General features: G+C 34.7%; 1 protein-coding gene and 1 pseudogene across 1 annotated transcript; one reads left to right on the top strand and one right to left on the bottom strand.

The window, feature by feature from the left end:
- Positions 1 to 33,130: 33,130 nt before the first annotated feature.
- Positions 33,131 to 35,373, top strand: LOC133292248 (MDIS1-interacting receptor like kinase 2-like; annotated as a pseudogene).
- A 9,646-nt stretch (positions 35,374 to 45,019) lies between these two features.
- LOC133292230 (OVARIAN TUMOR DOMAIN-containing deubiquitinating enzyme 12-like) lies at positions 45,020 to 51,851 on the bottom strand. The gene is made up of 10 exons (XM_061490624.1): positions 51,721 to 51,851; positions 50,876 to 51,118; positions 50,334 to 50,407; positions 49,184 to 49,238; positions 49,021 to 49,095; positions 48,449 to 48,522; positions 48,273 to 48,321; positions 46,448 to 46,532; positions 45,802 to 45,858; positions 45,020 to 45,711 (listed from the first exon to the last, which is right to left on the bottom strand). The coding sequence occupies exons 2-10, from the start codon at positions 51,044 to 51,046 to the stop codon at positions 45,665 to 45,667; spliced, it is 687 nt and encodes a 228-aa protein (XP_061346608.1). The 5' UTR covers positions 51,047 to 51,118; positions 51,721 to 51,851; the 3' UTR covers positions 45,020 to 45,664.
- Between the last annotated feature and the right edge of the window lie 20,238 nt (positions 51,852 to 72,089).

The raw sequence follows: 72,089 nt of genomic DNA, 5'->3' as shown, positions 1-72,089 counted from the left end.
AAGCCACTTGGGAGCGTGAAGATGACATCCGGAATCGATACCCAGAACTCTTTAATTAGTAAATAAGTCTAATTTTGCGGACAAAATTCCATTTTGGTGGGGAGAGTGTAACATCCCACATAATTAGGAAAATATATAAATTTCTATAATGAATATGGAAGCATGTGTTGAATTCGAATTATATGTTGATGCTCGTCTTGTCATCGAATTATGTAACTAAATTCCCTAGAGTGAGCTAATTTAATTTAGGGGATTATTTGAATTACAACTATGGTGAGCATTTATTTTAGGCATGTGAAACTTTAGTTAAAAGGTATATGAATAATTTAATTGTGACATATAAAAAAGTATAATGCTACTTAGGCTATATGGGAATTAATAATTTAGTGGGTTAGTACCTAAGAAAGGAGGGCCATTGGACTTATAATTTTGAACCCCATTGCATGTGATGGCTAAGGACCTTAGGGCCTTAAGGAGTAATTAAGGTTCAGCCCAATCTTTTACCTATCCTTATCTTATCTTAAGGGTCTTACAAGGCAGTCCACCATGGGCTAAGGACCAAACACATGGCAACTTATATCCAATCTATTCAGCCCTTACATGTGCGCATAGGGTAAGGAAAATTCTGATTGAGTTCCTTCAAATTATAACAAGTCAGCCTCACTCACCACTCCCCTCCTCTCATGCGCATAGGTTTGTAAAAAGCCAGCTGCTTGCTTGCTGAACCATCTAAACTAATACAGCTTTATTACATGCAGCCACTAAGTGTGTTGTAGTCAGTTTGCATTTGATGGTATTGGGCAGAAATCCTATCCTTCTTTTACTTCTTTTGGTGCGCAAGAATGGGAAGGAGGGCATTTCCATGGACTTCGTTGTGGGTTTGCCGAAGACTCAGGTTGGTTGTGACTCGATATGGGTCATTGTGGACAGACTGACGAAGTCTGCCCATTTTCTTCCAGTGAAGGTGAGCTTCACTATTGAGCAGTTGGCCAAACTATATGTTCGCGAGATCGTGAGGCTTCACGGGGTGCCCAAGAGTATCATCAGTGATAGGGACCCGAAGTTCACATCTCGATTCTGGGAGGCGCTGCAGGGAGCTTTTGGGACTCAGTTGAGACTGAGTACAACCTATCACCCTCAGACTGATGGACAGACTGAGCGGACTATCCAGACCTTGGAGGACATGTTGCGGGCTTGCACGTTGGAGCAGGGCTCGGCATGGGATAGGTACCTTCCATTGGTGGAGTTTTCGCATAACAACAGTTTCCATGCTAGCCAGGGCATGGCACCCTACGAGGCGCTCTACGGTAGGAGGTGACGTACACCTACCTGCTGGTCTGAGGTTGGGGATCGTGAGTTGTTTGGCTTGGACTTTGTCTAAGATACCACCCTGCAGATCCAGATGATCAGGGAAAAGCTGAAGCAGGCGCAGAATCGCCAGAAGATTTACTATGATGTCAAGCATCGTCCACTGGAGTTCAGTGAGGGTAAGCACGCGTTTGTGAGACTTTCACCTGTCACAGGTGTTGGACGGGCACTCGGAGTGAGGAAGCTGAGCCCGCGGTTTATTGGGCCATACCAGATTCTTGGTAGAGTATGACCTGTTGCCTATCGGCTTGCCTTGCCTCCGAACTTGGCCAACATCCACGACATGTTTCACGTGTCTCAGCTACGGAAGTATGTACCAGATCCTTCGCACGTGGTGCAACCGGATGATGTGGAGGTTCGGGAGAACTTGAAAAATCCCATCAGACCACTCAAGATTCTCGATCGTGGCGAGAAGCAGCTGAGGAGCAAGATCATTCCGATGGTCAAGGAGCAATGGTCAGGAAGGACTCCTGAGGAGTGTACCTGGGAGCAAGAGGACGAGCTTCTCCGGCAGTATCTCGATTTCCGAGACAGATATATTCTGATTTTGAGGACAAAATCTTAAAAAGGTGGGGTGAATGTAAGAACACGCACCGTTAATTAAGGAAATTAATCAGTTAATTATGAGTTTAATGAGATAATTCCATAATTGACCCTAATAATTATTATGAGGCTCTAATAATTATAGTAAGTGAGTAATAATGCTGAAAGTCGCTTTTCTGACGAAAAATGCAGATATCGGTTCTGCTAGTCGGTATAAATACGTACCGAAAAAGTATCCTAAAAAATTATAATAAGTGCATGATAATTACTAGAATAACATGTAGGACTTGTAAAACGAGTTTCAAGTTAAAATAATGAGAACTGGTGCCAGAAACTGGTACTGGCTATGAAAAGCGCATACCGGAAAGGTGCTTCGAAAAATATAAGAAAAATATGATAATACTTGTAAAATTGAGTAGGTTAAGAATCCTGAGTTTGGATTAAAATGCTAAGCGTAGCAATTAATGTTATATCTGTGTGTTTAATGTTTAAGTGGGCCTATATAAGCTTTTGGCACAAAGCCCTAGGTCAGAATTACATTTGTGCTACGTGATTTTTCTGGTTCCTTTCAGCTGCCACCTTCTCTTCTCCACTCCATAGCTTATCCTTCACTTATTTCACCAAAGTGATCACCTTTGGTCATGGTTCCTTCACCAAAATCGTTGAGTATTGTGAGGACAAGCCTTGTGTGAGTTAAAGATCCTAATTTGCTGAGTTTAACTTCTGGTTTTTGGGTGTTAGTGGGCTGAGTTGGTGAGTGTTCTTTGGGAAAGCCATGGTTATGGCATTTGGTGCTTAAAAGAGCCACCTTTGAAGAGAAAGGTCCAACCTTGTGTTGTATTTTCGTGCTCTTGCAAAGTCAGAATCTTTGAGCCTTGTTGGAGAGCTCCAAGAGCCTTCTTTTTGCTGAGTTTGAACCTCCATTGGTATACCTTGAACTTTTCTTTGAATTTCCTTGTTAATGGCTTGTTTTTGGTTATGAAATGAGTTAACTTTAATCATTCAAGCTTAAGGTTGTTAATCTAAGTCTAAAATATGGTATTGAACTTCTGTTTTGGGTCAAAACTGGACCTTGGGTCATGGGGTGAAAACTTGGCTTCGGATTATGCAGAAAAAATCTGCATAATGCTGTTCTGCCCGCGTGGTAATCGATTACTTTTGATTGGTAATCAGTTACCATGTGTGGTAATCGATTACCTTGCTGGTGGTAATCGATTACCATGTGCAGTAATCGATTACCAGCCCTTGGTAATCAATTACCACCTGTGAAAGTGACCAGAAATCAGTTTGTTGTGCGTGGGACAGTTCCCATGTGGGCTTGATGGCCTAGGAAGTTGGTGTTACTGTTGGAAAACAGTGATACCTATAATTAAGGGACTTAGTGCTTGATAATTATGATCTAGAAAAGACATAATCGAATAAGGAAATGTTGTCATAACGAAACGAACCTTTAAAGTATGGTTATTAATGATATTTCTCATATAAACAGATTGTGATTGTGCTGTTTGTGAGTCCTGAGCTTGTACGGACTCTTGGCTTGGATAGTTAGCTTGCAAGGTAAGCTTTCGTGTCCTCGGTTTAGCCGTGTTGTGGTTCCACCATGTCCCATGGGGGTATGGTTATATGCATGTTGTGTTACATGCTTTGAATATTTGAAATGCTGTTGAGCTTTATGTGTAATGGCTTTTAATATGCATGTGTTGTTCTATCTTGGCGGTAAGCCTGAGTACGTGGCGTCATACAAGACGATGATCCGGGGTGGATGCAAGTGGCATCTTGCACTATGTGTGGGTATTAGACGTATATAAATCCTGCATTTCTCTAGCCAGTAGAATAGAATTGACATACATGACATGATTATCTGCTGCATTGCACTATTTTAGAACTGATGATGATAAACTACTTTTGAACTTATATTGCACATGTAAGTGAGCTTGGGGTGGAAGATCCTTGAGGACCCCTTGCTTTACTGAGATTTCTTGTTTAGAGATCTCACCCCACGTTTGGGGAATGCTTATTTCATGTTCAGGTAGTATGCGGACTGATGTCTCTGGTGGCAGGAGGCCAAAGCTTAGTTGATGTTTTGTGTTGTTCATATTATGCTGGCATGACTGGATTGGATGCTGTTTATGTTTTCCGCCCTTATCTTTATGTTGCTGTTGAGTTGAGACTTATGTTGGGCTTTGTTGCCTTATTTGAGGTGAGCATGGGAGTTGTCCATGCCACCATGTTGTTAGTACTTTTGACTTGATTTGTATAAACTGCTAGTTGGTTCGGTCTACGTGTTGTAGCTCCGTGACTAGAGACATACTTATGTTATTTTATTTAATGAGGTATTTCAGGTAGCTGTTTTATTGCAATTGCATACAGGCAATGTTTTATTAATTGATTAATAAGCAAGTTGGTAATGATAATGACTTCATAATTGAAAAGAAAAAGATATTCTGCATTTTTAATTAAGCGCAGCTTAATACGATAGTATGATAACATTACCGAATATATACGGGGTGTTACACCTGGTCCTTTGAATCTTTTTAAATCAGCCATCTAAATCCCATTCTTTCACCTCTCAAGCGCTGTATGTGTAGAACAAAAGGCTGAAGAATTATTTTGTTAAAACAGAACCAAGATTAGCCACATAATCTCCCCCTCCTTATTCCAAAAAAAAAAAACCGTGAGCTAAGTAGAGTGTGAACACCCAGAAAAAAAAATTCATATCATTCCTTCCTTTCTTGCGACAAACTGTGGAGCCTTAGAGAACAATTGTCACTTAAGCATTCATCCCATTTTCTCCCTGTTCAGCCGAAGCTCTTCATATAAGGAGGTATAGTAAATGTTCCTCTTTTAGTCGTCTCCTACCACGTTTGGTTGATGGAGATGTCCTTTTGCATGTAGGTTCCAACTCAAGCTAATTCTACATCTCCTCTTGTGCGCACAGCCACTGTTAGGAGGGCTGGACTTGCTGTTTCGTGGAGCATAGGAAGTTGGGGTGTTTCTCCTTGTCTCTTTCGTGGTGCTAGGTGTGCATGCAAGAGGTAAATCGAAATTTAGAACCCTCTCTTCCTCTCCTTTGTTCGGTTTGCAAAGCATGTTTAGGGAGCAAGTTTCTCTAATTTCCATATCTTTGTTTCTTCCCTATTGAGCCTCTTGGACCCTAGATTGAAACATAAAAATGAATTGGAATGATAAACTTGGAAATGGCCTTCTATTAAATTGTGGGACTGATTTGGTTGGACCTTTGTGTATCTCAAGCTTTACATGAATTAAAATGAAAAGACAACATGCTTTAGGCTGCTTGTAGCGCACCATAGGTAGATTGGTTGAGAATGGGAATAAAAATCCTTAATGCTTTTTCTTGATGAAAATCGATTCTGTTTTGGTTGGAACTTTGGGATTTGTTTCGCTGTTAAACGTTGGTAACATTATTGTAAAGTCAGAATTCTGTTAAGGAAGAAAGCATGGTGAAACTGCATGGATATGCATGTGGGAACCTTGGGAAATTCTAGTTGTTAACCGTTGATGAAATACTTTATGGGCAGAAAAATAATTGGCACTAGAAGTAAGATAACTCGACTAAGACACAAGGACTAGAAGACTAGAAATTATTTGTGACGTATAGGAGTAATTGTATGAAATTCTGACTTGGTACAATGGTATATTAGGTGCGCTATACCCTTAAGGCTGTGGACTATTTCGCTGCTGTTTGGTAATTTATTTGTGGCACGCGAGGTAAGTGTTAGGTGGCATTACCTTTTGTGACTACTAGCTAGCTATGGGATTGTGAATTGTTGCTCTCATGACCTTGAATTCGCTCACTGTTTTATGTTCGTTGTATTCTGCCCTTGGACATAATATGTTGGACATTCTGTTTTTGAAAATAATTGTTATTCAGCATCTTGATATTTGAAATCCGTGGGATATATGCTATCTTGATTATTATCTAGCCATGCATACACATATCATAATTTTAGCTGTTTGTTTTGTGCGGACCATATCATAGCTTACATGCATAAATTTTATGCTGAATTCTGAAAATAATTATGAAAAGTAAGCATACGTTTGAGCACGCATCATATAGGCATCCCTTCGGTACCAGGGTATGGGACACTTGGCTTCAGTCCGCATAGGTCGCAGTTGGAATCCTCTTGAGGAGCCACTATGGAATCTCCAATGTGCTTGTTAGTACGTGCACTATAATGCTATGAACGTACACTTTTGGCATTATATACGCACTCTTTGGCGTTATATACACACTATGGATTCCTCGAAAAGTTAAGGATTCGTAATCCTTTTTGAAAATTCAAAATCGAAGATTATTATTAGTATTTGTCAGATTAAATTGATGATGCGACTGTTTTGTAATTATGTATCTAGTTAATATTGTTGCATTACTGGTTTGGCTATCACACTACTGAAATTTTTCTCACCTCTCTTGGGGCTCAATTTTTATAAAATTGCAGGAGGACGAAAAAGCATATGATAACGTTATTATTTTGGATATTTGTTGTTGATTGCTGCTGTTTGGAATTCCTGATGTTGTCTGGTTTATTTGTTGGAAGCTAGCTGACTTTGTTATATTGATGTAATATTTTGGGGAACATGGACTACTGTTGGAACATGCTTTAATCTGCTGTTTTAAGGTTTTATGGTCTGTTTGAATTTTGGAAGATTCTGATTACGTTTTCCGAAAAACAATTTCTTAACGTTTTAAATGCTGTTTTCAAAACTGTTCTGCGAGCACTTTGCGAGTTATGTTTCGTGGGGCTACAGACCTCTGAATCGCTTATAATTTATATGTACGCGAAGCCCCACGTGTCTAGTTTTAAATTATATGAAATTTACCATGGAATTCTGAAAACTAGATTTTATACGATTTTTACAAGGCAGCAAGGTCTGTCAGGAAAATTAATGTTTCAGCAAGTAATGTAATTTTTGTCTAAATGTCACACGGATTATTTTTAGACCAGATTTGAATACGAAAAATTTTAGGAGGCTTAAAACCAAATTTTCAGAATTTACTCGTTAGCATTTCGACTCTAATCCGATTAGCAGACAACTCCCTTGGATGCATACAGGGGAGGGTGTCACAGTTTGGGACCCTAATGTTATAAATATTACTCTTCAAGTGAAAAATGATCAATTTATTCACTGCTTGGTTGTCCTTCCTGATAAAAGACTTTTTTCTGGACAACTATATATGCCAGCCATCATGAGGACAAGCGTAGACTTCTCTAGGAGGATCTTCTTCATATTGGCAGAACCTTGAATGATCCCTGGTTGATATCTGGTGATTTTAATGACATTGTGTCTGCTTTTGAGAAACATGGTGGTGGCCCTGTTGACTCTAACCATTGCAAACTTTTTGCTAATGGTCTTAGCTCTTGTGGGGTCATGGACCTTGGTGGTGGTGGGCCTAGATTCACTTGGAAAGGGCCAAAGTTCCTCCATTTAGACCGTGTCTACAAAAGACTTGACAAAGCAATAGCCAATGAGTTATGGAGAGCTAATTTTGAGGATGTTGAGATTGTTACCCTCCCTAGATTATTCTCTGATCATTCCCCAATTTTAGTTAAATTTGATAAAGATAATTTTGTTTGGAGGGAGCGTCCTTTCAAATTCTTGGCTACTTGGAAATCTAACCCAAGGTTCTTCTCTTTCCTTAATTTCAATTGGAATCAATCCTCTCTTGTTGCTAATAGCCTGAACTCTCTTACTCCTCTTCTTAAATTATGGAATAAGGATGTCTTTGGGTTTACTCAACATAAAAAAAATAGAATCATTGCTCGGCATGAGGGTGTGCAACACAGTATATGTAATAATGGTGGTTGGCATCTTGAACAACTTGAAGTGAATCTTAACAGAGAGCTAGAGAAGATTTTGGACCAAGAAGAACAGATTTGGCATCAAAAATCTAGAGGAGATTGGATTAGAGATGGGGATCGTAATAACCGTTTTTATCATACCAGACTCTCATTGGTAGGAACAAGAACAAAATTGTGAAACTCCAAAATGAATCTGGCCACTGGATTAATGATGAAGATGAGCTTATTTCTTTAGCTTGTGGTTATTTTCAAAATATTTTCAAAGAGGACAGCAAGGATAAAACCTGGTTCCAGACCCCAAACCAATTGGCCTTCTCTTCCTGAAGAACACATTGCTCTCCTGAATTTGTATATTTTTGAAGAAGATGTTAAAAATGTCTTTTTTCATATGGCTAGCCTTAAAGCCCCAGGTCCAGATGGCTATCCTGCTATTTTCTATCATCGCAATTGGGATCTCCTAAAGAATCAGGTGTACAATAGTATGATATTTTACCTAAATCATCCTGATCGTATTAGAGATATCAACCATACTCTAATTGCACTTATTCCCAAGATTGATAGACCGCAACTAATGAAGCACTTTAGGTCTATTGCTCTGTGCAATACTTTGTACAAGGGTTTAAGCAAAATTCTGGCTAACAAGATCAAACCCCTTCTCAGTGGTCTTATATCCCCTAACCAGGTTAGTTTTGTTCCCAAGATACACATTCAAGACAATATCATTATTGCTCAAGAGCTTGTCCACTCTATGCATAAGATGAAGGGAAAAAAAGTTTTTTCTCAATCAAAATTGATCTTGAAAAAGCTTATGATAAGCTCAAATGGGACTTTATCAAAATGGTCCTGATTGATGTTGGCCTCCCAGGTAACTTGGTGGAGGCTATCATGGGATGTATCACCAGCCCTTATTTGGAGGTTCTTTGGAATGGGGCTAGAACTCCAGGTTTTTCTTCTCAAAGAGACATCAGACAAGGTGATCCTATCTCTCCGTATATTTTTGTTTTATGTATAGAAAAACTCTCCCATTTAATAATGGATGAAGTAGAAAAGAAGAATTGGCACCCGATCAAGGCTGGTAGGACAGGTCCTCTTATCTCTCACCTTATGTTTGCTGATGATGTCTTACTTTTTGCTGAAACTTCTTTGAATCAGATGAGTTTAATCCTGCATTGTCTAGACAAGTTCTCAAGTTTGTCTGGCCAATGTGTGAGTATAGAGAAATCTTGCATCTATTTTTCTAAAAATGTTCCTATAAATATTGTAGAGGAAATTACTACTGTTAGTGGCTTTAAGAAAATTAACAACCTCGGCAGATATTTAGGCTCTTTGATGAGACATGGCAGAATTCGAAAGGATCATTTTGCTGATGTGATCAATAGAGTTCAGAATAGGATCCATGGGTGGAAATCTAAATGCCTCTCTCTTGCGGGAAGAATTACTCTAGCAAAGAGTGTTATTTCAGCTATTCCTAGCTTCCATATGCAGAATAATATGATTCCTACGCATGTTTGTCTGGAGATTGAAAAGTTATAGCGTAATTTCATTTGGGGTGACACTGATCAAAAGCGTAAAGCCCACTATGTGTCTTGGGAAAATTTATGTCTGCCTAAACAATGTGGAGGTTTTGATTTTCTTAATTTGAAAAGTCAGAATAAAGCCTTTATGCAAAAGATAGCTTGGCAATTCATCAATAACCAAGATAGTCTTTGGGCTGAAGTGTTGTATGGAAAATATGGAAGGAAATGTGACCTGTGTCGTGAAATGATAGCTAGAAATAGTGACTTAGTGTTCTGGAAAAATCTTTGCTCTGCCTGGGGTAAGATGTCTCAGTACCTAGAGTGGGACTTTGGAAATGGTATGAGAACTTTTTTCTGGACTGATATTTGGGGTGGACTGCAGAAGAGTCTTTTTGATCTTGCGATTTTCAAACCACTTGAATCTGATTTATATTTAAAGGGTGGTGATATGTTTGACCAGTCAACTGGTGAATGGAAATGGCCTTACCTTTTTCCTTTCCTTGACCAGTTGACTCTTCAAAAATTGGGAAATATGAACCCCCCCAGTTTCTGGTGAGAGTGCTGATGTTTTGAGATGGAGAAATTTCAGCCCAAGTAAATCGATTGTTAGAAATGCATATTGTAACATCATGAATTTTAATGACAGGGGTGATAATCTTTGGTCTTCAATTTGGAAATGGAAGGGTCCTTTTAGAGTTGCGGTTTTTATGTGGCTTGCTTGTCTTAATAAGCATCCAGTGAGAGATAGGACCTACCATTGGAATGGAGGCCCCCAATTCTGTTCTTTGTGTTCTAGAAAGGCTGAAATAATAATTCACATTCTTCGGGACTGCAAGTATGCTAAAAACATTTGGCTCAATTGGTTTTCTGGGAACACTCCTCCAAATTTTTTCTCCCTAGATGGTGATGCTTGGTTCAGGTACTATATTCTTAATTCTTTTTCTTTGAGATTTTGGACAGTTTGGAAAGAAGTTTTCTTCTTAACTTGCTAGTTCCTTTGGCAATGGAGAAACTCTGCCACTCATGATGAAGAATTTATTGAGCCTCTAGATCCCCTTCAGCGAATTATTTCTTACCTTTCTGATATGAAAAATTCTAGCATCAGTACTCTGCTACCTTCCAGGAATATAGATACTGATTTCAGCATTTCTTGTCATCATACTTCTCCTCAAAGCAAATTCTATTTGTTTGTTGACGGAGCTACTTGTGTGGTAAATAAAAGGAGTGCTTGTGGTGGTTTCATTTGTGACTTCAAAGGTGATTGGATCTGTGGTTTTGCTTTTAATATTGGTTTGTGCTCTATTTTGGAAGTTGAAATTTAGGGATGTCTGCAAGGCCTCATTCTTGCAGGGAATTATAACTGCTCATATTTACTTCTCAACAGCGATTCTAGAGAAGCTCTTTATTGCTTATTTGGAGATATAAATACCTATGGTTTTTCATTCTTGTCTAAGCGTGTTAAGCTGGCTAGACAAGCTTAATACTGCTTTTGTCCCTAGGGAGGTTAATAGTTGTGCTGACTCGCTGGCTAAATTTGGTCTGTCAATGAATGTCCAGCATTTGAAGTATTTTCATTTTTCGCCTGATGTAATGCTTCCTTCGTGGAAGGCTTTTAGCTCTAGACTTTTGTTGGAGCATGTTTCTTTAAACATGTAACTTTTGTCTGTGTAGTTTTGGTTTTTTTGGGCTTTTTGCCCTCCCTCTAATACCAAAAAAATAAATAAAAATAAACCTCTTTTTTTCTTCTTCGTATTTTCTTTTTCTTCTCCCTTTCATCGCCTTCGTTTTCTGTTTCTCATCCTGACCACCTTCCACTTCAGGCTCAACTATTGCTTCCTCCGCAGCAGAAACAAATGTAGCAACAAACCCATCAGTCACAACTACCCCATGATCACCAGCAACAGTCGGAGAGCGAGGACTATAGGAGTGTCGGTCCATCTTGTTGATTTCCAATTTTGCAGCTCTTATGCCTTCCTGCCTTTTCCTCAAACAATTTTCAGCCTACGTATGTTGTTCTTCGCCTCTTGCTATCTATTGTGGACTTTCCTTTTTTGTTTTTTTTCTCTTCTCTTCTGTTAAGATATTATGTCTCTTGATGTAGTCCTGTTCACATGGGTTTTTCTAATGCTTGGTGATCTGAGTTTATGAATGATTTCCATGATTTTGGGTATGCGATTGTAATTACTAGCTAACTTTTTCATAACCGGGGAGGGGGAATCTAGTTTGGCGCTATATAGAACAATAAGTGGGGAACAGTGACCATTTTGCCACTGTTCATCATAAAATTTACCAGAATGCCACGCGCACAGTAAAAATTCCCAAACTGCCACGCAGGCTAATTCGCTACACAGTGTAGCGAAATACGTGGTCAAAAGGTCAACCTGGTCAGTCCCTTTTGGACACGTGTCAGCCTTGGATTCCATATATCGTATAGGAAGGCATGGAAGGCAGAGCAAAAGGCTATTGTGAAAGTATTTGGTGACTGGGACGAGTCGTATGCGTTCTTACCTAGGTGGCTGGATTACATGTTGCGTTTTTCTCCCGGATCCGCATATAAGCTGGATTTGCATGACAATTTCATTGATGGTTGCCTAGACCAAGCTCACAAGGTTTTCAGAAGGGTGTTTTGGACATTTAAACAGTGTTGTGAAGCATTCAATTATTGCAAGCCATCAACATCAACATCAGGAACTGAATCAGCACCATCAACATCCCCTGAGCATCAGTACCATCAACATCAAGAATTGCATCAGCACCGGGAACAGGTACGTCCTGCGCATGGCCAGGATAATCGCCATCAGTCGCCTCCCGCATAGCCTCAACCAAATCCTGAGCAGAAAAATCCCCGAAAGGCTGTGAATATGGTGACTGCAAGAAACTCGTCGAGTACGCAGTGGGAGTGGCAATCACCGGGTCAGCATCATCTGGCTGAGCATGTGCAACTGATGGATCCTGTGGATCAGCAGTTGGCCTGTAGTACTCTGTGAATAAGTTTAAGCCCTGCGTGGGCTATGAACTGCTACCGCCTGCATACATGGGAAACGGCTGAGATGGAAACCCATACTGACCCATAGGTGGTGCAGTCTGCCAGGGTGGATACTGTGCTGGATGAACCCCAGGCTGTGCACCGAAAAACTGCGGGGGCCACCAATACTGCTGAGAAGGACCTGCTGGAAAACCAGGGGAATAATACATCCCGGCGGGACAGGGGGGTATGGGAGGGACTACAACAGGCGTATCAGCAACAGGAGGTGTGGAATGGTGAAGCGGCAAACCCTCGATACGCGAACGTCGAGTACGACGCTGGACAGGCGGAGGGTCCTGCGTATTACGTACCACCGGTGGGGCTGCAGGCTCGCCAGGATCTGTCAATCTGGTCATATCATCACACGCGGCAACTACCTTGAGTGACTCGTGATAAATCTGATCCATAAAGAACGATACTCGACCCTTTGGCGAAGCCATATGGACCACCGTCTCTGCGCGATCAGCCTGTAGTACATACATGAATTAACTTGTTAGTGATTGTGAAACAAGATTATAAAACCACAGCAGTCAATAGTATTACAACATACCACGTGCGTCGCAATCGCAGCCTTGCGGGTCATCCATTGACGGGTCACTCTATGAAACCACCCCATATACTCACTGTTAACAGATAGGTGGCCCTAATCATTATGCGCAAGAGGCAAAAGTTCCTGTAGTGCCAGAGAATCCCTATCCTCCCACTGAGCGATAAAGAATCCATGTCTCTCCCTTCAATCTACGTCTGTCTTACCAGTAATGCTAATCGTCAACAGGTCAAGACAACTTATCGGAGCATGTGGAACAGGCTGCTGAAATCCAAACTGCCGTAGAACTCGATCGGGCTGCTGATAGACAATGACCTGGTAACAAAGAAGTGGACAGACAGAGATCCATCTGCGGGCGGTGTAAGAAGGTGGAGGATTACCTTCGAAACCCAGGTACGGTCTCCAGCAAAACTCACGTCTGCGCATAACGTCCAGACGATGCCGGTACCTGCGAATGTGTGTGCACACAGTCTGCCGCACATCATAACTGTTAAACCTGCAACAAATAGTCCACATGTATTACCATACAATAACCGCAAAAATATTAACAGCCTGCAATTTGAATAATTTACATAAACAACAGTGCAATTACCTGAGTCCATAAGCAGCTTGTACATCAGTGACTTCGGGTACTCCAAGAGAGATAGGCGGGAATCTGGTCCACGCCCATAATTGCAATAAGAGTGCACAACCACCCATTTCAGAACGTCTCCTGTCAGTCACTTTGCACAATTTCTTATATAAGACGGCGAGAATTGCAGAGCCCCAACTATAGGTTCCACACTGCTGGAAATTATCCAAATATGTTAAATATCTCGCAGGAACGAAGCTGGAAGCAGTGTCCACAAACAGTGTCCCCCCGAGTATGCGCAAAATTAGTGCGCGAGTATATCTCATACGGTCAACCTCAGTGTTTGCGTGGCCTGCATAATCCCGAAACTTCTGCCGTAGGAAGTGGAGACCCAACAAACCTCCAGACAAATCCCTACCAGACAGTGGATTTACGCCTAAGTAGTCATTGACCAACTGCGTAAATGGATGTCGTCCGTGGCGCCCGGACACAACCTCACCATCAGTGGGAAATCCTAGTAGATGATGCACATCCTCCATGGTAATGGTGACCTCGCCCATCCTCATATGAAATGTCTGTGTCTCTGGGCGCCATCGCTCGACAAGCGCAGACACAAGCACATGGTCTATCTGAAATCATAAAAAATATGTGGTCAATCAGCAATAAATATATTATTATCACAATGCCATATTCCAAAGTCAGGATATAGTGATACAATAAAAAATTACTAAACTCATGGTTGCGCAGGCGCGCAATATGGTAGAAGCCAGCCTGCCTCAGCCATGGGCTCAATCTCTTCAGGAATGGCACGGTGATCATGTGTCGCAGCATGTCGCACATTAATCACACGATCCGGGACATTCGGATCCTCACAGGTGTTCCACACATGTGTGGATATATGTTTCTCCTGTAAAGTTGGGAGAGTCTTGTCTGAAGGCCCAGGGTCAATCACGCTGCGTGGAGACCCAGGACGAGGTGCCTCATCATGCTCCATATCTAAATAAATTAATACAAAACAATTAAATTAATATTCATCAACAAAGAATTCATAAATATTTAGCTAAATAAATTAAATTAATAAAAGCACAATTCAATAGGTTTTTCTCCATTTAAGTTTCTGCTTTAACTAAATTAAAAATTATTGCTAACCTATCGTGTCTAAGATCAACAGTAACTAACAATGAAATAAGTATTAAAGCATAAATAATAAATTAAATTAATTAAACCTACGATTTTATGCGTTAATAGATTCACATAATTTCCAACCTAAGGTTTCAAAATTTTAAGAATTAAACAGTATTTCTAAATTATTAACGTTTATAAATTAATTAAAAAATTTAATTATGTAGACCTAACCATTCATTTATGCGTAAAATAAATTAACACATTTATTAACCTAATGGCTCAAATACCAACATTAAATAATATTAACACATTTTACTAGCCTAAGGTTTTAAAACCCTAAACCCTAAATCTAAATTTATAAATTATTAACGTTTATATATTAATTAAAAATTTAATTATGTAGACCTAATCATTCATTCATGCGTAAAATAAATTCACATTTATTAACCTAACATTTCAAATACCAACATTAAATAATATTCACAAAATATTACAGCATAAATAAAGAATTATTTATATTAGCCTAAGCATTATAGCGTGGAATTAATTAACACATTTTACTAGCCTAAGGTATCAAAAACCAAAATTAAATAACATTACACATGTATTAAAGCTTAAATAATAAATTAAATAAATTATACCTAATCATTTATGCATGATTTAAAATTATCATATTTACTAGCCTAAGGTTGGAAATATCAACATTAAATAATATACCACATTCACTAACCTAAAGTTTCAAGTATCAACACTAAATACTATAACATATTTACTAACCTAAAGTTTCAAGCCTAAACACTAAATAATATAACATATTTACTAATCTATTGTTTCAAGTATAAATATAAGATAATATAACACATTTATAAAAACATAATTAATGAAACAAACATATTATAAAAGTAATAAAAAAAATACTAACCTTGTAGAGAGAGAAAGCATTTAGAGAGAGAGGGAGTGAGGGAGAGGATGAGAGGAAATGGTGGGGGAGGGGTGGGGACCGTGGGGTATATATAGGAAAAAATTTGCACATAATTCGCTACCCAGGGTAGCGAATTTGTGCCAAGCTGCCACGTGTCTGACATGCGCAGTGCAGCAGGTGACCGTTGCCACGTATTTCGCTACACAGTGTAGCGAAATATGGGTGGCTTGACACGTGTCCAAAAGGTGACTGACCAGGCTGACCTTTTGACCACGTATTTCGTTACACTGTGTAGCGAAATACGTGGACCAGTGGGGAGGTGACACATCAGCAGGCCTAATTCGCTACACTGTGTAGCGAATTAGCCTGCGTGGCAGTTTGAGAATTTTTACTGTGCGCGTGGCATTCTGGTAAATTTTATGATGAACAGTGGCAAAATGATCACTGTTCCCGGTAAGTGGTCACATTGGATTTTCCTGCAAAGCATATTCTATTGATTTATCTTTCATTTTAAAATATCATGCTGAGTATCAAAAGAAAATTTACATATATATGAGGAAATATTAAAAATAACCGATATTATGCTCTCAAGTCAAGTAAGGTACCTGTAGGGGTGTCACTGGAATTTGGTAATCTATCAATTCAAGATAGCCTTTGCAATTAGATTAGCATTTTTTTTGAACAATAACATTAACCTCATTGTGATTGCTCATGTCTATAATGGTTGCATCATTCTTTGGCATATACATTGAATTCTGGTGGCTATTCAAATTCTTTGTATAGAATTCGCAGGTCTTTGCTAACATTTTATGCAATAGACATCTATTAATTAACATTTTCTGGTTAATCGCTCTCACTCTCATTTTGTAACTACTTATTTAAACTTTATTTGTCAAAAAGTAAAGTTATTGCAGTTGTGTCACAAAGCTAAAAGGGATAAGAAAATAGTGAATGAACTTGATATTTTGGGTTTTGGAACAATGTAGACACTATTTGGGCTATGATTTTAAAAAATAAGTTGAAGCTTAATGACATACTAGTCATTTATTTTTATTTTTTATTTGGATGGAGGATTGGATTAAGAAATATTTTGATTACTCATACTGGAACTTGCTACTATTCTTGCTGTTTTGTTAAATGGCCTTGTATTTGTGCACCTTGAAGGTATCACCTGTGACAACTAGGGAGAGAGAGCTGCATTTTCAGGTGATTCAACTCCAATGGGAGCCTTATACACGAAATTTGTTGAGTTTTATTATTGTTTATTTAGAATATGAGCCTTTACTACTTTCATGTGTGGCATAATGAACTTAAGGCAATTTGTTGAGGCTTTATCTTTATTGCAACAAATTATAGTGTCAATAGTTTGTCTTTGTTATATACAGTGTTTGAATCTACAAAACCTTCAGATAGTTCTTTGTGACAATAGCCTACCTTGTTAGAAATCAAAATTTAACTTTGCAACTTTATCTTTCATTCCACCGTCAAACTAGAAAGTATGTGGAAGATAATAGATTCAACTATAAACTTTCCACCGCCATACTACTTCTTGAAGTTTCAAGTGGTATAACAACGGAGGAATCTTCAAGACTTACCAGAATAAACTATTAGTTGTAGTTTTAATATCAAATTTTTTTTTTGTTGGCAAAGAAAGTCGGCTATCCATAGTATAAATTGGGAGCTTGTGCCGTGTCTAAACAATAATATACCAAGTGTTTTTGATAGCTAAAAGAGTTGAAGAAAAAGTGCAGAAGCACTGTTGAAGAAAATTAGAGAGAAAGTGCAGTAGCACTTAGAAAGAAAGAGAGTGATTGTGAGATTAAAATAGTGTGTTGTTGTTATTTTTTGTTTAGCCAATTTTAATACAAAAGTTTTTTCATCTATTATTCTTCATTTCTCTCTAAATTTTCAACAAGTGGTATCAGAGTATACCATTAAATTTCCAATAATTGATATCAGAGGAATTTCCAATAATTGGTATCAGAGGAATTGAAATTCCAACATACCTCTGTCCTTGGTATTCTCTAAAAATATAACCTAATCTTCCCATCTCCTTGTTTGTGATGAATGAAACTGATTTTCAAGAAAAAACATGGTACTATAGTAACTACCATAATGTAATATGGACAACTAAGATACTCATAATTTTTGTCTCCTTGAGACTACTACCTTGTTTTTTAATCATTATTTCTTATTTTATTCCCATGGTTGATATAACAGCCCATTGTACACCGTAATTGTTAACATTAATTATGATATTAAGCGCAGTTACAATCACAGTAGTTCATTTATAAAAATGCGAGTAAACTTTTTCCGTTTATTACGCGAGCGTTTAAAATAATAAAAAGCGTAATAAATAAAAGTTACGACCGTAACTGTAAACTCTTTGCGGAATAATTATTTATACTACTTTTATAACTTATTTTACATCTCTCAAACCACTAAGGGGTTCCCACAAACCCACTTAGCCAAAATCTCACTTTTACATTTTCTACCTATCCGAACATGATCCAGTCTTTAATTTTCTGTGGACAAACCGCATATAACAAGTCTCCCATCTTTTAGTATGTTATTCTAGACTCGATTACCTTTCTAGGAAGCTATCACACGAGTCATAAAGTTCTCGTTTTCTCCGGATACGTCGCTTGAAGTTGGACAAACAAATCTGCCAGCCAACTCCAAAACAGCTCCAAACATCCTTCACTCAATCAATGATTCTGGAAACTGTACTCAATCAATTGCTCTCATATTTTTATAAAACAAACTAGACACCTCAAAATAAAATTTGATATATCATACACCTAATGTGACCAAGGAACGAAGCGGGAATAAATTTCTCAATTTCGGTCCAGAACAGCCCCATGTGTAGGGACCAACAGGGCAGGCTGTGTTCACAGCCTTCTCCAGGCCGACGCCCAACCCAGAATTTCTACAAATTTTGACATGAGATAGAGGACATCTCAGGCTTCAAAACGGCGTATGGAAAGTCCCTATCGGACCTCTGTGGAGGGAGATATGCTCTCCTAAAGTTCGCCTAAATTCTGCCAATTTCTAGAAAATTCGCCAGATTTTTCTTTGTTTTTCCAATAATCCCCAAGTTTGCACAAGTAATCTATGACCTCAAAATGTACTTAATAATCATTGGGTGGCACACACAAGGACCAACAATGCCTTGAGGCTCTTACAACCCATCACAGTTTATATTCAATTACTTAAATCATATCACATTGCTTACTTTGTTAATACTTAACACATTTCAATCATCAAGGTCCATTTGCATATTTTCTAAACATACACATAATCATAATCCTAAAATAGGTGTATTGTCTTTTCATCATATTACATGTTTCCATATTACATCAAGTATTCATGTACAAAGTACAACTTCCAAATGAAATATTACACTTTACAAACCATAATTTTTGAATACAACATAATGAATAAACCTCAAAATGACATATGTAACTAGACTTAGGCAAAAATGGCATGAACAAATATGACAATAACTCTCCTCCTAAATTCATATGCAATGTTCATGCCCTAAGTCTAGCCTAGGCCCAATGGCCAAGATGCAAGAACTCTTCTTGAAAAGCCACCAATTGATCACCACAAAAGCTTGCTAGGCGTCCAATGTGTGAAGGAGGAGGCTAGGTTAAGGTGTTTAGAAGAGTGAAATTTTTAGCTTAAAACTCCACAAAAGTGGCACATGAATTTGATGATATATGGCTAGGTTATTTTTCAAAACCTCTTAAGAAAAACCTAACAAAAGGATGACCAAAGGAGATGAGAGAACTATCAAAATTGGATCAGATTTTTCTCTAAAAATCTGACCATAAGTAGCGCACAATAGAGAGGAAAAATGGAGTTGTTGCAACATCAAATCTTGCCAACAACCTCCTATCATGTCCTCATGATATCAAGTCAATATCTTAATAAAAATCTGACTTAACAAACATCATATGACAAGCCATATGGTGCACCCAATTCAGCCCCAAAAATAGTCCAGATACGTTGTGTAGTTGCATTCAAATTTGAACCAACTAGCGCACTGATTCTCTCAACAAACCAAATCTGATTTGGAGCTTATTTGGTTGACAAGATGACACTCACAACAACCAAAGTGGCGCCCCAAATTCAGCCTTGGATGTGATCAAAGATCTCCTCTTGATACTAGGGATTTGTTCCAACAAGATCTTATCGTATCCTTTAGTTATGAAACAACTTTTCATAGCCAATTCAAATTCGAATTCAAACATTTAAATTCAAACGTTCAAACATTTAAATTCAAATTCAAAATTCAAATTCAAAATTCAAATTTCAAAATTCAAATTCAAAATTCAAATTTCAAAATTCAAATTCAAAATTCAAATTTCAAATTTCAAATTAAAAATTCAAAATTCAAAATTTAAATATTTGATAATTAATTCAAATTCAAAATTCAAAATTCAAATTTTCAAATTCAAAATTCAAATTTCAAATTTAAAATTCGAATTTCAAAATTCAAATTCAAAATTCAAATTTCAAAATTTAAAATTTAAATATTTGATAATTAATTTTACTAATTAAATTAATTAGTAATGTCTTAGACCATCCAAGCCCATTACATTATCCATGCGCCATTTTCCCTTTTAGGTGGGCTTCCAAACTTCTTTTTGGGCTAACAACCATTATTAGGCCCAATACATTTAATGCTATATCATCATGACAGTAAGGTGTTAGTGTATGACCTATTAGGCCCAACATAGCCACTGACATAAATGGGCTTGGGCCCAACAAGCCCACAACTCATCTAATGACAACACAGAGCACTAGCAATGCTTTGTTGCCCCAGAGCTAGTTAGGTTAATGACATAATCATCCTATTATACATATTTGGTTACCGTATGTATTTCCTTTCATCTCGGTTACCTTCTCATTAAACCTAGGGCAAGAAAACGTATCAACCCTTGCGGTTTAGGGTAAGCTTTATTCGAAATAGGGAATCTTCAATTTACTGACTCTAAAGGAAGATCATCTCATGATCTCTTTTACTATGCATAGATTCCTGAGTCCTGTAAATGTCATCCTGATTTCTCCGATTTATAGATAACCTAATCTCTTACAGAGATTTGACAAATTCCTTCAGCTTATCACCCTAGGCCTGTGCTCTTTCAGGACATTCCCAAAAGTATACCTATGAGTCTCCATGTTTCACGCAGACAAGGTATACAATCAAAACATGCTTTCTAGAACACAGTCTAGGTGACAACTTATGGTCTAAGGAAAGACATACCCAAATATTAAGAGACTGCTCTAATGATACTTTTGTAAGATTTCCTCATAGAGTCTCTTTGTGGGTCTGTTCAGTGCGAGCTATACCCTTATAGGTCCACCCACGACTTTAACTAAGACATCTCCATATCTGTAGCTCATGAGGTCTTTACCTTGCATCCAAATACAAGTAGATAAATCGTGCTAGTCTTACCCGAGATCACTTATCCCCATTCTCAGTGTCTCTAGACTAGGAACATAAAATTAGGAATAAACATCCAGTATCCTTGAATCCTCATGATCGTGATAACATCACAGATACTCAAGAGATACCTATTTTATTCCAAGGGGTTCATCCAGTTACTCATATAAAATATTAACTATAATATTGAGACAAAATATAAAACAGGATAAAGAGTGCTTTTTATTTATTTGCGACAATATAAAAGGTCCACATATGTCCTAATCTAATCAAAAGATTGTCTCTAGGACATCCATATACTAACAAGCTCCCACTTGGCCTAGAGCCAATCTGACCTAAGTCATATACCTAGAGCCTCATAATGACTATCATGTTTTCTCTGAGAAACAACCTTTGTCAGAGAATCGGCTAGGTTATTTTCTGTGGGAACATAATCCCTCTTTACATCTATCCTATCAATGATGACTCTAATCAGGTGATATTTGCGAAGCACGTGTTTAGATCTTTGATGAGACCTAGGTTTCTTTGACTGCGCAATGGCTCCAGTGTTGTCGCAAAACAACCGTATGGGCTCATCCACGCTTGGAACCACCCTTAGTTCAGATATGAACTTATTGATCCACACGACCTCCTTAGTCGCTTCTGAAGCATCTATGTATTCAGCTTCTGTCGTTGAATCTGCTGTTGTCTCCTGGTTGGAACTCTTCCAAGATACTGCCCCATCATTTAAGGTGAATACGAACCCTGATTGTGACTTGCAGTCATCTTTGTCACTTTGAAAGCTGGCATCAGTGAATCCTTTCACTGAAAGCTCATCATCCCCACCATAGACCAGAAATGCATCCTTACTTTTTCTCAAGTACTTAAGGATGGTTTTGACTGCTGTCCAGTGACCCTCTCCAGGGTCATACTGGTATCTGCTCGTAATGCTTAAAGCATATGAGACATTTGGTCTCGTACATATCATGGCATACATGATGGATCCAATAGTCGAAGCGTATGGTATTCCACTCATGCGATCCTTCTCAGGCTGTGACTTAGGACACATAGCCTTGGAAAGATGTACCCCATGACTGACAGGAAGAAAACCCCTTTTCAACCCTTCCATGCTAAACCTCTTTAGCATCTTGTCAACATACGTGGATTGAGATAAACCCAGCAGCCTCTTGGATCTATCATTATAGATCTTTATACCAAGTATAAACGCCGCTTCTCCCAAATCCTTCGTGGTGAAGCTTTTTGAAAGCCAGTCTTTCGTTGTTTGTAATGTAGGGATGTCATTTCCTATAAGTAATATGTCATATACATAAAGTACCAAGAAAACGACATTACTCCCACTAACCTTCTTGTAAACACAAGGTTCATCCTCGTTCTTGATGAGACCGTTACTCTTAACGACTTCATCAAAACGAATATTCCAACTCCTTGATGCTTGCAATAGCAGCATATCACGATCCTAATAGATTTAATTATGGCAACTGGTGAGAAAGTCTCATCATAGTCAACTCCTTGTCTTTGACGATATCCTTTCACAACCAACCTAGCTTTGTAGGTTTGAACGTTGCCATTTGCATCAGTCTTTTTTTTTAAGACCCATTTATTACCGATAGGAACTATTCCTTGCGGTTTAGGAATCAAGGTCCATACCTTGTTTTGATGCATCAAATCTATTTCAGATTTCATGGCTTCAAGCCATTTAGAGGAGTCAACATCCTTGACCGCCTCCTCATAGTTACTAGGTTCATCATCCTCGACGATTTGTTGATTCTCAATCACAAACTCATACCTCTCAGGTGGATGGATGGCCCTAGGAGACCTACAGAGTTGTGTATTTACTTCTCCATTGGAGAACATCGCCTGCGGAGCAGACTCGGGTTCCTCAATCTCTTCTTGTGGTCCTTGAACTTCTTCAAGATCAATCTTACTCTCACTGGCTCCTTGAGAGATCAAATCCTTCTCAAGGAACTCAGCATTCTTGGACACAAACACCTTGTGTTCATCCATGGAGTAAAAGTAGTATCCCTTAGTACCTTTGAGATACCCCACAAATAGACATTTAGTACTCTCAGCACTAACCTTGTCTGATGCCAACGCTTTGACATATACTGGCGATCCCCATACCCTGAGGTAACTCAGGTTGGGTCTCTTACCATTCCATATCTCATATGGTGTGGTCTGAACAGATTTAGACGGTACCCTTTTTAGAAGGTATGCTGTTGTGTCTAAGGCATATCCCCAAAACGATTTTGGAAGTTGAGTCTCACTCATCATAGACCTGACCATGTCTAACAAGGTTCTATTTCTCCTTTTGGAGACACCATTTTGGTGTGGTGTGTAAGGTGCAGTAAACTGCGAGAGAATTCCATTTTCTCTCAAATAATCCTGAAACTCATGGCTCAGATATTCACCACCATGATCTGATCGCAATGTCTTAATCATCTTGCCACGCTGTTTCTCTACTTCATTCCTAAACTCTTTGAATTTTTCAAAAGCTTCAGATTTATATCTCATTAGGTACACGTACCCAAATCTCGATTTATCATCAGTAAAGGTACTGAAATAAAAGTATCCTCCTCTAGCCTCTATAGACATTGGGCCACAAACATCAGAGTGAATGAGTTCTAATAACTCTCTAGCCCTATGACTCTTAAGCCCTATGACTCTTAAGCCTTTTGGGCTTGTGACGAGTCATTTTCCCAACTAGACAAGATTCACATTGTCCATAGGATTCCAAATCCTTGGGATCTAGGCATCCATCTCTATGCATCCTAGACAATCTTGTTTTGTTTATGTGCCCTAGTCTACAGTGCCAAAGATAAGATTGATTATCTATCTTAGGTCGTTTCACATCTACATTGAGCACTTCAGTTCCCATTTCCAAAACATATAAGTCATTTATTAAAGAAGCAGTACCAAAAACAATATCATTCAAAATGATAGAAAATGTACCATCCTTAATAACGAAAGAAAAACCATCTTGTTCTAAACAAGAAATAGAAATAATATTTCTAGAAATGCTGGGAACATAAAGACAATTATTCAAATGCAATAAGAGGCCTGCAGGCAAAATGAGGTCGGTATCTCCAACAGCATGAGCAGCAACTCTTGCTCCATCACCAACGCGGAGGTCCACCTCGTTCTTCTCCAATCTTCTAGGGCTCCTAAGCACCTGCAACACATTGCAAATTATGAGAACCACAACCGGTATCCAATACACATGAAGTCGGATTAGCACAAGAATAATTTATCTCAATCATGTAAATACCTGAGGTAGAAGCATCACCATTCTTCTTGTCCTTCACACTCTTCAGATAGTCTGGACAATTCCTCTTCCAATGGCCTTTCTTGCCACATTGAAAGCACTCAGCATCGCTTTTGTCCTTGGATGCATTCTTACCCTTCTTTTTGCCTTTCTTCTTCTTGGGTTTTCCTTTGGGCTTAAGGGAGTCGCCTTTCGCAGGCTCCTTGCCCTTACCCTTGGCCTTGCTAGGCCCACCAATCAGAAGATCTTGTGTCCTATCCTTTTTGATAGACACTTCAGCAGTTGTTAACATACTTAACAATTCAGGCAAGCTCACAAGCATCCCATGCATGTTGTAATTCATAATGAATTGACTAAAGGAAGGTGGAAGTGAGGTGAGGACTAAGTCATTACTTAGCTCGACATCCATGATGAAGCCTAAATTTCCTAGCTTTTCAATGAGTCCGATCATCTTAAGAACATGACTGCTCACAGACATGGTCTCAGACATCCTACAAGAGAACAATTCTCTAGAGGCCTCATACCTTTCATGCCTGCCTTTAATATCATACAACTCCTTGAGATGCATGATAATAAAGGGAGCATCCATATCCTCATGCTGCTTTTGCAGCTCAGGCGACATGGATGCCAACATAATGCAGACTGCCATCACATTGTCATCCATGTGCTGTTTGTGGGCCTCGAAATCAAATTTTGCGAACCCATAATCCCCTTCCCTAGGAGCCATAGGTAATGCAACATCTAGAACGTAAGCTATCTTTTCAGCCCTAAGAACAATTCTCAAGTTCCGATACCAGTCCATAAAGTTTGAACCGGTCAGTTTGTTCGTATCGAGTATTGAGCGCAGTGACAGTGGATTAGTCATACTAAAAACTGAAAAGATGTAAAGATAATTTAATTAATATGTAGACATTTAGTAAAAACAAATTATTAAAGACTTTAAATAATTTGTCCCTCCCACTATTTTATCTAAGTCAATGACCCTTACCATTTGACTTAGGGTTAATCTACTTTTAGATTTTACCTTAGTGAGATTAAGAGTGCGATTATATATTTTAACATCCGTCTGTGACCGCAAGATTAATTCAAATAATGGGTTGATCCTTATTAACAGTATCTCATACCCTCTCTTAACATTAGGTTGACAACTTCTTGTCACTTAGTGGTGAATCTCATGCAACCAACCTAGCACTATTACCCTAAGCACATAAGCCCGACTGAGCCTGCAACTTATGCCTCAGTCAAGCATTAACCAGCATCCTAAGTGTCTCACACTTCTAACACTACTCTTGCTCAAAGAAACAGTGGGTCCCAACTGAGTTGTGGAGCACCACTATTTAGAGGAGGTTTGAGTAATATTGGTGGTGGGAGGTAATCATGCGCTTAATAATTTATTTCTTTTAAGGGTTCCTTTTATTTAGGGTTTACTAAATCTCATCAAATGCATATGTATGTTATCATGCTAGTTGTAACGACCCGAAATTTAAGAAATTAAAACAATAGAGTCGCCACCAATTTTATTTAATACAGAAAAATTGGAAAAACCTTCTATTGCAAACTGGTCTTTGAATCAGGGTTCGGGAGTCTGATTATGCACAGGGAAGGGTGGAAACTTAATCCCACTGCACCCCTGACACATCCATTTCAAAAACGGTTACCTTAAAGCCGTGAAAATTTTTAATAATTTTAGAATATTTGTTTAACCCAAATAAAGCAAAGTGTTAAAATTATTTACAAGAAAAGAAAACAAAATTTGAAAAAAAGTTTTATTTTTAACTTGACGGAGAAATTCCGCTCCGACGTATCCTCTGCTGCAATGAGGAACTCAAAGTTACGTCGTTCTGTAAAATGTCTGTGTTTTAGTTAATTTTAAATCTTGGAAAAAACCATTTAATTTTATACATATATTTTAAAAGATCCATCATCGCGTAAAGCTTAAGATAGCATAACCATACGTAAGCTCTAACGAATTTTATAACACTTGAGGGCAGCGAGCCGCACAACAATGTCATATATCGCTGCTAGGATGTAAAACAAATTTATTGGATAAGATCGAATAATTTAATGTTTAAAATTTTGAAAAAAAATAATTTAATTTGAAAACGATCCCACATTTGCACAAGGTGTAAGATAGCATGGCTATAGATATACCCTTTTGATATTTACAATACTTGAGGAAGGACGACCATACATCAACATTGTACATCGCTGCTATGATATTGAATAAAACCAATTTATTAAATGAAAGAAATTAGAAAATTTAATTTGAAAATAAATCCATATTCGTGCAAGGTTTAAGATAGCATAGCTATACGAAAACCCATATGATAAGTATAACACTTGAGGATGGAATACCATACATCAACATTATACCTCGCTACTAGGATATTTTAGAAAATATTTATTAGCATGTATAGGCGAAATTAATTAATCTTTTTTGAATCTTAAGAGAGAATATTTTACTTAAAAAATAAATTCACATTTGCACCGGATATAAGTTAGCATAGCTATACGTGTACCCATATGATAAGTACAACGTTTGAGGATGGAAGACCATACATCAACGTTGTAAATCATTGCGTGGATTGAAACAAAGATATTATGAAGGTTTCTTTTTAAAAAATATGTTTTTGAAAATAATATCTCTCTTGTCCTTGTTATTATTATTTTTATTTATTATTTTTAAAGAAGAATAACTAACGTTAAACAATATGCACAAACATGACAGAATAAGAAAGATAAATGAGTATGAATACCAAAACTTGAATAAAAAAAAGCAACCTACTTTTCTTATTTTTGATTTTGATGAGATTTGAATAAACAAAGATGAAAATGACGTTGGAAGTAGAAAAGTACGGCCTTCTTAAAAATGCTACAATGGACCCAACATCTAAATTATCATAGGTTCAAATGGATGAAATAAAAAAAAAATTTCTTTTCTAAAGTGAAAGCACAGTGGCTTTATTTTATCATTTGCGCAAGTCCAATGGAAAGATAACATATACTGACTGTCTTTGTTTTATGCTTTCAGCCCATTTCCCACTAAATGCACATATTATGACTAATCAAGTAAACAATAAAAAAAAATGAATAAAGCGACATTGTGATAATAACGTAAGGGTGTGTTTGGTACAAGAGAAATTTTTTGGTGACCGGGAATCATGATTAATGGGAATTCAATAGAAATTGAGTTTACTTGGAATCTTACGAAATATGTGTTTGGTTCGCCAAAATATTACCGGAAATATTGGGTAAAAATTATTGATTCCATATTTGGTTTAGAACGAAATATGACTTGGAATATGAGGTTATTTTACAAAAATAACCCCAAACTATTTTTACTTTTGTAATTGATAGATTGGGTCTAGATTTTTATGTGTATTGGGGTATTTTTGTCTCAAAAATTATTGTTGTGTTTTTCCTTTACTTGGTATTCTGATTGGTATTCCGAATTACCATATTATTTTTGGTAATCTGAATAGTGACTTTTCTTTATAAATCAAATTACCGGTAATCCTTGGATATCCGGGAATCGTAATTTATTCCTTCTACCAAACGTGGTAATTACATTTACCAAAGAAGGATTACCGGTAATCCTCTCCAAAAACTTGAATCAAACACCCCCTAAAGGTAAAAGCACATGGAAGGAAAAAAAACAATATCATAATAATGAGGAAACAAAAACCAAGCAGATAAGTCTTTTCATGTTTAAAATAAAAAAGGAAAAAAAAGAAAGAAATCGAAATGGAAGGTGGCCCCCCTGTTACCGTTTGAAGAAGAACGGTAATGAAATCTGGTTCGTGTGGCTAACGGAGCAGAGCGGTGGAGAGCTGGAGACGCAACAGCGACGGCGAAGTCGGTGGCGTGAGGAAGCTGATGATGGTCGTCGTCTTGCACTACTGGTGAAATAAAATGACTCAGAGGATGGTGCTTTTGTGTCAAGAGCCAAACACAATTTTTGGAGACTTTGGTATTTCTCAAAGATTCTTGTGTATTTCTTTCTTCACTTTTTGTTTTGAAAATGGTTGAGGTGATCCGATGATGGAAGAATAGGAGGAGGGTGTTGGGTGTGTTAGGGTCAGAAATCTTCGGTCTCCCTTTTTCTTTGAGTGTATCTCTTTTAACCTTCTTCCCTAAAATTTTCTTTGTTTCTGTTTCAGGCTTACTGGACCCTTTTTTCCTTCCCTTTTTTTTTGAAAACTTTCCATCCTCCTTTCGCTGAAGCTCCCCTTCCTTTATATAGTCCCTCTCCAGCATGGTTTTTTTTGTTTGCCTAGCGTGATTTCTTGATCCCACTCTACTCCATCCCATTGGTGGTCAGGCATGCTGCTCTTCCTTTGCTCAGAGACAAACTGACCGATCCTCTTAGGTGTTTCTTGTTGAAGGTCCTTTATTTAGCTTTCAAATGTTGGCCTCTGTTTGGCATAATTTTTCTTTAAACACTTTTGTTTTGGTGTTGCAGCACCTGCATCCACCGGTGCAAGGCTTTGACAGTGGGGAGCAAAGGTCACTTTCAGCATGCCACAATCTTCCTTGATCGTCCTTTTTTTTTTCTCTACCCTTTGTCTACTTCCTTTGAATATTTCCCTCTGTCTACATGTCTACTCTGCATACGCTTTTTTTTTTTTCTCTTTTTTTTTCTGTGCAGAATTGGCGTTTTGTTACTTTTGTTTTCTTTTTTTAAAAATAGCAGCTAATTACAAATTATAAAAAGAAAATTTTTCTCTTTTAATTTTTCTCTTTTTTTTAACCTCTTTTTTTTTTAAGAAAATAAAAGTTTAAAGTTTAGCTTTTTTTTTGTCATTTTTTAAATATTTAGGACAAAATTGGGTGTTCACACTGGTCGTAACCTATGTCAAACATCTATCGATTTACACTAGTCGCAATTGGACGTGCATAATAAGGCATACAAACTCGATTTGTCCAATTCATGCATACTAGACATCTTAAGTCATAAAAGCATACATTTGCGATACACTATCTCATGCATACTAGTCGTACGAAGCATACAAGCATATAAAACACTTTTATTTGAGACAGTTATAGTGCTCGCGCATTCGTCCATCTTGCTTCTGAAGCCACGACTGCTTGTCGTCTAAACGCCACTAGCCTAATTGTCTAATTACAAATAATTAAAGAAACTCCAAAGCATCTTTGGAGGGACAAATGAAAAATTACAAATTTCAAAATTCAAATTACACCTCTAATTTAAATAGAGCAAAATTACACCTTTAATTTGAAAATTTGAAATTCAAATTTCGGGCACCATGACCATCCCCTTCCTTTTTGCACCTGAAAGGTTAGACAACTTTGCAAGCACAAGATATCAAATATCATAAAACATGTTCATTAACACGTCTTAACATTTTAACAATTAAAATATAATTACAAGAATCATGATTCAAATTTTCTTAATTTTCTCTTAATGGCCGAATTATATAACAACCTTTATAATTCAAATTTTGTTAACTCTTTCTTAAAGAACACAAAATTAAACCACGTATGCAGCCATAAACCCTTTAATGGCCGAATCATATATGCATGTATATGATAAATTTTGTCACAAAAATCCATGCTATGCTCATGAAACAATTCTGGAGAAAAAATAAGAAAACAATCAAGGTACTCTAAGTACCCTTCATGGTCGAATCATCCCTTTCAAAATGGTGTTTCCTTTTAAAACTTTCACAAAGAAAAAGAAACAAAACCATGACTACATATAGATATATGAACATAGCAATCACATTAACATGTTCATAAAAACAAAAACTTTAACAATTTAAAGCATTGTAATTCAAAATCCATATGCAAAAATTCAAGCTTTAACCCTTTAAAGATTTTTGACCGTGAAAGACAATTTTCACAAACAAGGTACCATCATCCGCCGATGGTAAAGCGACCGGGCTCTGATACCACTTGCAAAGAGCTGACCTTGATGGCTGTAGCATGTGAGAGGGAAAAACAAAATTTTTCTTATGCGGAATCACACATGCAATCAAGAATCATGCTTTAAGACAGCATGATGTTACCTTTGTTTGTGATTCAAACACCAAGGAGATCAGTGTAAGGTTTAAAGGGTTCAAACCCTCTAACGTTGATCCACACCACCAACGTCAAGATGCAAGAACTCTTATTGAAAAGCCACCAATTGATCACCACAAAAGCTTGTTAGGCGTCCAATGTGTGAAGGAGGAGGCTAGGTTAAGGTGTTTAGAAGAGTGAAATTTTCAACTTAAAACTCCACAAAAGTGGCGCATGGATTTGATGATATATGGCTAGGTTATTTTTCAAAACCTCTTCAGAAAAACCTAACAAAAGGATGACCAAAGGAGATGAGAGAACTATCAAAATTGGATTAGATTTTTCTCTAAAAATCTTACCATAAGTAGCGCACAATAGAGAGGAAAAATGGAGTTGTTGCAAAATCAAATCTTGCCAACAACCTCCTATCATGTCCTCATGATATCAAGTCAATATCTTAACAAAAATCTGACTTAACAAACATCATATGGCAAGCCATATGGTGCGCCCAATTCAGCCCCAAAAACAGTCCAGATACGTTGTGTAGTTGCATTCAAATTTGAACCAACTAGCTCACTGATTCTCTCAACAAACCAAATCTGATTTGGAGCTTATTTGGTTGACAAGATGACACTCACAACAACCAAACTGGCGCCCCAAATTCAGCCTTGGATGTGATCAAAGATCTCCTTTTGATCCTAGGGATTTGTTCTAACAAGATCTTATCTTATCCTTTTGTTATGAAACAACTTTTCATAGCCAATTCAAATTTGAATTCAAACATTTAAATTTAAACGTTCAAACATTTAAATTCAAAATTCAAATTTCAAAATTCAAATTCTCAATTCAAATTTCAAGATTCAAATTTAAAATTCAAATTTCAAATTTTCAAATTCAAAATTCAAATTTCAAATTTAAAATTCGAATTTCGAAATTCAAATTCAAATTTCAAATTTCAAAATTCAAAATTTAAATATTTGATAATTAATTTTACAAATTAAATTAATTAGTAATGTCTTAGACCATCCAAGCCCATTACATTATCCATGCGCCATTTTCCCTTTTAGGTGGGCTTCCAAACTTCTTTTTGGGCTAACAACCATTATTAGGCCCAATACATTTAATGCTATATCATCATGACAATAAAGTGTTAGTGTATGACCTATTAGGCCCAACATAGCCACTGACATAAATGGGCTTGGGCCCAACAAGCCCACAACTCATCTAATGACAACACAGAGCACTAGCAATGCTTTGTTGCCCCAGAGCTAGTTAGGTTAATGACATAATCATCCTATTATACATATTTGGTTACCGTATGTATTTCCTTTCGTCTCGGTTACCTTCCCATTAAACCTAGGGCAAGAAAACGTATCAACCCTTGCGGTTTAGGGTAAGCTTTATTCGAAATAGGGAATCTTCAATTTTCTGACTCTAAAGGAAGATCATCTCATGATCTCTTTTACTATGCATAAATTCCCGAGTCCTGTAAATGTCATCCTGATTTCTCCGATTTATAGATAACCTAATCTCTTACAGAGATTTGACGAATTCCTTCAGCTTATCATCCTAGGCCTGTGCTCTTTCAGGACATGCCCAAAAGTATACCTATGAGTCTCCATGTTTCAGGCATATAAGGTATACAATCAAAATATGCTTTCTAGAACACAGTCTATGTGACAACTTATGGTCTAAGGAAAGACATACTCAAATATTAAGAGATTGCTCTAATGATACTTTTGTAAGATTTCCTCATAGAGTCTCTTTGTGGGTCTGTTCAGTGCGAGCTATACCCTTATAGGTCCACCCACGACTTTAACTAAGACATCTCCATACCTGTAGCTCATGAGGTCTTTACCTTGCATCCGAATACAAGTAGATAAGTCGTGCTAGTCTTACCCGAGATCACTTATCCCCATTCTCAGTGTCTTTAGACTAGGAACATAAAATTAGGAATATACATCCAGTATCCTTGAATCCTCATGATCGTGATCTCATCACAGATACTCAAGAGATACCTATTTTATTCCAAGGGGTTCATCCAGTTACTCATATAAAATATTAACTATAATATTGAGACAAAATATAAAACAGGATAAAAAGTGCTTTTTATTTATTTGCGACAATATAAAAGGTCCACATATGTCCTAATCTAATCAAAAGATTGTCTCTAGGACATCCATATACTAACATTGCATGTACCCAAATGCTCCCAAATCGGTTAAGGAAGACAACCACCAAGGGATAAGCAAGCACCCTCACCCTCCTACTCTCCAAGAAGTCGAGTTTCAAGCTGCATGCCAGGGAAAAACTCCATTAAAACCGTATGGAGTAGAGAGGAACAAGAAATTAGAGAAGACACTTTACCTCTGTGATTGTTGATGTTCGGCCGAGCAAGGGAAGGAGAAAGAGGAATGTAGTCTTAGGTGAAGAGGTCTCTTTTCTTAGGACAAACGACTTTGAGGAAGGGTGGAGAAGGAAGAGGAAATTAACTTAGGTGATGAGGTCCTTCCATGATGACTTGCGGTCTTCGGAAGGAGATGAGAGTAGGGGACAAGGCTGACTTAGATTTTGAACCAAAAGACAAGCAATCAGATTTCTTTCTTTCTTTACTAGGCACACAATGATGGAGAGATAAGGATGGATAAGTGGTTTGCTTCTTGACCACTAAGAGGCATTCATGCAGATTTTCTTTGGATAAGCTAAAGGATTAAAAGTAAGAAGGATTTTGGGCTGACTTGAGTCTTCAAATAGGGGACTTGGGCCGTCGCCCATTAAGGGTAATTGGATCCAAATTCATCTACTAATGAACATTATTTCATGTACCCACTAAGTAGTAATTAAGGTTCTTATATGGAGTAATAAAAATTTAATCTTATCCTACTTATACTTGTATTTCGATTTCTTAACATGCATCCACATCCATAATTGCATTTTAAATAAACCTCCTAATTTATGCGGGATGTTACACTTGGAAATTTGACAAAAGTCAGTGTGTTATACTTATTCTCAATTGAACTCACTGGGCCAAAACCACCCTCATTTGGTAATTTGAAACATTTGATGTTAGATGATAATCATTTTATTGGTCATTTGCCTCACAACGTTTGTGTTGGTGGAAAGTTGGAAAAATTTACAGCTGCAAATAACCATTTTACTGGACCCATTCCAAAGAGTTTGAAGAATTGCTCCAGCCTAAGAAGAGTTCGGCTTCAACAAAACCAACTGACTGGAAATATAACAAATGATTTTGGCATATATCCAAATTTGTACTACATCGAATTGAGTGACAATAATTTTTATGGTATCCTTTCACCAAATTGGGGAAAGTGTTATAGCCTCGAAATCCTCAAGATCTCCAACAACAATTTATCAGGTGTCATACCGCCAGAACTAGGCAAAGCAGTCAACTTCCATGTACTTGACTTATCTTCAAACCATCTCACAGGAAATATTCCAAATGAGTTACGTAACTTGACTTCATTGATCAAACTCTTGATAGGCAACAATCATCTTTCACAAAATGTTCCCGTTCAAATAACATCATTGCACGAACTTGATACCTTGGACCTTGCAGGAATAATTTAAGTGGCTTCATCACAAAGCAACTTATAAGTTTGCCTAAGTTGTTGAACTTAAATTTGAGCCAAAATAATTTTAAGGGAAATATTCCTATTGAGTTTGGCCAATTCAAAGTTCTTCGAAGTCTTGATCTTAGTGGGAATTTTTGTGCGGAACAATACCAGCAGTGCTTGGACAGCTAAAATACTTAGAAATATTGAATCTCTTACATAATAGTCTTTCAGGTGCCATTCCCTCTAGCTTTGATGATATGTTAAGCTTGACATCTGTTGATATATCGTACAACCAATTAGAGGGTCCACTTCCAAACATTCCAGCTTTTCATAATGCTACAATTGAAGCTTTGAGAAATAATAAAGGCTTGTGTGCTAATGTCTCTGGCTTGGAGCCTTGCCCAACATCAAGTGGCAGATCTCATCATCATAAGACTAACAAAGTCATATTGGTAGTTTTACCCTTTACTTTGGGCATTTTACTACTAGTACTATTTCTTATGGGAGTCTTATGTCATCTTCGCCTATCTTCAAACACAAAAGAAAACCAGGCTGAAAAATCTCAAGCTCAAAATCTATTTGCTGTATGGAGTTTTGATGGAAAAATAGTGTATGAGAACATTATTGAAGCCACGAAAGATTTTGACAACAAACATCTCATTGGGGTTGGAGGGCAAGGAAATGTTTACAAAGCAGAGTTGCCTACATGTCAAGTTGTAGCTGTGAAGAAACTCCATTCAACACCAAATGAATAAATCTCCAATATAAAAGCTTTCACAAGTGAGATCCAAGCTTTGACAGAAATTCGACATCGTAACATTGTTAAGTTATATGGGTTTTGTTCTCATTCACGATACTCATTTCTGGTTTATGAGTTCTTGGAGAAAGGTAGTGTGGAGATGATTTTGAAAAATGATGAACAAGCAACTGCATTTGATTGGAATAGAAGGGTGAATGTGGTTAAAGGCGTAGCTAATGCTTTATGCTATATGCACCATGATTGCTCGCCTCCAATTGTTCATCGAGATATATCAAGCAAGAATGTTCTTTTGGATTTGGAATATGTGGCTCATGTCTCTGACTTCGGAACAACTAAGCTCCTCAATCCTAATTCTAACAACTGGACCTCATTTGCAGTCACCTTTGGATATGTTGCTCCAGGTTCATTCCCTTTGTTTGTGAACTAATTAAGGATATAATGATTTTGTGGTTTGTCTTTGCTAGTAATTTTAGAACATAACTACTTAATAATTATCTACATTTCATGTTTGTTTCTTGATTCCTATTTGTACATGATAACTCTTATAATTTGGTACAGGACTTACGTACACAATGGAAGTAAATGAGAAATGTGATGTGTATGGTTTTGGAGTATTAGCATTGGAAATACTTTTTGGAAAGTACCCCAGAGATGTCATGTCTTCTTCATGGATCATTGTGGCCTCAACACTTGATAATATGTCGTTGATGGATAAGTTGGACCAACGTCTCCCTCGTCTTGTGAATCCTAGTGTGAAGGATGTATTATCAATTGCAAGGATAATAATTGCTTGCTTGAATGAATGCCCACGCTCTCGTCCTACTATGGAGCAGATTGCAAAGGAGCTTGTAATGTCAAAGTGATCTTCAATGGATTAGTTCCAGATTGCCATACAAATATAGCTGAAAGTTTGTGGTTACCAAATTTGCTTAAGTTCTCTTGTTCTTCTCTGTTTTGTGTAGTAAGCTTTTTTTTCTTTTAGCTATTTTGCATTGTAAGTCATTTTAATTTTGTTGTTTTTCAACTTTAGACACCCTACCAAAATTTGTACTCAAACAATATGTAAATATCATTTCAAATACACTCTACTGCCATCTTGATTTTAAATTTACTTCAAACTTGCTATGAGGCCCTGGTTGCTGTTTGAATAACATGTTTTTTGAATTTGAACATAAGTAAGACTTTGGATAACTTTTACATAAAGTATTCATGGATGAAGCAGAAGTCATTCTAAACTAAAGAGTAGATTCAATTATGGTTACTGTGATTGTAGAAGTAGTTATATTAATGTCAAGGGAGGAGTTGGATGCGTCTCTCATATGAAAAAGTGGTTATGTTATTTGATTACAACCACTTATTTAAAAGTTATAGATTTTTCTCTCTCTTATCTCATTATCTCATCATCAATGAGTGGTTGTGATCAAATAACATGATCATTTTTTCACCTGAGAGGATCAAAATCCTTAAAATATTGTTTGGAGAATTTGCGCTTTATACTATGTCCTAAAACAACAGACGACTTAATTAGCTAATTAACTATTGCATCTTGACGTTACTAATATTAAGAGCAAATCTGAAAATTCTCTCAAATGACATTTTATTTCTTCCTTTATCTTCTTGAACGATTTATATATATAGGATCAACATCAATATTAACTTCATCAATAAGAATATCTTTATCTCAAATTAGTTGGAAACGACGGTAGATGAATCAAAAAATATGTTGTTAGAAATATCTTTCATAATATTTATTCTTTTCAGCTTTTAGCATAAATGTTCTTTACAGATAAATTATCCTGCACAAACTAATAGAAAAAGTAACAGCAACAATGTTATATTTACAAATAGTTTTGCTTAAAAACTTTTACAATTAAATTTTAATCATTGATTTTTGCAAATCTGGTGGCTAAAATTTATTAAGAATTAATAATTAATTAATAAGTATAACACAATAAATTATAACTGTCAGATTGACAAGAATCAACGGTTAAGATTTAATTGTAAGAATTTGTAAGCGAAAATTTTTGTAACTATAACCTTCATCGATAATAATAATTACAATAACAAACTTCCATACGAGTACTTATGGATCTAATGCAAGTCATTGTGTTGGGACAGGGACAAATGAACTGCAGAAAAGATTCCAATTTATCTACAAACAAGATTCATCATTGATCTTGAGGGCATAAGTTCCACGGTAAGAATGTTTGTTAAAAGATTTGTCCAGTTAAAGCATGTTTGATATGTTTTGCCATACTAATGTAGTCAAACTTATAGGTGGCAAGTAGGGGTGCTAAACGAGCCAGGGGCCTTTGGCTCGCCTCGTGAAGGCCTGAACTTACATGTTTAAAATTGATTGTTGGAACCAGGCTTAAACTTGTAAAAAAGCTCGTATAATAAAAAGGTCTCAGGCTCCAATTTAAAAGCTCGGCCTTAGAGCCTCTCAGGCTGGCCTAATATATTAACTTTTATTTTATATTTTTTATACTACTTGTGATAGCTCTCTCTCTCTCCTCAATCCATTTCATCCCATTTTATTAATTAAACAGACTTTTTGAATGATTTTGGTTTATATTATGTTGTTTGGATATACATTAAATTTATGAATATTTATGGAATTACTAGTGCTGTTGATTGTATATTTTGTTTGGATAAATTTTTGTTGTCTTATTTTTTTAAACAAACTAAACCAGGCTTTTATTTTTTATAAATAAGACAGGCTACAGGCTGAAATTATGTTCATAACAGGTAACAGGCTTGATCAGGCTGACACATTTAAACACAGGCTTAGCCTTTTAAGATCAAAGCTCGGCTCGGCCCGTTAACACCCCTAGTGGCAAGTACGGGGTCAATCCCGTATGGATTCATTACGGGAATGTGTCCACGTCGGCTTGTCCCATATAGTTTTGTCAGAGGACCTTATGCCACATGCAGTCCCATCAGCATTTGTTACGGGACTAGTCTCGTCAGTTAGTATTACGGTACTAGTATCGTCAGCATCTTTTACGCCACTATGAAAATAAGTTCATGGAGTGTAATAATGTATCGTCTATCCAGAGTGAGTCTGAGCCACCTTTCGAGTGTGAACGTTAAGTGACTATAGCACTAGCACCATTCCTTCCCGCGGATGAAGCACTGTCACATGACTTTTCTGGAAAAATGTGTGTCAGACATCGACACGCTTCAACACATTCCAAGACGTGTCCGACACACGATCAATGATTTAGGACACGTCGATTATCTCGACACTCGATTTTGACCGTATCGAACACGATCAAGAGGCAAAAAGGTAAGTTTTTTGAATTTTTTATAAAATTAAAATAATTTTAAAATAAAAAAGACAAACAGACACGAAGATATGAAGGAAGAGAAGAGGCAGAGGCTACTGGGAGCATTACAGTAATGCGACGAAGATCTCAAGGCACTCAAGAAGTCAAGGCCATGCAGTTGGATGATCCACCACCATCACCTTTCCAAGCAGTGCTTCGATGTTCTTCCTCATGTCGTTCTTCTTCCTTGTGTCGTTCCAAAGGATATTGCAAAGAGCCTAAACCACCAATTTCTTTCGGCTATCATTGGCAACCATCTCTGATTAGCGATAAATGACGATTTGGTGCTGCTACTATTATTCTTTCAACTTCAAACTCTCTCTCTCTCTCTCTCTACTCACTACAATCTGCCTATGTTACATTTCAAAGGTTTAGGTTTCTATCTGATTACCAAATGATGGTAGCTCAGTTGGCACCAGAGAACTGAGCAATTGGGGTGAGAACATGTGTTCGATCCTCTCCAATACTGTCTTTGGAAGGGGTTTAAAGCTTTAATTTTGGGATCCGTCCCGAATTGAACTAGTCGTTAAGCGATGAACCGATTGAAATATCTCCAAAAAAAAATTTATGTGTTCTCAACTTTTGTTTGGTGTGAAAAACGGTGTCGTATTAACATCATATAGGTTTCAGTAATGGGCTGCTTAGTTTGGTTAGTGGACCCAATAACTAATTGCATGAGTCGAAGACTAGTCACATATGCGGTATGCCTTCAACAAACAACAGAAAAAACCAACACAATAAATGTGTGCCTGTCCCTATACCTTTAAGTAGTCTCCTCTCTAGTCTACTCTGTACAGTATATGGATGTTCTATTATTTTTGTTTTATATTTATATTATGAAAAATTTGAATATTTGATTGGTTGTGTATTTATTATGGGTTGTGTTATATGTATTAAATATAAACTATATTATATATATTAAAAATATTATTTAATATCAAAATATGTCTTAATATGTTAAAATATAATATTTTTTAAATTATCATCGTGTCGTATCGTATCTCGTGTCGCATATCAGTGCAACATAACTTCCTGCATTAACGGTGAAGATTTTGTTTTGTTTTCTTTTCCTCTTTTAATTTTTCAGCATCCAAACAGGATTTGACCATTTATTTTATCGTTATATAATTCTCATAAGAAGAGAGAACAAACTTCTCCAACATAGGGGTAAAATAAATGTCAACTTCCAATGGTCGCTTTATAGGCGCCGCGCCGTAAATAGAAATTAGAAGAACAGAAATATATTATTTCACATTTTATTTTTGAATAAATTTTATATAAGTTTCGTTATTAAGATTTATTTAAATTATTTAGAGAGATTTACATTAAATTTAATCTATATTAAAATGAGTATATTAAATAATGTGATTACTAACCAATATATGAAATAAACATATTTGATAATTAAACAGATGATAATATACATTCCACCAAGCATCTAATATCGATGATTTGAAACTTATGGATCTATATTTTCATAAATATTGAAAAGTTGGTGAATTGAATCTAGATGTTTATTTAAACTCATTAATCATAATTAAACTCATGTTAAATAAGTCTTAAATACAAATATCGTTTTTAAAAAAGACTCTTCTTATGTCAAAATCAAAACAAATTACAAAACTGACTAAAAGTTTATGGGTTCTATTTTTCTCATGTTGTAGGAGATAAGTATCTCCTACTATAGATACATAATATGGTAGAGCCCACCATCCATTAAAAAAAGAAAAAAGAAAAAATAATGTCATAACTTTTTATGTGAGAGAAACATGAGATAGTTATCTCATGTAAAATGAGACAATTATTTCCCAAAGTTTATACTAGGATTATAGAATCTTCTACCATTATAATTTAATAATTATGTCATTAATTGCTTGTTCATTCTCCTGCTCTAAGGCCCAAGGGTGTGGTATTTTGAAACATGTGACAGTCACATCACTTGGTGGATGAGCTCATTATCATTCTAAATTTCTAATTCTTTTAATAAGAATAAAAATTGTATTGAAAATTCTTTTAATATTATTATTCAATGACATAATTAATTATTAAAAAATTTAAGTATCACACTCGTTAATTAATTTCATTTAACAATATATTAGCACATCATTTTACATAACAGATTGATAAAAATTCACACTCATGGTGATAAAATTTAAACTTTTTATTTATCTCAAAATGAAACCATTAATTCTTGTTGTGGTTAAAATGGTGAAAAAAAGGAGAAAATCAACAAAACCAATTAATGATTCCATATTTCACCATCGAGAGAGAGGGGGAGAGAATGAACTAATGTTAAGAATACTATTCCTAACATTAGTTCTTTTATTCTTTCGAAAACCATTCTTCGCCATGGATGAGCAGGAGCTCGCAGATGACTTGGCTTTACAAGAGGTTGCCGCTAATCTTGCTTCTCTCGAATTTAAAATATTGCAGCATTTCAAAGAAAATAGCAATTTCTCTGCATAGAATGATGTTGCAACACCTAAGCACATCCTTAAATATTATTGTATTATTTATTTATTTTTTATAAAATTTTCTACGGAATTTGATTTTTGAAAGATTCACAAATATATATATTTTTTTGCATATATCTTTTAAAATGTTTTTGACAGAATTTATTTTTCATAAAAAAATTTTGACGAAATTTTTTTGACGAAATATATTTTTTATTGAAATTGACGTGATTAATTTTTGCATATGATTTTTAAAATGTTTTTAACATAATTTATTTTTCGTTAAAAATTTTTGACGAAAAATAGATTCCGTCAAAAACTTTGACGAAATATATTTTTTGTTGAAATTGACATGATTAATTTTGACGAAATATTTTTAATCGAAAATTTTCTTTGAAAATTGAGACTTTTTAAATAGTGATTGATGGCCATAAATTCCCACATCCAGGTGCTTTACCTTCGTTAGAAGTATCATCCATATAATGACATCATCCTCCAATGGAACATAGTGAACTTATGGATCCTATACCATTGATTAGTCATGCATGTTTTAGCAATGATGTTCATCATGCTATTTTATGATTTACTAGGGATCCAAGAGGATTTTCCATTCTTTCCCATTTGGATCTTGGGGACAAGGTCCCTGTCAAAGGGGGAGCTGATGATACGGATGGAAATCACAAAGAGCCACAAGAACACTAACATATGGTTGCATATTTAGAGCATTGTTGAGTAGTTGAAGGAGTTACAAGAAAACTAAGTTGAGGATTTAGTTAGTTAAACGATATGTAGTGATTGAAGTTAACCATTTTATAATAAGTTTTAGAAGTCAGTTATGAGAGATAGATCGCATGTGTAATAGTAGTCTATTAATAGCGTTCTTGTAAGTGAATTTTGGAAGGAAATAATCATTTTCTCTTCTTGAGTTTACGCTGTTTTCTTTCATTGTTTCTATCACTCTTAATATATGAAAACTATTTCTAACATTCCCAGGCCATATGCTAATCTATCGCTATTTGACTAATATTTGACCGACATTATTTTACTAATCTGCCCATTTACTTGAGTAAGTGTTGACAAAACATTGGTCAAATAAGGGATAAAGTGGTAATTTTCTTTTAAAAAATAAGGACAAAATGATCAATCCGCCCAACAACTTAATAAAATATTCCTTACTTACTCATTGTTCTGTGTCGTCTCATGATTTGTAATTAATTATTAAGATTTAATTTTAGCCTTTAGAATATTCTAACTACTATAAACATAAGATGTAAATGGGTCTGGGAGCTTCTCAGGGGATCTACAGTGTGATCTGACTTTAATTTGGATTAACTTGACTCATTTTAAAAATAATACAGGTTTGAATTTATTAAAAGATGTCTTTAGAAATAATAGATTATAAGCCTATTTTAAAAAGGCTAGTTCTCTAACCCTCCAGGCATGATCTGCATTTTTTAATAAATAATATTTTATTATTTTTAATAAAATAATATTTGGGTTGTGCGGCTTTAGCTATTATATTATTTTGATTTTCATCAACTTAAATATACAAAATAAACATAATAATTATAGCATATATTTTACAAAGTCAAATATGTCATTTTTGAAAACTTGATAAGGCAGGTCAAGCCTTGTAATTTTTTAAAAATGAGTCAGACCAAACTTATAATTTGTCTTATATTAAGTTAACAAACTAAGATAGTCTTGAAATATTTTACATAAACCTAGTTCATTTAGGCTAAAACTTGATCTGACCTGATTCATTTACACTCCTAAACATAACTCAATTATAATCTGCTTAAATAAATTCAATTTAAAATTTAAAATCTTGATTGGAAAATCTGTTGGTATCAAGCAATAAAACCCCGCCTATCCTATCTGTGGTTGTCTCGAGTAAAATCCTTCTGCATTTAAAGTTTGAAGACTTCCTTTGGCTTTAACTAAATATTTATCCATAATAACAAAAATTTCCCATTATCACGTGGTTCAAGGTCTAGTTGTAATTGCAATTATTCTATGTTTCCATTTAAAGTATTGATTTGGTTTAAGATAAAGGTTATATTTATAATTTTTTTTTACAACCTCTTACAACCATATCTTAACACCGTTGATTTCCGTCAATCAACGATTATAATTTTCACAAATTAATCTTATTAATTAATTATTAATTCACAACAAATGATAACCGTTGATTGACGGAAATTAACGGTGTTAAGATGTGATTGTAAGAGGTCGTAAAAAAATAGTTGTAAGTATAACCTTCCTCCTAGTTTAATAATAATAATAATACCAATCATGAAACGCAAATAAATGGTTTATTCACAACCATTCTAGCACGGCTAATGATATGCTAATGTTCACTGGTTCCACTCACCAATTTGCAAGAAGTGATTTTTGACAAAATGCTAAAGTGATCCCAAAACCTTCAATGGAGCCTTGATTAGACAATGATTGATGCCAAGCACCACATCGCCCCATATAAACAAGGAGAGCGAGTTCATGGACTGTCGAGTCTCTCTGCTTTGTATTGGAAAATATTCAAGCTTGAAAGGGCCATTGCCGGTGAGGTCCTCTTCTCCACGTGAGTGGAGGTATGACTTCGATGACTTTGGGTCCAAACGAAGTAGTTAGCAAGAGCATGGTGTAGGCGCTAAAGTCGTTCAAGCATCCCTTGGCTAGAGAACCATCGGCAGGTATAGCGATATCAACCACAATCTTGAAAGTGTATAAAAGGGCGAAGACTATTAATTTTCCCTAGGAAAACCATGTTAAAAGTTTGTAGTTTTATGTTGGCTTGATTTTAATTTTATCTCTACATGTAGAACATTTTTTTTTCAACTTATCATCTATGATTACTACTTTAAAAATAAGTGCGAGTGATAAAGTCTCGCATCGTGTAGAAATACGCTAAACAAGGAACATATATGTGAAAAGATAAATAAACCTAAAATCTTGAAGTTTTGTATTGAAATATGATATCAAGTCAATTTTTGAGATTAGTATTGCTTAGCCCATTGATGTGTTGCATGTAGAGTTGTTAAAAAGGATTATGACTCGTGGGTCAAATACAAAAACCTTATATTTGGCCCAAAGCCCACCTTGATATAAAGCTTTTTTTAGATTTAACCACCAAAGTCCTATGATTTAGCAGGTTGGTGGAGACTTATCCATGGACCAAAATTTCATTTATTATAATGCCCATTATTTAAAAAAATATATAAAATAGAAATAAAAATATATAAATTTTGATGTTTAAAAACAATTAATATACTTTATAAATATTTTCTATAGAATATATACAATAAATATATATTTTAATGATTCAATAAGAAAGTTTATGTATTTATTTTAGTTTTAGTTTTGGATTATTATAAATGAAAGACATTTCCTTATAATATGAATATTTATATATTTTTTCTATAGAATCTATACAATAAATATATATATTTTAATGACTAATAAGAAATTTTCTGTATTTACTTTAGTTGTAGTTTTGAACTATTTTAAATGAAAGATATTTTCTTCCCTATTTATAATTATTTTTATTCATTCTTATATGATGTTTGCGATAACATTAACCATAGAGTTATAATATATATAAATTCAATACTTAAAAATGCACTTATATCAAAGCTACCAATTAGATTTCAACAAAAAAAAAACCCTTGAGTGAGAGAGTTCATCATTTTAAGTTTGAAGATATTTCAAGATTTTGGTGATTCAAAGGTGTTTTGATCCATATGGGCTTGGGGAAAACATCTCCTTTCCATTCTAGGATGATCTATGGTAAGTAAATATAACTTAGAACATGTTTTATGATGAATTCATAATTTTGGGTTTTAATGTGAATAGTGCTCCAAAAATCAAAATTTTAGAAGAAATTTTGATGTGTTTGCTTGTTTAAATTATGTTTATGGTATAGAGTTGAGCAAAGTGACTGAATAGTGGAGGAGAATCCGTTTGAGAAGCCATTGGATTGAGAAACATAGTTTCTCTAAACTTAAAAAGAGAGTAAGTATTTATATTGAGTCTAGCCATGGGACTTAGCATTTATGTGTTGAATGTGTGGATGATGTGAATCCATGTTAATTGGGGAAGAATCTGTTTACAAACTTTTTTTATAAATTACACTAAGTCTGACCGGTCATACCCTCTTGATTAAAATATGACTTAGTATTGGGACTTAGCATTTATGTGTTGAATGTGTGGATGATGTGAATCCATTAGCTTGCTATGTGTTAATTGGGGAAGAATCCGTTTACAAACTTTTTTTATAAATTACACTAAGTCTGATCGGTCATACCCTCTTGATTAAAATATGACCAGTCAGACATAGTGTAATTTATAAGAATTTGTAAATAAAAAATTTGTAAATATAACCTTCCCCGTGTTAATTATGTTGAATTGGTGATAAATTTCACATTGGAATTAGGTGGTGTATAGCAAAGCTATTTTTGGTGATGATTTGGACATAAAACAAAGTTGAATAGATCTCATGTGTGGAGAAATCAATTGGTTCGGAAATTTCATGAGAGAAGCTTTCGAATCTTGGGATTTATCCCTTATTTATTCTACCAAAAGGAGGGCGGTTTTCTGTAGTATATGTAATAACATTAGATTTTGATATAATGCATTGTATGTATTTACTCTCTGTGCCACACAAAATGGACTTGGGGTACGCCCTCAGATACATATGTTGAAGGGGGAAAACAGGTGACTTACACGGTTCAAACAGTTTTGTAAATCTTGTAAATCAATACACAATTTGCTTTACAAAGCAAAGGAAAAAAAAACAAATCATACTGAATTATTCTCCCCGGTAAAAGAAAGGCATAATAAAAATAAAAAAATAAAAAAATAAAAAATATCATGAGTAAACTGTAAAGAATAGTATGGGAAAAAGGCCTACAAGGAATTTCTCCCCCTTCCTCCTCTGTTTTAATCTATAGGAAAAAAATGTCCACAACCTCCTCCATCTTTAATACTTTGGCAAATAGATTTTTCAATTTTCATTTTTGACAGTTTATCCTCACTGAATAATATATAATAGCTACTATGTATTCATAAAGGATAACTAATTTTTAGACATTTTTCAACATGAAAGGAGCTGATCAGTTAAAGATCCAATGGGTATAGAGTGGTTGAAATAGTGTGAAGGTAGTAGCTAAGTAGCAAAGATAAGAGGTAACTATTAAGATGTGATCCAAATTTGAAAGGAGTCAATTCTGAATTGAAAGTTAAGAGGTCTAATTGCCAAAGCCACAAAGTTGAAAGGGAGTTTTGTGGACCTTTTTCCTTACCTATGAAATGATACAGAATGTATGTATACACAGCACTACATCTTATGACCTTAATGCTTATATCTACCACTCCTAGAACAACCAGTGTTTCCGCCTTGGTTTATGCTGGATTGGTGCATCTAAAACAAAGACAAAATAATAAATCAATAATTAATAGACTCTTAACACCCCAAAAGTAATGGAAGGAACAGGTTTTGTGGTGAACAAACCTCGAATTTCATACAGTGAATTATAATGAACCTCAGACCAGAAGCTCAACCACAGTTCTGCATTATTAAGAAAATAAAGGGAAACAAAAGAGTAAGAGAATACTACTATAGTACTACTACAATTTAAATATTAAAGATCTGAGAACTAAAGTGTTACAGTTCATTGGCCAATAGAACTCTGAAAGTGCCTTTCCTTTTTACTCCCGTTAAAGTTTGTATCCAAGTCTGCAGTTACCTTCCTTTTTGTTCTTTTTAATTTTAGTTAAAAAGAATTATTATAGGCCTTGGACTAAAAGTGATATTTCAATTAGAATAGGCTTGATGCTTGATTTTAAAAGATAGAATCAACTTGAAATTATTAAATTAATTATAAGAGGTTTGTACTTTGATCTTACATTAGGGAAAAACACAACTTTGGGATCAATTATATACTACTCAACTTCAAAAATAATCTCTATCTGGGGAAGGCGAGAGGTAATGCCGTTTATAGAATTATGCAGTGCATAATCTTTCTTGAAATAACATAATAGAAAATTTCAAAACTTATGGGGCACGTTGTCTCTATTATGCTCTGCCTTGTTTACAATCAAACTCATAAGACTGAATTAAGTTATGGTGGGACAAACAATGGTGATGATGGTCTTACCACACTTTGGTGCTTGGTACAGCGGCATAATTTCGATGAAACAAGTATCTCTGAATGATGTCAGAAGGCATATCTTCGCTGCAAACTGCATTAAAAACAAGAAACATTATACAACATTGACATTTGACAGTAATAGACAACAAACATCATATAATAATAATAAAAAAAAAAATAAAATAACCTCAAGTTGTCAAGAGAATTTGATGTAAAAAAGTCAATAAATTTGAGAATGCAAGTTTCAACTTCTGAGAGAATAGAACCAATGCATGAACTGTAGTGACATAACAATTTTGATAAAATTTCATTGCATAACATCATTTCATTATTGCATCATTTTTCCATATATTATAAAAAATTGTAGCATAACCAAACTCAACTTTTTTGTTTTATGACTTATGTATTTAAAGAGGTTGCTAGGATATCTCCATTGACATACTTGACAAGGTAAGAAACAAGAACGACACTTGCATTTATGGTCTCCAACAACCAAAATTAATTGGGGTAAAAACAAAAGACTGGGAATGTTGTATGCTTCAATAACATACAACATCACTTTTCCTTAAACAAAAGTTCTAATTCGATTTCACTTACAGATTCTTGGGAGAAGCATATATACCCAAAACTTGCCCATGCACTCCAGTGAAGTATTTCAGTTTTCATACAACACATTCTACCCAGATTTTTGTTGAATCGGGGGAGCCAAACTACATCTTAACCCAAAATCTTAAGAAATTATTAGATATATGACTATATGGTTCTTATTTTATCCATTCCTTTCCAATGTGGGACTTCTTCACCCACATCTAACTTAAACTTGAATTCCCAACAATTTTTCCCTTGCTATCTTGTTAAGGGAGTCTCGACAAAAGCAATTTGACTTAGTCAAGATACCAACATTCCGGTTCCCCACAAATTTAGTTCACTTAGGTTTCATATTTAGCACGACCTGTCCTCAATCTATTTGTTAGTTTCCATAGAAATACATATATCGATGTATATACTCATTGCACTCCAAATGTGAGGCATGGATTACAATATAATAATCTTGAACCAGACATACATTACAGATACAGATGTTATGCATCAACTCTTTTAAGTCCAAGAACAGATAAACCATATCAAAATCTACTACATAAGGCCCTTCTAGAAAAGGGAATAGTTTAACGACAATTAACTACTATACTATTAACCGACTAAAGGCCCCAAAAATAAAAAAATTGTAGTCAACACATGCACACAAATAAATTAAAATCAAAAAGCAATATTGGACATAATACATATTACCTAATATTATTCAAATAACTCATTATTATGTTAATAATATATTTTGCTAGATGACCGAATGAAATAACCTGTCAGTTTGGCCAGTTCTTCTATCACTCTAACCCAATTGGACAAATATCCAAAGTCGAGAGGTATCAAACTAGTGATACAGGGCACAAATATTATTTAAATAGCACAAAGAAAAAAAAAATGCAACCAAGTTTTCCATGTCAACCACTATTACTTATATACTATACGTAAGATGAAATTCTGGTAGGGCAATCTCTAAAGTCATCCATATAGGCTTATACATCCGCTTCAGAATATTAGTGAGAGCTTGAGAAATATGTTCTTCCAGGATAGAATACAACCTCAAACACCTATCAGAAACTTGGCTAACTGAAATAATCTTTTTCTATTAGTAAGAATGTTACATTTTCATCTTAGTCTGAACAAAAAAATCTAAATATTCAAGAAAACAGAATAAAAGGAATAAAAAAAAATTTAAAAATTTGTAGCATACTACAAAAGTAACAAAATGTTTAAACACTGCATTACAAACCTTATCAGCAGCTGCCTGTAAGGTAATGTGGTCCCCCCATTCTCCAGATCTGTCACGTGGTAGAACGAAGGTGAATACAGTGCATTTGATTAAAATGCTACTTGTAGAACCCACAAATGTAATGGATTATTCCAAACATAATGATTTAAGTAATGGTTTATCTGAAAAATACGTACTTAGCCATTTTCTTGTGATATTGTTTGTACTTCATTGGTACATAGCATTCATATATGGAACGGTGATCTTTGAGCTGGCAAGGAGAAACATTATGCAAATAAGCATCTCAAACTATCTGTTTGCTATATTAGATAGAATTAATAGATTTCATATTGATCCACCTTTTAGTATAAAGGATTTGTACCACTCCCATTGCATGATTTAAAAACCGTTTTTTTATTAACTAAAACCAATAATTTACCAACATTTCTTTCATCTTTCCATTTTCTTCTCTTGGAGGACGTTTTTTACTCTCCATGTTTACTACTTAACTAATGCATTAATCCTTAATCAGTAACTATTAACTTGGACATTATAAAAGAACCAAAAGCCCCTTTGTACCTCCCCTTTCCCCTCTTCTCTTTTGAGTATGCACTCATTGATTCAAAACTCATTCATCTATATACATCAGCAAATTCAAATCTGTCAACCTATTAAAACACTCCTAACCAAAGAATATCAGATGTCCTCATAGGTTGACTTGTTTAAGAGGCATTATCCTTTCTACATGACCAACTCCAGTGCAACATACCTGTTTTACAATCTCTTTACGGACATGCTTGTGGTGTTCAGGAGACCTATACAGCTGATCTGAAAGTGCGCGGAACTGCAATGTAGAGAGAATCATCAGTGAAAATTCAAAAAGGATATTAGGATAACGCTCGTCCTCATAAACAGTTGCTATGATAACACACCTGACAGTTTCCATCTCCAGATACTTTAACTTCACATAGACCATAGACGTTCAACCTGAAAGAGTAAAGAGAGAATGGTTTAATACATCCAACAAAGACTAAATGCATATGTGCATAACATGTTACTTGCTGAGCTTATCCTCGTTATTTTACAAATGTAGGTGCCTTGGACATATCAAATATCAATACGTTGGACAATAATTGTACATGTCAAAAGCAACAGACAATGTTTGTGATGCGACTTGCATGAGGAGGGAAAAAATATTCCTTAGGAAATATACTTAGTCAGTTAGTTAGTTAGTAGGAGGAGGGTTGTATAAAAGGAGGTGTTGTCCTCTGTATGAGATAGACAGAATACTTTTCTAAAGATTGGCTGACAGTGCTCAGAGACAAGGGGAGTGCCCCTTGGCAAGAGAAGTGTCTCTTGAATGTTCTTCCACCTTTCTTCATCAATAAACAAATCTTTTCCTTTCATTTCTCATTCCTCTTTCATTTTTCCTTTCCATTTTGCAAGTATCAAGCTTTAGAAAATCCAGGGCTGTAACGGTTTGCTAACCTTGATGCTTCAGAATATGTATTCTCTACATTAAATAACCAGTAATTACTGTTACCAACAAAAAAAAAAAAACAGTATTTACTTCCACGCAAAGATCCTGAATACAGAAAAGTCACCAATTGATTCAGCCACATAATCTTTCTTTTTACCATTTTTCTTATGAAGCATTGCAAATTCCAACTTTTGTTTATTCCTTGAAGTTGAAAGAATGCCAGTATACTGTTCTCATCAAGAGTTTTTATGGCAGCTTTATTATATCTTATTTTCCTAACCATAACTATATGGCCTCCCATAAATGCCACCATATCTACAGTCAATCCGCACAACTCTCTCCTTGCCTATAAGGAACAACGTTTCTATCCCCAAGTCATTTTAATTTGAATTACCAAGTAGTAAATGCCGTTTCTACTTATTCTAAATTAAAAAAAAAAAAAAAAAAAAAAAATTACTTGACCTGGTATGGTTTTAATTATACATAATATAAGTGCATATTTCTGTCCATGTTCATTATTTTATTAGTCAAATTTCTTCCAAAAATGTATGGATGGAAACTTAAAGCTTTAGAATATTCCTCACAAGAAATAGCAGATATACCTCTGAAGCAGACGCTGGTGATCCATACTGGCATCACTTATTGTGGGGATGAAGGAATTTATCCGGGGCACATGCTGTAATTTGAAGATGTTGGAATTATAAGATATAAAGAAAAACACATGTATTCGAAATTTCAGATATCCCTCTTTTCACCCCCTTTCAGAAAAGGGGAAGTGAAATCACTAATGAAAGTATACTTTTTATATGCGATGACAATGCAGATGAAGCAACTTTGTAATACCATAAAAATCTAAACCAAATTAAGAGCCAAATTTCAAGAGTGTCCACAGGAAGTTAAAAGGAAGGAGGACATATCAAGAACTCTAGAGCTAGTATGCCCTTTCAAAGTATTAAATGTATTCCTTCTCCTTCACCATTTTTAAGTGACGAGATATATACATATTTAGTTAAATAAGTTTTATAATGAGATATTTGAAAAGCAGAAATCAAAACTGGTACCTATATTACAGGACCATAGCTGATAAAAAAGTCCACATTTTTTGCTATAGTTTGAAGAATAACAGAAAAACAAGAATTCTTACAGGAACAGGCGCCAAGTTGGAAAGGCGCCGACCGACTGCTCCATCTAAATTGGCATACTCTTCTGACAGCACAAGAGCAATCATTTTGTCATCCTCAACATCCTGTTGACTGCTAAGGGAAGTCGAACTGGAACTTTCACCCCAATGCTGAGTCTGAGTTCCATTCATCATATCCTGAGCCAGCAATTTCTTGATTCTTCAACCTAAAAAGCAAAATTTCACAACAATCCACAGCCACTGAACCTGCAACAATTGAAAAGACCTCTACGGTTATAAAATACTTTGCAATCTTGAATTTGCCTAACAAGTGACAAGCTTTTCTACATCTATAGTCCTGAAAAGTGTAATTAAAACACTCAACTAAGCAACACAAGGACAAGATGCACCAACGAGAGATGAAATCAGTCAATGTAAAAGCATAAAACAGGTAAATTAAAGAGAAACAAGACCAAAACCCTACAAAGAGTAATATCACACACTAACTCTTCCAATTCCATGTGCGTTAACATTGCTTGGAATGAATACTAGACAATTAGGACATGAAAAGACCAAATATGATAATCAGGAACAAAGTGAAATTTACAAATTCTTGTTAACACATGCTAAAACAATAATAATATAAATAGATTGATAGATATTGATCATAAATTGATGGAATTCCATTGATAAAAAGTTTTTTTTTTTTTAAACACATAATCAGATCGTAGATTTTGATCACAACCCACAAAAAGAAAAAAGAAAAAAAGAAAAGAAATGGTGGATAATCAGCAAAATCCAATCATAAGCAACGAAGATAACAATTTTAATTTTAATTAACATATAAAAAAAAAAAAGAATAAAAAAACCTGCGATATTGTTGCGATTGAATAATGAAGAGTTCTAGCGAAACAATGATGCAATGAATGGGTGCGTGTGACGAAGAAGGAGAGAAACAGTAACTGTGTCAGAATTAAATAATGAATAGAGAAATTTTCAATTTCGCGTTTTTTAGGTTTGGTGAATGAAAATGGGAGACACGTTATTAGTTATTACTTATAGACACACACTAACACAAAAAAACAAAAAACAAAAACAAAATCTACATAAAATATTTATATGGGTAGTACTTAGACATGTACTCCTATCCTATATAGCATTTGGTAATTAAATAAATATTATCTGATAAGGAATTTTTTATTTGTATAATATTAAGAAATTTTATTTCTTATCTCAGCCATTAATTTCTTTATTTAATAGTTATAATTTATTTAAAATTAATAATTAATTAATTAAACTTAATAAATTTAATAATTAAATTGAAGGAAATTAACAACTCATATAAAAAAGATATCTCCTGATATTATCTGTTTTCATTATAACATCATCTTCCTTTCTACCTCTTTCTTTATCAGTGTAATAATGAAAGCAACACCGACACGTATGGCTAAATTTAATAAAAACTAAGCTAATTAAATGTAATTAATTACTTAAAAAAGTTAAGCTAATAAAAATTAAAATAACGGACAAATTATTCAAGATTGATGCTGAAAATTACTCACACTAACGGACAAAGAAAGAGAAGCTCACTTATGTGTGGAGTCAAAAGTTTTGTCGTGATATTGCAGGAACAAATAAAGGCATAATTCTTTACCAAAAAATATATATATATTTCTATACTTAATATAGATAAATTTTCTGTATTTATTTTTAAAATAATATTATTTTAGTATTGAAATCTTAAAAATCTATAAACATAAAGATTGTTATAACCTTGAAATAAATTAAAATTATAAAAACATTATGATTTTTGACCTAAAACGACGTTGTATTTGACTTACTACAGATAAACAATAACTATAGAAAAAACTAATAAAAAAAAAAGCCATAATGTCCCGCTTCAAATAATTATAGAGAATTCATGTTTGTTTTTTTTATTTTTTAAAAAATGAAGTTTCGCTAGGGGATGGAAGAAAGGAGATGCAACCAAAAAACATTTGTAGAAATAAACGGTTGTTACTTACAATGTAGGTCTTGAATTCTTCTTACCATCTTTATATGGGACGAATAATTTTCTTCTTTTTTAATGTTGCTTTTTTCTTTTTTTTAAACATTAGGATCAAACCTGGGAAGATAATGAGCTATTTGGGTTATTTCTAAACATATTATTATTGGAATTAATGTTTATCATTTTAAAACATATAAAATTATGTCCTTTTACTCAAAATTATAGTGTTTTATGATAAGAAAAAGAGTTACATAATAGAAATTATAGTGGGAAAAAATAAAAGTTTTTATTTAATTTAACTATTAAATAAAAAATAATCATTTTAATTAAAATGCCTGTCACAAACATTTTTGCCATTATTATTATTATTTTTGTTAGGGTCTTTCCTATTTTTCAAATCTTATCTTCTTATCTGATTTTAAGATGAACAAAAGAATAAAGCTTCATTAATTAATAGTGATAATGATTAACTTTTCTTATTATAATAAAGACTAATAAAAAAATCAATGAAGTGAATGAAACAAGTGTCATGTTTCAGCATGAGAAAATAAGTATGAGAAATTAAATGAAAAAAATTAAAGAAAAGGTAGTTGATCACTTGATTGACTAAAATCGACACGTGTTATTATGATAAATCAAAACAAAAGTTATCTTAAATTAAAACAAGAATCAAGAAAAAAAATGTAAAAAAATACATCAATAAAAAAATATTAATCAAGTAATAAAAACATAACTAATCCAGGATAAAAGTAACAAAACTTAGAATATAATCAACAACTAAGAATGCCAGCAAAATAATCAAAATTGATTCAGATTGATTGCAGAATATGTATAGGATTGAGAATCAGTAACTAATAATGCTAGCTTGTTTCAGAATTATTCTTTTTTTTTATATTATCGTATTTTATTTTTAGATAGATAGTTTGAATTAATCAAGTAAATAAATATTCTTAAATTTATTTATACTTCAATTTAGATTATAAAAATTGAAAAAAATTCTTTAATTAAATAATGATGATATAAAGAAAAATTATAATCTAATCAAATATATAATATTTTATTTTAAATAATAAGGTTGATATGAGAAAATCTACAGTCTGTTTGAATATTTTTTTGTTTTTAAAAAAAAAAACTGTTATAAAAAAACATTTTTGAATATAAAATTTAAAAACTGATTTTGAGAATAGAATAACGATAAATTTTGTTTGAATATAATTAGATTTAAAGTTATAAAGAAATTATATTTTATTTATAAAAATTCTACTAATAAAGTTTCATAATTACAAGATTTTTACCATAAAATAATTTAAAATTAAAAAAAAATTAGATTTATTTATGAAAATGTCATTAATAAATCCTCATAATTACAAAGCTGTCACCGCAAAAATAAAAAACTTAAATATAACTTTTGAGATATTCTTTAAGTTTTTTTTTCATTTTAGTTATTATTATTTTTGGAGCAATTTTTACCAAAAAACTATTTTCAAATAATATTCTAAAAAAAAATTAAGAATAGAAATCAACATGGCCTGAGTCATTTATTTTTCAACTGGTTGATTGATTACTCGATTTTTTGGTTTGAGCATAATTAGACCCATATCAATTTACAAAGCTCTCTCAAAACCTCATTAGATAAATAAATAATTTTGTTACTTTCGATAATGTTTTTATTTTACCTCATTTTAAACACTTGTCTTTTCTTTTAAAGCATAAATTGAAAGCAAAATAAAAAATAATTTATAATTTAATTCGAAATATAAAAAATGATATTGATCTCATTAAAGAATTTTATCAGGACTTTTTGAATGCGAGAAAATATTTTTATCTGGATAGTTTACTATGCAGACAGTTGTGAAATGTAATCATCCCCATGAGTTAGTAAATAATATACATGAATTTTTAATTAATTTCTTACTTAGGTACCATACTCTCTGAGAGTTAAGCGTATGAGTAATATTTTTATTTTGTGATTGATGTTTTCAGCATTTTTTTTTTCATTTTATAATTTTAATAATACTTTTTTTTTTAAAAGATAAAAAAAAATACTTTAATTCGGAGTAAAGATGACACCGACAACGTTCATTGGAAAGTAACAACACCATGTTTGAGGAATAAATCTTTGCTACTATTGTTGTACTAAAGATTCAGTGCATCCCACCAATAAAAATATTACATGTCAGTTAATTTTATTTTTTTTCTGTCAAATTTTTTTTCTCTCCTCTTATGTGTAATACTTTCATTGATAAGATGCACTGAATCTAAGTACAATAATAATACTAAAGATTTATTCCATATCTGAAGTGCCGAGTCTGCGCCCAACCTCAACAGCTGTCAAGGTGGACCCCATTAAATATCCATGTTTGGATAGATATTGTTCCATTCTAGTTCCCCAATCAAATATCGCCAAAGTGATGATGTAGTACTGCTATGGGTGACACTTTAACTGCTGATTGCTGAATACTAACTCCACTACGAGAAGTTCGAGTCATATCAGTTTCTAATTATTTGTCACGGCAATAATTTACTATCCAGATCTTCAATTTAAGAGGATGGTTATACTTACAGGATATTTATACTACTAAATTTTTTTACTACCACTTCATTATCATTTTAATTATTATTGGATTAGAGGAAAAGTTAAATGAAGAGAGAGAAAAAAAAAACTTTTAAATCCAATAGTTATTAAAGTGGTATTGAAGTGGTGGTAAAAAAAATTGGTAGTATGAATATCCTACCTCATAGTTACAACCAAAATATTTGATAACCTTTTATAATTTTTTTTCTCATAGTTAGATGAGCTCTTCATCGATGGTTTACAATTTTTCTTCTCTCTCCTCAGTTCTACTATCTCCCACGATCGCTCTTCTTTGAGTCTCACCGGAAGAAGAAAAAAACTACTAATTGAAAGAGAAAGACAGTTCATTAATCATCCAATCAAAACCTAACAACGGAAGAGGTATCAGCATCCATTCTCACTTTTTTTCTTTTATATTTTATATTCTAAATCTCCAAAATTGAAGATAATTTAGATGTTTCCCCTTGTTTTCGTTGATCGCTGCAATGTTTGGAGATTTATATATTTTGATTTTGTTGCCAAATTTTGTACAGTTCAAGAGTGAACTTTTAGAGCATCAGCTTCTACCTAGAAGGTATCGTGCTTGGTTTTCTAAAAGTGGTGAACCCAGTGGGGATGATGTTGACGACAATGATGGCGTCTCTTTACCTTTAAATCACAACAATTTAATGGACAAGTATTTTTGGTTCATATATGCCTTCTGACTTGTTTTTGTACAAATATTAGCTGCTATTGTCAAGAATTTCTAATACCAAACATTGCATGTTCAGGTCTAAGTTATATTTTTGGGTTTACAAAAAATATTCGAAGGAAAGAATGGTGAGCTCTCTCTTGGGGGAAGACTTGCAGCAGGTGTTTTTGCTGGCATGACATCAACTTTTGTAAGTGATTCATTAGGAGGCCTAGCCTTGTATGGTTCTCAGTTGCTTTTATGATGTTACCGTGTTTCATTGTAGGGATTAAACATTGTGTTTAACACTTATGAGCAATTTCTTCGTTTTAAATTTCTTTTTTATATTTTTCTCATATATTAATCTTAATGGAGTAAATACCCTTTTTGGTCCTCAGCAAATTTCATGATGCCCGTTTTAGTCCCTAGCAAATAAAAAGGCCCATCGTGGTCCCTAAGAAATTTAAAATGGACCCATTTAGTTGAAATCGTGGTCCCTCACAAATTCATAAAAGACCCATATTAGTCCCTAAAATGACTAAAATGGGTCCATTTTGAATTTCTTAGGGACCACGATGGCCCTTTTTATTTGCTAGGGACTAAAGCGGGTATCGTGAAATTTGCTGAGGACCAAAAAGGGTATTTACTCATCTTAATGCATGTATCTAACTTTGTAATTAGAATATATCTTTGCATATACCTTACCCGTTGCATGTCTTGAGATTGCTGTTGCGTTTAGTATGCTCTTTTCACTAAAGCTTAATAGCTTTAGTGAGAGTGAGCCCAAAGTCCAATTATAACCCATGAAGCTTAGGGTTAGTTTTGGATTGGGCAGAGTATATAATCTCTTTTTTCTCCTAGTGCCTCCTAGGGTTACAGACATCAGAAACACACTTAAGAGGCAGACGTTCATCATCTGAACGATTGCCCATACGACCACCTGATCCCCTTGAGTCATAGCCTGGAAAATCAACCGTAGAGCGGAATTGCGACCGTTCCTGGTGCGTTGCTGCAGATTGTGAGGCTTGAGGAGGAGAACAGAACGTGAGAAATTGTCACGCTCGCTACTTCATCTCAGGTAATCATCAAAGCGGTGTTCTTCATTCCTCATCACATCGGTACGATGCGCTTCCGCGTTTCTGATGATATACCTTCAATTGGTATCAGAGCCGGATTGTAATGGAGATTTAGATCAGCTTTGATTTATTGATTTATTTTTGTGATTTTGAAAATATGGCACCTTTATTCTGTATCTGTTATTGATACTCATGTTTTAATTCTTTATAGTTCATTTTCATAAAAGTTTAGATTTTAATCGGTAAAAATGCTTTAATCCATGGTTAGGGTCTCTCGTGTATTTCTCGATTTGTAACAAGGAGGCTAATCCCATATGATTAGGTTTCCTCCTTGATTTTTTTTTTAATTTTTCGGAATTTTTGTGTATTTTTCAATATTTTGTAAAAATTCAAGATCGAGAGAAATCGCGAGGAAGATGCGCAGTCAGCACTGTCGGAGACTTTTCAAGGACTTCCCGATCTCATAACGGGGCAATCTATATATGGTTGGAAAGAGGACAGAAAGACGAAAGTCGAATTCCAAAGTTATAATATTTTATTTTTTTTCTTTTCTTTTCTTTAAAATAAGGAGGTCATGGATTAAAGTAATTAGGATTTATTATTTAATGCTTTTATGGAATGATATGAATTATATGTGTGATTAACATGATATTTGCGATAACATGTCATATAGGATAGGAAGGTGCCATATTGCTGCATGATCACATGTCATACGTGCATATTTACTATTATGTCATTACCGACTAGTATGATAATTTATGCGCGTAGTTTTTGATTTTAAATATTCCGGTAAAATAAAATTATGATTATTATGATTTTGGAAACAAAATCTAGATTAATGATTATATTAATTTCGAAAATTAATTTAATTATTATGATTTTGGTAAAATTTAGAATAATCAAATTGATTAATTTTGGAGTTTAAAATCAAGACAATTAGTAAGAAAATTTCCTAAGAGAATTCTTTTATTTTGCGAGTAATTTGTGGGTCTACTAAAATGGTCATGTGTTAAACACACGTTGCATACCACAATCATGTATCATGATTGTGTGAAGCACACGCTGCCTATCATGACCGGATTTTAGGACCTTAATGATTTCAAAATTCTGATAAGCTAAGTGATGCATGTTCATCGGCGCTCTTGCTTACATAGTTTTTGAAATCAAACAAAGAATACTCTCAATTAAATAATTCTTGGAAATTGGAAAATATTGCTTATGTTGAATGGAAGGAGATTTAAATTAAGAAATTAATTATTTACAAAAAAAAAAAAATTAAGAAATTAATTTAACCTTCAAGCGCATTATAAGGACCATTAATAAAATAATCATGTGAAGTCCCATCGAATAAGCATGATTGGATTTTATTAGATTGGACCTAAATAATTATGGGATGAGATTTAAACTGAGAAATTAATTTAACCTCCAGGCGCATTGTGGGCCTATCAATAAAATAATCGTGTGAGGCCCCAACGGATTAGCATGATTGGATTTTATTGGGCCTTAATAATTTCAAAATTTTAATAAAGTATCGTACGGCCCATCGTCGATAATACTAAGTTATTAAAGATAATTTTGAAATTAAACAATGAATTCGACTGGGCTTATGAAAATTCTCAAACAAAAATGTTGAATGGGTGAAGGTTTTAAAAATTAATTAATTTTAAAACCTGCGGGCTCCATTTGTGGGTTTATTAGTGAAATGGTTATCGTTGAAGTCCCATCGGATAAGGATAATCAGATTTCACTAGATTAAATCTTAATAATTTCAAAATTTTAGTAAAGTATTCTACGGCCCATCGTCGGCAATGCTTAGACACTAAGGATAATGTTGAAATTAAACAATGGTTAATTACATTCAACTTTGGTAAAATTGTTAACCCTCTCATCGAGGCTCTGGCAATGGCACTGAAGGCCCAAATAACAATTTTAGTTTTTACAAGTGACTTGCCCATCGTAAGCCTTGTAAAGATAAACTGAAGGATTGTTAACAATAAACAAGAGTAGTTATGAGAATCTACTTGCACTTCGTTTGTTTATTGCATTATTTGTTTGTAATTGTGTGCTTTATATGTTTTTCAGAAAATATCTTAGAAATGATTTTGAGTCGAAAATCTCTAGATGGTACCAACTATGAATAAGTGAAAAGCAAATTTTTGATATTGTTCTAAAACATGGAAGCTAAAATTTGTCCTGACAATGCGAGGGACATAGCAATCTGCAGAGGATGCGTCTAAGGAAACTAAGATGCATTTCTCATATTAGGAAAGGGGAGATATGGTAGTTCGCTGCTATATTATTGTCAGTCTTTCCAAATACTTGCAGAAACAAGTGTACATGATTAAGAGGGAGTAGAAATGCTTCAGACTCTTAATGACATGTTTGCTGCATCTAGCAGCTCTGCTAGACAGAATGCAGTCGGTACAGGTTTTGCTAAGAGTCTTGTTAAATCCAAAGGGAAACCCAAGGGTGGTAACAAGAACAAAATGACTTGGTTATCAGTTGTCAAACCAGTTGCTATGAAGAAGCCGCAAGGCAAGTTCTTCAAGTGCAGACTGAAGGGATACTGAAAGAAAAATTGCCCATAGGTGATGAAAAGAACCAGACATGGGCATATCAAGGCCTGATCAGTGAATGAATTATTGATTCAGGAATCACTGATTATGTTTGTTACTCTTAGCAGTAGTTCAAACATGGTATGCCTGTCAGCAGTGGACAAAGATATTTTAAGCTTGAAAATGGGAGCTTGTGTCTGCATTTGCAGTAGGACAAGTTATTCATAAGACTATGGTTTTGGGTGACTGTTTATTTGTTCCAGATTTCAAGAGGAATTCAATTATTGTTAGTTGTTTTGATTAAAACATGGGTTAACAATGCAATTGATTCCTCAGTTACATTTCGAAGTTCATCTTCGCCTTGTTTGTTCTGGTACATTGTTTAAATAGTCTTTATTACCTTTGTCCTATACCCCCCCCCCTAAATTCTTTGTGTTGAAGGGAAAGGATGATGAACAAGAATTTTCACCAAAAAAATAAAAGTTTCAAATGAAACATAACTTTGGCCTTTGTGATTGAGTCACATTATCTCAAGTAGGAAACATGTTTTAGTTAAAAGAGGGACTGAAAGTTCAAAAATCTTTTAACTAACAGTTACATGTTAGTCCTATTTGGAAGGTAAAGTGGCCAAGCAATCCTACAAGGGCCGAAAAGGTTTGCGCAACTATTCAACTGGAACTGGTATATACTAATGTATGTGGACCAATTAGCGTTCAGACCAGAAGAGGTGATGAGTACTTCATTATATGAATGTTTACTCTGGATTTGGACAGATGAACCAAGTGCGCCATAAGTCTAAAGCTTTTGGAAATTTCCAAGAGGTTTAGTCTGAGGCAGAAAAGCATGTAGGTGTTCAAATCAAAAACACTTTGGTCTGACTAAAGTGTTGGCTACCTGTCTGGTAAGTTCAGGTCTTACCTGATTTAAGAGGGGATAGTTTTCGTAACTGTCAACTCTAAGAACGCGTTAGTTGAATCAAGTTGCAGTATGCAAAAATCAAACATTTCTAGACTTGGTGAAGATCATGTTTAGTTATTCATCTTTGTCAATGTTGTTCAAGGGAGATGCCTAAGAGAAGGAAATGTACCTTCTTAACTTGGTTCCGTCAAAGTTTGTTGTAAATGCACCTAAAGAATTATGGAAAGGGTGCAAGCCCAGATCAAACCATATTCGGATTTAGGGTGCTACGGCACATGTCCTACAACAGCAGTCAAATAAGATGGAATCTTGTATGGAAGAGTGCATATCTTTTGGCTACCCTAAGAGAACTAGGGATGATTTCTTATTTAGTCTTAAGGACAAGATAATCTAAGTGAGCACTCACATGATTTTCTTAAAGGAGGAATAGATGAGAAATTATAAGCTCTTAAGTTAGGTTATTCTTGATGAGATTTATCTCAGATCAAGAATTTTCAGAATCTCTAGAAGCTTCATCCACTGTTCCCTTGATTGTTCAAGAGGGGATAGATATATCTCTAAGTGAACAAACAAGAGAACTATGATTAGAAATTCAACATGATAATATATAAGTGAAACTAGTAGAAATATTAGTATCACATATAAAGGAACAATATCAAGGATAAGCGGATCCTCAAGAAATTAAAGATCCATAATTTGACCCACTCTTTGTTTTGCCTATAAATACACAAGGTCTAGTGCAGTACATTCATAGTGGGAGAGAACCTTGTTAACTCTCAAGTTGTCTCTTGTTGAGTGACATTGATCCTACTAGTTACGATAATGCACTAGAAGATGTTGTTGATCAAGTGTTGCTCAAGCTATGAACAATGAGATGAAATACTTGTATTTCAACTCCGTTCGGTCCTAGTAAAAACACCAAGAGGGGTAAAACCCACAAGGTGTATGTGGACATAAAAGGCAAAGAGAGGATGGACAGGAAGGTGAAAACCTTCAAAGCTAGCTTGGAGGCAATTTTTGCCAGACGCCATGCTTGAGTCTATCAAGATTCTCTTAGTTGCTATAAGTCTCAATTATGAGATTTCATTTTAGGAGTTGGATGTCAGGATATCTACATACATCAACCAAAAGGGTTTATAGCAAATGGGTATGAACACACGGTAAGCAAGTTGTGAAACTCTATTTCATAGACTTAAGCAAGCATCCAGGTCTTGAAACATTAGTTTTGATCAGGTTATCAAAATTTTGATTTTGAGAGAACCTTGATGAATGATGTGTATTTGTATGTAAAGGATCCAATGGAAGACAATAGTTTTTCTGGTACTTTATGTAGATGATATGCTCCTTATTGGAAACAATGTGGAGGTAATATCAAGCATAAAGAGTTGGCTAAGTTAGTGTTTTGGTATGGAAGTACTGAGGAAGCCAATTATATTCTTGGGATAAAACTCTTATGAGGCCGGAAGAATAAGTTGTTGGCATCACCTCATGCTACTTACATTGACAAAACTCTTGCCAAAATTCAACATGAGAATTCTAAGAGAAGAATTATAATTCTCAAATGTGGAATTCATCTTCCTAAGGAGTAACCAAAGACTTCTAAGAAGGAATAATGCATGAGCAGGATATCTTATGCTTTGGCAAAGGTAGACTCATGCATATCATGTTGGACGTTAAACCAGACATCTGTCACGCAGTGGGAGTAGTGAGATAGTACCATTTTGAACCTAGAGGAATACTAGATTATTGTTAAACATGTACTCAAGTATCTTTGGAGAACGAGAGATTATATGCTGGTATATTCTAGTGGGAGTCTTGAAAAGCTAAGTTTTCAAAAATTCAGTTATTTCAAGTGGATATTGACTCAAGAAAATCAACCTCGAGTTATGAGTTTTTTATTAAACTCAGATAGCATTAGAGGTGGATCTTGCAGACCCAGTTACTAAGAGTTTTCCTGAACTTGTGTTCGAGAGGCATGTTACTTCTTTGGGTCTTAGGAGGATCCCAGACTTGTATTAAGCAAGTGGGAGTTATTGGTTTCATTGTGCTCTTGGAGTAAGACGATGATACAATAAAATAATTTTCTGAATTTCATAAATAAGGTTTTATTTATTTATTTTGCACACTATTTACAAACATAAAGGTCCGGATCAAATTGTGGAGTATATGATCATATGGATACGTTCATGTAGGACATGATCATAGGTTCTCACAATTGATGAATGGAGTCACAGCCGTTAAATAAAGTTGGGCACTTTATTCAGGCTGCAATATTTTATGAAATGATTTTGTCCGAGTCATTGTAAAATATTGGTGTGAATTAACATTCACATTGAAAGGATTTTCTTCTTCCGGTGAGACCCAAGGAAGAGCGATCATGGGAGATGTTAGAACTGAGGAGAGAGAAGAAAAAAATTAAACTGTCGATGAAGAGCTAATCTAACGGTGAAAAAAAAGGTTGTAAAATATTTTGGTTGTAACTATAACCATCCTCTCAATTTAAAGTGATATACTTTCGAATACTTTCTCCCCGATTTATGTTTTTTTTATTCTTCCTTCCTAAAATTTTATTATGGGCCTAAATAAGTTAGGTTAGGCTAGACTTTGACTTAAATAGGTCAGACCTATGTAAAAATATTGGGTATGACCTGGCCTATTAGCCTGTGTAAAATATTGGGTATGACCTGGTCTATTAGCCTATGTAGACCTCAAATTATAAGCTTGGACTGACTTATATTTAAAAAATAAAAGCATTGGCCTATACATGTTAGTCTGTTTAAGCCTATTAAACATGGAAAAAACAATTCTCATGCTACATGAGACAAGTTTTCCCTCCTACACACCCTTCAATAACTCTGCCACCTTTTTTTTTCTTTTTCTTTTTTTAGGTGGTGTAACCCACAAGTTTGTCTCTATGACATGAGATAACTTATCTCCTTTAACATGAGATTAATAAAACTCATTAAACATTCAACAATTAAAAGAATAACTAAAATAATATTATTTTATTATTCAAAATTATTAAAATACTAATTTTATTTATTATGTTTTAAATAAATAATATGATATAAGTCGGCCTGTAGGCTATAGGCTCGACATGTATAAACAAAGTCTATGCCCTATTTTCTAATAGGTATTTTTAAAAGCTCAGGCCTGTTCTATTTTACTTTTTATAATAGGCCAAACCTAGCCTAATATAGGCCAGGCCGTGGGCCCCTGTAGGCCGGCCTAACCCATTTACACCCTTAGGCCTCTTGAATGTTTTTTTTTTGAAAGGATATTTTATACCTTTGTTTTTATAATGATTTGTTTTTTAAAAATCAAATGCATTTTGTGTTTAATTGCATTTTTTTTAAAAAAAAACTTTTAAGTAAAAAATTATTGGAATGTTAAAATTAAGAATCAATTTATACATACATATATATATATATATATATATATATATATATATAAATTAATAAAAAATTTATTAGTGTGCAAGTACACAATGGGTTAGCCCATTTAACCCGTCACACATAATAGGTTAGATTGAGATTTTCAACCTGCCAACTTATTTAAACTCGCCCTGCGTCACAATAGGTCAAAATGGGTTAAACCCTCTACGCGGCGATTGACTTATTAAGTTGCTACATCAAATTATATTTGAGCCAAATTTGTAGAGAATTAGATATCACCTTAGATGGGAAGTACAAAATATTTTCAGTTATATTTTGGGAGGACATAAGGTGAGCCTTGGAAAAGCAAAAAATTTGTTAATTTTGTGATCGGAAAATCACAAGTTTGAATTTGAAAAATAATTTCTTTACAAATATATAAGATTAGGATCGTGCTCAATTGACCTTCACCCGCCTTATGTACCAAATTTTCCCTTTATGTTTTGTGAGGACAAAGAAAGAAAAAGCAATAAAGTACGGGATATGCTCACTTGATAAAGTTCATAGATAAAGGTCACTACGTGAAAGTAAAACGTGAAGTCTTAGAATCTCAAAAGAATGAATGCAATGTTAAGAGCAACAAAGATAAGTTTTTTTTATCAAGTTTTAGGCCACATGTAGGTTTAGATGGGTGTCATCTAAAATGACAGTTTGGTAGACAAATATTTTTTGCAGTCAGGAACTTGGGAGAGATGGCAGTGGAAGTATTTTTTTCCATTTCCATGCCTATTTTTTTATCATTTGAATGCCAAAGCTTCAAAACATTCTTGGACAAACTAGTTGTAACACATCCTTGGCTTTGACCATGCAATGACAAACTAGAGCTTCAAATCTTGAGAAATATAACTACAATTGAAAGCCCACTTTTCTAAGATTAGTTTTTAAGATAAGAATAGTTACTTTAGTGCTACTCTTAATGCTAGAGCACATATTCAAGTCTATAATCATTTACTAATAAGGGAGCTAGCCATTCAGACCATAGCAAAAAAATCATGGCATACACTATTGAAACCAATTTTATAGAACAAGAAAGTACATATAAGAGGCATCTTTCGTTATATCATATTAATGGATTCCAAGCATGAAAAGTTTCAGATCAAATCTCCACTTAAACACTCTTTTCACTTTGTTATTTGTGTCAAGTTTTGAACCATAGATAAATAATGTGATCACAAGCACTTAAATGACATTTTGATAGACCTTTGAAAGTCTACCCTATAAAATGCTTTAGAGGAATTCTTTCCTCTGCTGAGTCAACACAAAATTTGTTAGCAAAGCTATCAATTTTGATGTTAAAGTTGTGGATGGTAACAACGAGGAGGATGAAAGGGAGATTTTAAGTGATTAAAGAAAGGATAAGGCAAATGAAAGAGAATCAAAATGAGGTGCTTAAGAGAACACATTGTTGCCAAACTCCAATCATCGTAGCAACAAACGTCGTTCACGAAGGGGGAGATCAGGGCATAGATTCAATGAATCTGATGAAGAAATTATATAGGGAATGTTCACCATGAACCATTAAGAAGAAGGCTTGATTTACCTATATTTATGGGTGAAAGTGCCTACAGATGGTTGAATTGGGTGGAACATTATTGCTTGGTTGGGCCAAGATGTGCTTGGAGTAATGCAGGAGCAAATATGTGAGGAGCAAGTGTATGTTCGAGGAGCAAATATATAACCGAGGAGCAAATCTCCCCAACTTGTGCAAGTGCACACGTGTCAAGCAATATAGGGTTTTTGTGAGCCCAGATTATCGTCCTTCGGGATAAATTGTAAATGAAGCGTTTTAAATAAAACTAACTACAAAAAGGATGCATGAGTAATTAGGAAGCAAAATAGTAACAAAGAAGTTAAGAGTGAAAACAGAAAGTAGAGAGCAAAAAGATGAATATTGCAGTTGGAGAACTTGAACAAATAAAAACAGACACACAAAAATAACTTGACTCAAGATAAAAAAAATGTAGGCTGAGATTGGTATTTTCGCCTTCTTGGTCATTTTCAAAACTCCATCTGCTCCCAAGAAAGAAATAAGCTCCCAACAACCTGTAAGGCTAAATGAACAGATTCCTCTGTCACCACGACCAGAGGCAGTCTAATGCAAAAGGCTTTAATTGTTCCAAACTACAAGAGGCGTCCTATTCGAGGCACTATAGAGATTGTGTTGTCTTCTTATCCCTAAGTTAGCATGTAGAAACAACTCTACATATAACAAATGCTCCTTGTTCTAGATATTCCTGTCACCAAATCTCATAAGACTTATCCTTCGATGTTGTACGCTTCCATGATGGGGTTACACTACCAGGATGTTTATTCATCGATGATTTTCACTAGCATGCATGTTTTACACTACCAGGAGCATTAATGCAGAAACATTGCAAATTCCATTGAAGAAAACAGATTTACATGATAAGTTCAATCTAAGACAAAGAGGGATGGTACTTCTAATAACCCCTTTACCTACTAAAATCATTTAGCACATACTAAGGAGCAATACAATAGAAGAACAAAGACAAATAGAAAGAAAAACACAAGAACAAAAATGGTCTGGAGCACCACCAAGAAGAAGATGTTGAAACTACCCAAAGACCCTTGAAATGGTGTTCTTCCTCATATTTATAGGCTCCAGATTCTTCAAAGGTGTTATTTTGGCCATTGATCTTGATCCAACGGTCAAGATCACGTTTTGCTCCTTATGAGGGACGACGCTCCTGCTAGCTCAACTTTGGTTGTATGGGATATTTTGTTTTTCCTTCTGCATTTTGTTGTAGTGTGAGTTGTTATCTAGATGAAAAATTGTGCAAGAGGCCATCCATGCTTGTCTCCCATGTTTTATTCCCATTCTTGCTTGTCTGTTGCTTTTTCTGCTGTGTGATTACTTTTTCAGACAAATGAGTAGGTACAATAGTGCTTTTAGCTTGCTTTTTCTACTTTTTGTCTCCTTTTGTCTTTTTCTTCTTTCTTTCTCCCTAAGTTTGCTTCTTTTCTGAATTTGGCTTCCTCCAAATGGTAATCAACCTACTAAAAATGCAAAACAGTCCATTAAGCCTACAATTTATAGAAATGAACTATTTTACACCCAGTTGCTCCCTCATTCCCAAAAATACGAGTTGATTTGGCCCTATTTATAGAAAAGTACTCCTGAATGCAGAATTCAACAAAAATTTAATAAAGGTGGAACAACTATCATTCCACAATGGGAACGACTTAGATGGGAACAAATTTTTGTCCCATCAGCTACTTCTACATCAATGGAATGACTGATAGGGAGAAACTTCAGGGTATATTGGTGGTGCTAGAAGAGGAATCTTTGGATTGGTACCACTGGTGAATGCAAACAACTACACAAGCTACTTGGGTAGGATTTTGGACATAATTATGATGGAGATTTCAACTTGAATTACTAGAGAATCCCCGTAGAGAAATTTTATCTTTGAGGCAACATGATATAGTGGCAGAATACAGAAAGAATTTTGAAATGATTGTAAGTGTCCTAGGTTATGTTGAAAAGAAACACTCATAGGGGTTTTGCTAAATTGGCTCAAGGCAAGTGTAAGAGAGGAGTTATTGATGAGCCCATCACTCAGCTTACCGAATATAATTAAAATGGCCTAAAAATAAAAAGAAGAAACATGCCTTGAGCTGCTAAAAGGTTTGAGACTTATGGTAGAAATGGGCCATTAAAAAATTATGGGCCCAGACGCTCCATAATCAGTGGTGCAGCCAACAAAACTACTTAGCCAGTGCCAAAAAAATCTAACCCCTGCCAAACACTAAATGCTACCCATTTCAAGTGTTGTAGCTTAGCTATGATTATTTATCCATATCCAAAACGTGGCTCATTTTTAAAAAGCAACCAGTGTCATGGCATATGTTGGCTTTAATGTGGCTCCACCACTGTCCACAACAAACTTAAGATACAATATAGGGTTGAACCCAAGGTTAACTAGTAATCCTGATCTCTGCCAATACACTAGCGCAAGTATCATAAGTCAAAATCAAAAAGGGGCATTTGCAAACCATAACAACTTGGAGGCCACCGTTAATAATTAACCATCAACTGCATACAACACGAATACAAGGTCATATGGGGTTGCTAAATGTCTCACCCAATACAAAATTCAAGAAGAGCTACCTTGCAGGGTCTATTTTAAATATGATGTATAATTGAATCCTGGCCATTGTTGCTCTGATCGACAACTCAATTTGTTGTTAGTGGATGAAGAGTCATCACCGAAGGCAACAAAGGTCGATGTTCTTATAGAAGCCGCTTGCATGGAAGATGTTGGCCCTGTCTTACAACTTTCAAACCAAAGCCTTTCGAGTTTATCTTCTAGTCAGACATTAAAGTTAAGGGGAAGGATTCAAAGAGAGAAATAGATTGTTCTTATTGAATGTAGAGCCTCCCATAATGTTATCATCAAAAGGATGAATTACCATTTATAGCTAGCAATGGAGGGGATGATTCAACTCCAAGTGGAGGTTGGAGACAATCATCTTATAGTTTGCAAGAGAGTTTATAGAAATATGAAAATTGAATTACAGGAAAATATCTTCCACCAAGAATTCTTCCTGTTTGAACTTGGGGGAGCTTATGTGGTTTTTGGCCTTGACTGGCTCAGGGCTTTGAGAGAAATTAAGGCAAATTTCAGAGAGCTTGTTCTTAAATTCCAGTAGGAAGGTAGAAAGGTGTAAATTAACAGGAGCCATTTGGTTGAGTATAGCTAGAGTTAAGCAACTCACAAGGCAACTGTCCTGTACTAATGTCCTATACTGACCTTTGCAGGCAAGATAGACCTCTTTCACAGAATTCTTGGAAATATATGGGTGCTCTAAATTTTCATATTTTGGATATATTAAACTATAATGCTTAGGCTTTCTAAAGACATGCATGTTGCAAGTCAACTGCTTCAAATTGGACTTCCGGGGAATATAGTAGCAACTTCAAAACAAAGCTGGAAATTAGTCTTAGGACTTTCCAGAGTTAAAGTTATTTGAATTAGTTTTATATTGGTTTAAGTTTCATTCAATTTGGGCCTTTCTACATTAAGATATTTTCATTTTACTATGCATTCTCTAGCGTATGAAACAGCGTATGAAACAACACATATAGTGCGTGGAACAAGTATTCTTCCTATATTTTACCACGCTCAACCCGAGCATTTGCGCATTTTAGCACCTTAATCGCGTTGTGACGCGCTCCTTCAACAGAAGGGCCCCTATTTTGAGTTGTATAGTCACTCTTTGTTACCAAACCTATATTTCTCCCACCTAATTTACCATTAAACATTACATAACAATGAATCTACTCATATATCAACATTTCAACGGATTCCTTCTATGGATTAATCAATCTTGGCATCAAATCATAATGCATCAATTACACAAATCCCCATACAGCCATACTCATGATAAAAGGTAATACATGTTCCATATCATACACATAACTTCCAAAATACTTGAATTACAAAATTGAGCAATAAACTTGAATATTGAAATATACACATCATACACATATCTTTATCAAAGATTATAAGTTTCTCAAAAATGGTTTTACAAGTACTTATAATCCAAAAATATCAAGTTATCCAAACTAACTTCAAGAGAGCCATACATGCTCCTTTCCCCTCGAAATGCTAGCTCTTCCTCCTAGAGAACCTAGAACATATTCCCTAAATGAGTTGAGATATAAATTTCAATAAACTAAGGGTCCTTACAGGATCACTCTACCCTTGAGTTTATTTTTCTACAAGAAAGGTTAGACATATATGGTGTAAAAAGCAACATACAAATAGAGGAAAATCTAGAGTTGATTTAACTTGTGCACCTAGTACACTAGGATCACTCTAATGAGTTGTCTCTCAAAGTGAATGTTAGTATGGAACTTCCAAGAAGCGTCCCTCTTAGGATAAATTCCCAAGGGAAGTCAATACACAGGATCTATTGGCCAAAGAAACTAAACACTCAATTCATAACATAATGGTTGAAATCACCAAACACATCACAACAAACATTCAACAGCATGTTAGTCTGTCAATTAATCAGGCAATCTAGCCCCTAGTGTTTGTCCGTTGATCCGTCCACCAATGAACAACAAACTCTACATGAATACAATTATACTAAAACTCTAACATCAACCATTCATTCAAGTAATTAACCAACACTCCCTGGGAGTGTGGTGGAACACTAAATGAGACTAATCCCAAGGTCCAAGAGTTTACTTCATGAAGATTTGACTTCTGAAGCCTTTAGTCTTTAAGTTTCAATAGCCAACAAACTCAAATCACACCTCAACAACCTATTCCAAGTTGTGGATTCAATCAATCCAAGTACAAAACATAATTCATCTAGAAATTTATCATTATTCCTCCAAGAACATATCGTAGGGAACTTATCCTAATTCTTGCAATTTCATGAATCAAGCCCTGACCCAATAATGGGTTCCAGAGTTGTTCCTCCACTAATTTCAACACCAAATATATATCAACCAAGCATTAATTTTAACATCTCAACCCACAAATTAAAAACCCATAAATTCTACAAACCCTAGGTTATGGATTCTTAAGAAAACCCATGGAGAACCATAAGTTCTTACTTCTATCACTCTAGATTATAATGGAAGGTGAAGCTCCAAGCTTCAATGGAGGAAAAACCTTTCTTTCTTCTCTTTCAAGGTGGCGCACAAGCACAAGGGAGATAGGTTAGGATTTTTCTCTTTGATTTTAAGGTTTCCCTAAGTGATATAGTGAAGAAGATGAAATATGATGGTTGTCTTCTTGACTTGTTTGAGCTTGGGAAGAAAGAAGAACAAGACAAAGCTTCCTTCTCTTGGAATGGTGAAAGAGCCATGAGAATGAAATAGGAAGAGAGCGAGAGAGATACAATGGTGAAGAGAAAATGAGGAGAGAGAGAGAGAGTATTGTAGAAAAATAGAAAAAATAACTTTTATTAAGGTTTGACTTTTCAAACTTTCATTTCTCTCTTCTTGGTGGTAACTGCATACATTATCACACACACTAACTTTAATTCAAAAGCTATTAATTTATGACTCACAAAATTATATGAAAAAGGGTCACACTAAATTATTTCTATATTTTTGGCAACTTTTGCTTAATTTTATTTTTTTCTCAAAACATTTTATATTTACACATTTGCCCAATTTAGAGCTTAACCCAAAATTTGAATTTTTCATCTAATTAGCCCTTTAAATATACATCAATTCTCATTTACATTAAATAATTATTTGAGTTATTATAATATCGATGTGTGTATGCTCAATATTAATGTGAGCATGCTCGGTATTGAAAAACTCCTGCCTATTAATTCTTCACTTCATCACATCTCTAAGTATAAAATATGGACTATATAAAGTTTAAATTTTATATTATGATTTTTTTCCAACTTAGTTCATCTTTTTATACAATGGATTTATAAACAATATTTTTAATATTATTTATTTAATTATGTTTAGGGAGAACATGAAAGAGTTTACTTAATTTACTATTATAACACTTTTATAAAATAATTATTGCAGTTACATTAGTTTATGTGATTTTGAGAGATGAACTAGAAAGATATGTGAATTTAATAATATGATTATATTGTATTTTAAAGTTTTGAGTAATTAGAAAAGTATTGGAGAAAATAATTCAAACTATATCAACATTCAAATGTGTTCCATCTAACTCTAACAAAAGAAATTTAGAAGTTCATGGAAAACAAAATAAAGAGACAAAGATTAAGAAGGAATTCCATTCAAGCACCAAAAGACAAAGATTGATATTACATAAAGTTAGATATTACATAATTAGTTTCCACCCTTGGATTGCTCCTATGCCTTCTTCTCCCATCAAAGGTTGAATCTCCAATCCTTGGAATTACATAAAGTTATTTCCTTGCTTTAAAAGGTGACTTAAAGGTTGCAAAATGGGTATTTTTATTGGGTTGGGCACTGAGCCGCCCAAAGGCTGAGAGCAACAAATTTTTGGGCGAACTACACAAGAAA

Source organism: Gastrolobium bilobum, unplaced genomic scaffold (assembly GCF_033153095.1).
Source record: "Gastrolobium bilobum isolate Gb01-03AN ecotype WA unplaced genomic scaffold, APGP_CSIRO_Gbil_v1 utg30134, whole genome shotgun sequence".
NCBI classification, from domain to species: Eukaryota; Viridiplantae; Streptophyta; class Magnoliopsida; order Fabales; family Fabaceae; genus Gastrolobium; species Gastrolobium bilobum.
Note: the sequence above shows the minus strand (reverse complement) of the source record. Positions and strands in the feature narration are given on the sequence as shown.

Bases quoted from the DNA above. Each gene is read 5' to 3' on its own strand.
- LOC133292230 (XM_061490624.1), bottom strand. From the start codon at position 51,046: ATGATGAATGGAACTCAGACTCAGCATTGGGGTGAAAGTTCCAGTTCG. The intron at 49,239-50,333 runs GTATATCTGCTA...TTACTCTTTCAG, and splicing joins CACCAGCGTCTGCTTCAGAG to GTTGAACGTCTATGGTCTAT. The intron at 45,712-45,801 runs GTTTGTTCACCA...TCTTTGTTTTAG, and splicing joins TTCACTGTATGAAATTCGAG to ATGCACCAATCCAGCATAAA.